The 72,089-nt window shown below is 30.1% G+C and overlaps 1 protein-coding gene across 1 annotated transcript; it reads left to right on the top strand.

The window, feature by feature from the left end:
* The first annotated feature begins 54,421 nt into the window (after window positions 1–54,421).
* LOC113330955 lies at window positions 54,422–55,588 on the top strand. Its single transcript, XM_026577749.1, has one exon. The coding sequence runs from the start codon at window positions 54,422–54,424 to the stop codon at window positions 55,586–55,588; it is 1,167 nt and encodes a 388-aa protein (XP_026433534.1).
* Window positions 55,589–72,089: the final 16,501 nt, after the last annotated feature.

Genomic DNA, 72,089 nt, shown 5'->3' with positions numbered 1-72,089 from the left:
TTAACAGAAAAGGTTTGAAAAATGTACTGTAATTACAATCAATATGTTCTAAGGCAATACGTCTAGTAAAAATTGCATTTCTATGTGCGTTGATTCAAGAAAATATGAAGCAAGTCAAATTTCACAATAGAAGAAGGATGACAGACCATGCAGAACTAATCCAAATCCTAACAAATTTCATCTATCTTGAATCAAATAGAAAGAAAAATCCAACACACAAAGAAAGAGTTCATAAAAATGTTGAATTTAATATACGTTAACTCAAAAAAGTCTACACACTTCGTTATAAGTCGGAAATTGATTTCTGAGACTAAATTGTAAACTATATAGACTCATCTTTAACAGAAAAAGTTTGAAAAATGTATTGTAATTACAACTAATATATTCTAAGGCAATACGTCTAGCAAAAATTGCATTTCTATGTGCGTTGATTCAAGAAAATATGAAGCAAGTCAAATTTCACAATAGAAGAAGGATGAAAGACCATGCAGAACTAATCCAAACCCTAACAAATTTCATCTATCTTGAATCAAATAGAAAAACAAATCCAACACAAAAATAAAGAGTTCATTAAAATGTTGAATTTAATTTACGTTAACTCAAAAAAGTATACACACTTCGTTATAAGTCGGAAATTGATTTCTGAGACTAAATTGTAAACTAGATAAACTCATCTTTAACAGAAAAAGTTTGAAAAATTTATTGTAATTACAATCAATATGTTCTAAGGCAATAGGTCAAGTAAAAATTGCATTTCTATGTACGTTGATTCAAGAAAATATGAAGGAAGTCAAATTTCACAATAGAAGAAGGATGAAAGACCATGCAGAACTAATCCAAATCCTAACAAATTTCATCTATCTTGAATCAAATAGAAAGACAAATCCAACACAAAAAGAAAGAGTTCATAAAAATGTTGAATTTAATATACGTTAACTCAAAAAAGTCTACACACTTCGTTATAAGTCAGAAATTGATTTCTGAGACTAAATTGTAAACTAGATAGACTCATCTTTAACAGAAAAAGTTTGAAAAATGTATTGTAATTACAATTAATATGTTCTAAGGCAATACGTCTAGTAAAAATTGCATTTCTATGTACGTTGATTCAAAAAATATGAAGCAAGTCAAATTTCACAATAGAAGAAGGATGAAAGACCATGCAGAACTAATCCAAAGCCTAACAAATTTCATCTATGTTGAATCAAATAGAAAGACAAAGCCAACACAAAAACAAAGAGTTCATAAAAATGTTGAATTTTATATACTTTAACTCAAAAAAGTCTACACACTTCGTTATAAGTCGGAAATTGATTTCTGAGACTAAATTGTAAACTAGATAAACTCATCTTTAACAGAAAAAGTTTGAAAAATTTATTGTAATTACAATCAATATGTTCTAAGGCAATACGTCAAGTAAAAATTGCATTTCTATGTACGTTGATTCAAGAAAATATGAAGGAAGTCAAATTTCACAATAGAAGAAGGATGAAAGACCATGCAAAACTAATCCAAATCCTAACAAATTTCATCTATCTTGAATCAAATAGAAAGACAAAGCCAACACAAAAAGAAAGAGTTCATAAAAATGTTGAATTTTATATACATTAACTCAAAAAAGTCTACTAATTTCGTTATAAGTCGGAAATTGATTTCTGAGACTAAATTGTAAACTAGATAAACTCATCTTTAACAGAAAAAGTTTGAAAAATGTATTGTAATTACAATCAATATGTTCTAAGGCAATACGTCTAGTAAAAATTGCAATCCTATTTACGTTGATTCAAGAAAATATGAAGCAAGTCAAATTTCACAATAGAAGAAGGATGAAAGACCATGCAGAACTAATCCGAATCCTAACAAATTTCATCTATCTTGAATCAAATAGAAAGACAAATCCAACACAAAAAGAAAGAGTTCATAAAAATGTTGAATTTAATATACGTTAACTCAAAAAAGTCTACACACTTTGTTATAAGTTGGAAATTGATTTCTGAGACTAAATTGTAAACTAGATAGACTCATCTTTAACAGAAAAAGTTTGAAAAATGTATTGTAATTACAATTAATATGTTCTAAGGCAATACGTCTAGTAAAAATTGCATTTCTATGTGCGTTGATTCAAGAAAATATGAAGCAAGTCAAATTTCACAATAAAAGAAGGATGAAAGACCATGCAGAACTAATCCAAACCCTAACAAATTTCATCTATCTTGAATCAAATAGAAAGACAAATCCAACACACAAAGAAAGAGTTCCTAAAAATGTTGAATTTAATATACGTTAACTCAAAAAAGTCTACACACTTCGTTATAAGTCGGAAATTGATTTCTGAGACTAAATTGTAAACTAGATAGACTCATCTTTAACAGAAAAAGTTTGAAAAATGTATTGTAATTATAATTAATATGTTCTAAGGCAATACGTCTAGTAAAAATTGCATTTCTATGTGCGTTGATTCAAGAAAATATGAAGCAAATCAAATTTCACAATAGAAGAAGGATGAAAGACCATGCAGAACTAATCCAAACCCTAAAAAATTTCATCTATCTTGAATCAAATAGAAAGACAAATCCAACACAAAAAGAAAGAGTTCATAAAAATGTTGAATTTTATATACGTTAACTCAAAAAAGTCTACACATTTCGTTATAAGTCGGAAAATTGATTTCTGAGACTAAATTGTAAACTAGATAGACTCATCTTTAACAGAAAAAGTTTGAAAAATGTATTGTAATTACAATCAATATGTTCCAAGGCAATACGTCTAGTAAAAATTGCATTTCTATGTGCGTTGATTCAAGAAAATATGAAGCAAGTCAAATTTCACAATAGAAGAAGGATGAAAGACCATGCAGAACTAATCCAAACCCTAACAAATTTCATCTATCTTGAATCAAATAGAAAGACAAATCCAACACAAAAAGAAAGAGTTCCTAAAAATGTAGAATTTAATATACGTTAACTCAAAAAAGTCTACACACTTCGTTATAAGTCGGAAATTGATTTCTGAGACTAAATTGTAAACTAGATAGACTCATCTTTAACAGAAAAAGTTTGAAAAATGTATTGTAATTACAATCAATATGTTCTAAGGCAATAAGTCTAGTAAAAATTGCATTTCTATGTGCGTTGATTCAAGAAAATATGAAGCAAGTCAAATTTCACAATAGAAGAAGGATGACAGACCATGCAGAACTAATCCAAATCCTAACAAATTTCATCTATCTTGAATCAAATAGAAAGAAAAATCCAACACACAAAGAAAGAGTTCATAAAAATGTTGAATTTAATATACGTTAACTCAAAAAAGTCTACACACTTCGTTATAAGTCGGAAATTGATTTCTGAGACTAAATTGTAAACTATATAGACTCATCTTTAACAGAAAAAGTTTGAAAAATGTATTGTAATTACAACTAATATATTCTAAGGCAATACGTCTAGCAAAAATTGCATTTCTATGTGCGTTGATTCAAGAAAATATGAAGCAAGTCAAATTTCACAATAGAAGAAGGATGAAAGACCATGCAGAACTAATCCAAACCCTAACAAATTTCATCTATCTTGAATCAAATAGAAAAACAAATCCAACACAAAAATAAAGAGTTCATTAAAATGTTGAATTTAATATACGTTAACTCAAAAAAGTATACACACTTTGTTATAAGTCGGAAATTGATTTCTGAGACTAAATTGTAAACTAGATAAACTCATCTTTAACAGAAAAAGTTTGTAAAATTTATTGTAATTACAATCAATATGTTCTAAGGCAATAGGTCAAGTAAAAATTGCATTTCTATGTACGTTGATTCAAGAAAATATGAAGGAAGTCAAATTTCACAATAGAAGAAGGATGAAAGACCATGCAGAACTAATCCAAATCCTAACAAATTTCATCTATCTTGAATCAAATAGAAAGACAAATCCAACACAAAAAGAAAGAGTTCATAAAAATGTTGAATTTAATATACATTAACTCAAAAAAGTCTACACACTTCGTTATAAGTCGGAAATTGATTTCTGAGACTAAATTGTAAACTAGATAAGCTCATCTTTAACAGAAAAAGTTTGAAAAATGTATTGTAATTATAATCAATATGTTCTAAGGCAATATGTCTAGTAAAAATTGCATTTCTATGTACGTTGATTCAAGAAAATATGAAGGAAGTCAAATTTCACAATAGAAGAAGGATGAAAGACCATGCAGAACTAATCCAAATCCTAACAAATTTCATCTATCTTGAATCAAATAGAAAGACAAATCCAACACAAAAAGAAAGAGTTCATAAAAATGTTGAATTTAATATAGGTTAACTCGAAAAAGTCTACACACTTCGTTATAAGTCGGAAATTGATTTCTGAGACTAAATTGTAAACTAGATAAGCTCATCTTTAACAGAAAAAGTTTGAAAAATGTATTGTAATTATAATCAATATGTTCTAAGGCAATACGTCTAGTAAAAATTGCATTTCTATGTACGTTGATTCAAGAAAATATGAAGGAAGTCAAATTTCACAATAGAAGAAGGATGAAAGACCACGTAGAACTAATCCAAATCCTAACAAATTTCTTCTATCTTGAATCAAATAAAAAGACAAATCCAACACAAAAAGAAAGAGTTCATAAAAATGTTGAATTTAATATACGTTAACTCAAAAAAGTCTACACACTTCGTTATAAGTCGGAAATTGATTTCTGAGACTAAATTGTAAACTAGATAAACTCATCTTTAACAGAAAAAGTTATAAAAATGTATTGTAATTACAATCAATATGTTCTAAGGCAATACGTCTAGTAAAAATTGCAATTCTATTTACGTTGATTCAAGAAAATATGAAGGAAGTCAAATTTCACAATAGAAGAAAGATGAAACACCATGCAGAACTAATCCAAATCCTAACAAATTTCATCTATCTTGAATAAAATAGAAAGACAAAGCCAACACAAAAAGAAAGAGTTCATAAAAATGTTGAATTTTATATACGATAACTCAAAAAAGTCTACACATTTCGTTATAAGTCGGAAATTGATTTCTGAGACTAAATTGTAAACTAGATAGACTCATCTTTAACAGAAAAAGTTTGAAAAATATTAATATGTTCTAAGGCAATACGTCTAGTAAAAATTGCATTTCTATGTACTTTGATTCAAGAAAATATGAAGGAAGTCAAATTTCACAATAGAAGAAGGATGAAAGACAATGCAGAACTAATCCAAATCCTAACAAATTTCATCTATCTTGAATCAAATAGAAAGACAAATCCAACACAAAAAGAAAGAGTTCATAAAAATGTTGAATTTAATATACGTTAACTCAAAAAAGTCTACACACTTCGTTATAAGTCGGAAATTGATTTCTGAGACTAAATTGTAAACTAGATAGACTCATCTTTAACAGGAAAAGTTTAAAAAATGTATTGTAATTACAATTAATATGTTCTAAGGCAATACGTCTAGTAAAAATTGCATTTCTATGTACGTTGATTCAAGAATATATGAAGCAAGTCAAATTTCACAATAGAAGAAGGATGAAAGACCATGCAGAACTAATCCAAATCCTAACAAATTTCATCTATCTTGAATCAAATAGAAAGACAAATCCAACACAAAAAGAAAGAGTTCATAAAAATGTTGAATTTAATATACGTTAACTCAAAAAAGTCTACACACTTCGTTATAAGTCGGAAATTGATTTCTGAGACTAAATTGTAAACTAGATAAACTCATCTTTAACAGAAAAAGTTTGAAAAAATGTATTGTAATTACAATCAATATGTTCTAAGGCAATACGTCTAGTAAAAATTGCATTTCTATGTACGTTGATTCAAGAAAATATGAAGGAAGTCAAATTTCACAATAGAAAGACCATGCAGAACTAATCCAAATCCTAACAAATTACATCTATCTTGAATCAAATAGAAAGACAAAGCCAACACAAAAAGAAAGAGTTCATAAAAATGTTGAATTTTATATACGATAACTCAAAAAAGTTTACACATTTCGTTATAAATCGGAAATTGATTTCTGAGATTAAATTGTAAACTAGATAGACTCATCTTTAACATAAAAAGTTTGAAAAATGTATTGTAATTACAATCAATATGTTCAAAGGCAATACATCTGGTAAAAATTGCAATTCTATTTATGTTGATTCAAGAAAATATGAAGGAAGTCAAATTTCACAATAGAAGAAGGATGAAAGTCCATGCAGAACTAATCCAAATCCTAAAAAATTTCATCTATCTAGATCAAATAGAAAGACAAAGCCAACACAAAAAGAAAGAGTTCATAAAAATGTTGAATTTTATATACGTTAACTCAAAAAAGTCTACACATTTCGTTATAAGTCGGAAATTGATTTCTGAGACTAAATTGTAAACTAAATAGACTCATCTTTAACAGAAAAAGTTTGAAAAATATTAATATGTTCTAAGGCAATACGTCTAGTAAAAATTGCAATTCTATTTACATTTATTCAAGAAAATATGAAGGAAGTCAAATTTCACAATAGAAGAAGGATGAAAGACCATGCAGAACTAATCCAAATCCTAACAAATTTCATCTATCTTGAATCAAATAGAAAGACAAAGCCAACACAAAAAGAAAGACAAATCTAAAAATTTTATATTCGTTAACTCAAAAAAGTCTACACATTTCGTTATAAGTTGGAAATTGATTTCTGAGACTAAATTGTAAACTAGATAGACTCATCTTTAACAGAAAGAGTTTGAAAAATGTATTGTAATTACAATTAATACGTTCTAAGGCAATACATCTAGTAAAAATTGCATTTCTATGTACGTTGATTCAAGAAAATATGAAGGAAGTCGAATTTCACAATAGAAGAAGGATGAAAGACCATGCAGAACTAATCCAAATCCTAACAAATTTCATCTATCTTGAATCAAATAGAAAGACAAATCCAACACAAAAAGAAAGAGTTCATAAAAATGTTGAATTTAATATACGTTAACTCAAAAAAGTCTACACACTTCGTTATAAGTCGAAAATTGATTTCTGAGACTAAATTGTAAACTAGATAGACTCATCTTTAACAGAAAAAGTTTGAAAAATATTAATATGTTCTAAGGCAATACGTCTAGTAAAAATTGCAATTCTATTTACATTGATTCAAGAAAATATGAAGGAAGTCAAATTTCACAATAGAAGAAGGATGAAAGACCATGCAGAACTAATCCAAATCCTAACAAATTTCATCTATCTTGAATCAAATAGAAAGACAAATCCAACACAAAAAGAAAGAGTTCATAAAAATGTTGAATTTAATATACGTTAACTCAAAAAAGTGTACACACTTCGTTATAAGTCGGAAATTGATTTCTGAGACTAAATTGTAAACTAGATAAACTCATCTTTAACAGAAAAAGTTTGAAAAATGTATTGTAATTACAATCAATATGTTCTAAGGCAATACGTCTAGTAAAAATTGCAATTCTATTTACGTTTATTCAAGAAAATATGAAGGAAGTCAAATTTCACAATAGAAGAAAGATGAAAGACCATGCAGAACTAATCCAAATCCTAACAAATTTCATCTATCTTGAATCAAATAGAAAGACAAAGCCAACACAAAAAGAAAGAGTTCATAAAAATGTTGAATTTTATATACGTTAACTCAAAAAAGTCTACACATTTCGTTATAAGTCGAAAATTGATTTATGAGACTAAATTGTAAACTAGATAAACTCATCTTTAACAGAAAAAGTTTGAGAAATGTATTGTAATTACAATTAATATGTTCTAAGGCAATACGTCTAGTAATTTCTATGTTCGTTGATTCAAGAAAATATGAAGGAAGTCAAATTTCACAATAGAAGAAGGATGAAAGACCATGCAGAACTAATCCAAATCCAAACAAATTTCATCTATCTTGAATCAAATAGAAAGACAAAGCCAACACAAAAAGAAAGAGTAAATAAAAATTTTGAATTTAATATATGTTAACTCAAAAAAGTTTACACATTTCGTTATAAGTCAGAAATTTATTTCTGAGATTAAATTGTAAACTAGATAAAGACATATTTAACAAAAAAAGTTTGAAAATGTATTGTAATTACAATTAATATGTTCTAAGGCAATACGTCTAGTAAAAATTGCATTTCTATGTACATTGATTCAAGAAAATATGAAGGAAGTCAAATTTCACAATAGAAGAAGGATGAAAGACCATGCAGAACTAATCCAAATCCTAACAAATTTCATCTATCTTGAATCAAATAGAAAGACAAAGCCAACACAAAAAGAAAGAGTTCATAAAAATGTTGAATTTTATATACATTAACTCAAAAAAGTCTACACATTTCGTTATAAGTCGGAAATTGATTTCTGAGACTAAATTGTAAACTAGATAAACTCATCTTTAACAAAAAAAGTTTGAAAAATGTATTGTTATTACAATTAATATGTTCTAAGGCAATACGTCTAGTAAAAATTGCATTTCTATGTACGTTGATTCAAGAAAATATGAAGGAAGTCAAATTTCACAATAGAAGAAGGATGAAAGACCATGCAGAACTAATCCAAATACTAACAAATTTCATCTATCTTGAATCAAGTAGAAAGACAAAGCCAACACAAAAAGAAAGAGTTCATAAAAATGTTGAATTTTATATACGTTAACTCAAAAAAGTCTACACGTTTCGTTATAAGTCAGAAATTGATTTCTGAGACTAAATTGTAAACTAGGTAAACTCATCTTTAACAGAAAAATTTTGAAATATGTATTGTAATTACAATTAATATGTTCTAAGGCAATACGTTTAGTAAAAATGGCATTTCTATGTACGTTGATTCAAGAAAATATGAAGGAAGTCAAATTTCACAATAGAAGAAGGATGAAAGACCATGCAGAACTAATCCAAATCCTAACAAATTTCATCTATCTTGAATCAAATAGAAAGACAAAGCCAACACAAAAAGAAAGAGTTCATAAAAATGTTGAATTTTATATACATTAACTCAAAAAAGTCTACTAATTTCGTTATAAGTCGGAAATTGATTTCTGAGACTAAATTGTAAACTAGATAAACTCATCTTTAACAGAAAAAGTTTGAAAAATGTATTGTAATTACAATCAATATGTTCTAAGGCAATACGTCTAGTAAAAATTGCAATCCTATTTACGTTGATTCAAGAAAATATGAAGCAAGTCAAATTTCACAATAGAAGAAGGATGAAAGACCATGCAGAACTAATCCGAATCCTAACAAATTTCATCTATCTTGAATCAAATAGAAAGACAAATCCAACACAAAAAGAAAGAGTTCATAAAAATGTTGAATTTAATATACGTTAACTCAAAAAAGTCTACACACTTTGTTATAAGTTGGAAATTGATTTCTGAGACTAAATTGTAAACTAGATAGACTCATCTTTAACAGAAAAAGTTTGAAAAATGTATTGTAATTACAATTAATATGTTCTAAGGCAATACGTCTAGTAAAAATTGCATTTCTATGTGCGTTGATTCAAGAAAATATGAAGCAAGTCAAATTTCACAATAAAAGAAGGATGAAAGACCATGCAGAACTAATCCAAACCCTAACAAATTTCATCTATCTTGAATCAAATAGAAAGACAAATCCAACACACAAAGAAAGAGTTCCTAAAAATGTTGAATTTAATATACGTTAACTCAAAAAAGTCTACACACTTCGTTATAAGTCGGAAATTGATTTCTGAGACTAAATTGTAAACTAGATAGACTCATCTTTAACAGAAAAAGTTTGAAAAATGTATTGTAATTATAATTAATATGTTCTAAGGCAATACGTCTAGTAAAAATTGCATTTCTATGTGCGTTGATTCAAGAAAATATGAAGCAAATCAAATTTCACAATAGAAGAAGGATGAAAGACCATGCAGAACTAATCCAAACCCTAACAAATTTCATCTATCTTGAATCAAATAGAAAGACAAATCCAACACAAAAAGAAAGAGTTCATAAAAATGTTGAATTTTATATACGTTAACTGAAAAAAGTCTACACATTTCGTTATAAGTCGGAAATTGATTTCTGAGACTAAATTGTAAACTAGATAGACTCATCTTTAACAGAAAAAGTTTGAAAAATGTATTGTAATTACAATCAATATGTTCCAAGGCAATACGTCTAGTAAAAATTGCATTTCTATGTGCGTTGATTCAAGAAAATATGAAGCAAGTCAAATTTCACAATAGAAGAAGGATGAAAGACCATGCAGAACTAATCCAAACCCTAACAAATTTCATCTATCTTGAATCAAATAGAAAGACAAATCCAACACAAAAAGAAAGAGTTCCTAAAAATGTAGAATTTAATATACGTTAACTCAAAAAAGTCTACACACTTCGTTATAAGTCGGAAATTGATTTCTGAGACTAAATTGTAAACTAGATAGACTCATCTTTAACAGAAAAGGTTTGAAAAATGTACTGTAATTACAATCAATATGTTCTAAGGCAATACGTCTAGTAAAAATTGCATTTCTATGTGCGTTGATTCAAGAAAATATGAAGCAAGTCAAATTTCACAATAGAAGAAGGATGACAGACCATGCAGAACTAATCCAAATCCTAACAAATTTCATCTATCTTGAATCAAATAGAAAGAAAAATCCAACACACAAAGAAAGAGTTCATAAAAATGTTGAATTTAATATACGTTAACTCAAAAAAGTCTACACACTTCGTTATAAGTCGGAAATTGATTTCTGAGACTAAATTGTAAACTATATAGACTCATCTTTAACAGAAAAAGTTTGAAAAATGTATTGTAATTACAACTAATATATTCTAAGGCAATACGTCTAGCAAAAATTGCATTTCTATGTGCGTTGATTCAAGAAAATATGAAGCAAGTCAAATTTCACAATAGAAGAAGGATGACAGACCATGCAGAACTAATCCAAATCCTAACAAATTTCATCTATCTTGAATCAAATAGAAAGAAAAATCCAACACACAAAGAAAGAGTTCATAAAAATGTTGAATTTAATATACGTTAACTCAAAAAAGTCTACACACTTCGTTATAAGTCGGAAATTGATTTCTGAGACTAAATTGTAAACTATATAGACTCATCTTTAACAGAAAAAGTTTGAAAAATGTATTGTAATTACAACTAATATATTCTAAGGCAATACGTCTAGCAAAAATTGCATTTATATGTGCGTTGATTCAAGAAAATATGAAGCAAGTCAAATTTCACAATAGAAGAAGGATGAAAGACCATGCAGAACTAATCCAAACCCTAACAAATTTCATCTATCTTGAATCAAATAGAAAAACAAATCCAACACAAAAATAAAGAGTTCATTAAAATGTTGAATTTAATATACGTTAACTCAAAAAAGTATACACACTTCGTTATAAGTCGGAAATTGATTTCTGAGACTAAATTGTAAACTAGATAAACTCATCTTTAACAGAAAAAGTTTGAAAAATTTATTGTAATTACAATCAATATGTTCTAAGGCAATACGTCAAGTAAAAATTGCATTTCTATGTACGTTGATTCAAGAAAATATGAAGGAAGTCAAATTTCACAATAGAAGAAGGATGAAAGACCATGCAGAACTAATCCAAATCCTAACAAATTTCATCTATCTTGAATCAAATATAAAGACAAATCCAACACAAAAAGAAAGAGTTCATAAAAATGTTGAATTTAATATACGTTATCTCAAAAAAGTCTACACACTTCGTTATAAGTCAGAAATTGATTTCTGAGACTAAATTGTAAACTAGATAGACTCATCTTTAACAGAAAAAGTTTGAAAAATGTATTGTAATTACAATTAATATGTTCTAAGGCAATACGTCTAGTAAAAATTGCATTTCTATGTACGTTGATTCAAAAAATATGAAGCAAGTCGAATTTCACAATAGAAGAAGGATGAAAGACCATGCAGAACTAATCCAAAGCCTAACAAATTTCATCTATGTTGAATCAAATAGAAAGACAAAGCCAACACAAAAACAAAGAGTTCATAAAAATGTTGAATTTTATATACTTTAACTCAAAAAAGTCTACACACTTCGTTATAAGTCGGAAATTGATTTCTGAGACTAAATTGTAAACTAGATTAACTCATCTTTAACAGAAAAAGTTTGAAAAATTTATTGTAATTACAATCAATATGTTCTAAGGCAATACGTCAAGTAAAAATTGCATTTCTATGTACGTTGATTCAAGAAAATATGAAGGAAGTCAAATTTCACAATAGAAGAAGGATGAAAGACCATGCAGAACTAATCCAAATCCTAACAAATTTCATCTATCTTGAATCAAATAGAAAGACAAAGCCAACACAAAAAGAAAGAGTTCATAAAAATGTTGAATTTTATATACATTAACTCAAAAAAGTCTACTAATTTCGTTATAAGTCGGAAATTGATTTCTGAGACTAAATTGTAAACTAGATAAACTCATCTTTAACAGAAAAAGTTTGAAAAATGTATTGTAATTACAATCAATATGTTCTAAGGCAATACGTCTAGTAAAAATTGCAATCCTATTTACGTTGATTCAAGAAAATATGAAGCAAGTCAAATTTCACAATAGAAGAAGGATGAAAGACCATGCAGAACTAATCCGAATCCTAACAAATTTCATCTATCTTGAATCAAATAGAAAGACAAATCCAACACAAAAAGAAAGAGTTCATAAAAATGTTGAATTTAATATACGTTAACTCAAAAAAGTCTACACACTTCGTTATAAGTCAGAAATTGATTTCTGAGACTAAATTGTAAACTAGATAGACTCATCTTTAACAGAAAAAGTTTGAAAAATGTATTGTAATTACAATTAATATGTTCTAAGGCAATACGTCTAGTAAAAATTGCATTTCTATGTGCGTTGATTCAAGAAAATATGAAGCAAGTCAAATTTCACAATAAAAGAAGGATGAAAGACCATGCAGAACTAATCCAAACCCTAACAAATTTCATCTATCTTGAATCAAATAGAAAGACAAATCCAACACAGAAAGAAAGAGTTCATAAAAATGTTGAATTTAATATACGTTAACTCAAAAAAGTCTACACACTTCGTTATAAGTCGGAAATTGATTTCTGAGACTAAATTGTAAACTAGATAGACTCATCTTTAACAGAAAAAGTTTGAAAAATGTATTGTAATTACAACTAATATATTCTAAGGCAATACGTCTAGCAAAAATTGCATTTCTATGTGCGTTGATTCAAGAAAATATGAAGCAAGTCAAATTTCACAATAGAAGAAGGATGAAAGACCATGCAGAACTAATCCAAACCCTAACAAATTTCATCTATCTTGAATCAAATAGAAAAACAAATCCAACACAAAAATAAAGAGTTCATTAAAATGTTGAATTTAATATACGTTAACTCAAAAAAGTATACACACTTCGTTATAAGTCGGAAATTGATTTCTGAGACTAAATTGTAAACTAGATAAACTCATCTTTAACAGAAAAAGTTTGAAAAATTTATTGTAATTACAATCAATATGTTCAAAGGCAATACGTCAAGTAAAAATTGCATTTCTATGTACGTTGATTCAAGAAAATATGAAGGAAGTCAAATTTCACAATAGAAGAAGGATGAAAGACCATGCAGAACTAATCCAAATCCTAACAAATTTCATCTATCTTGAATCAAATAGAAAGACAAATCCAACACAAAAAGAAAGAGTTCATAAAAATGTTGAATTTAATATACGTTAACTCAAAAAAGTCTACACACTTCGTTATAAGTCAGAAATTGATTTCTGAGACTAAATTGTAAACTAGATAGACTCATCTTTAACAGAAAAAGTTTGAAAAATGTATTGTAATTACAATTAATATGTTCTAAGGCAATACGTCTAGTAAAAATTGCATTTCTATGTACGTTGATTCAAAAAATATGAAGCAAGTCAAATTTCACAATAGAAGAAGGATGAAAGACCATGCAGAACTAATCCAAAGCCTAACAAATTTCATCTATGTTGAATCAAATAGAAAGACAAAGCCAACACAAAAACAAAGAGTTCATAAAAATGTTGAATTTTATATACTTTAACTCAAAAAAGTCTACACACTTCGTTATAAGTCGGAAATTGATTTCTGAGACTAAATTGTAAACTAGATAAACTCATCTTTAACAGAAAAAGTTTGAAAAATTTATTGTAATTACAATCAATATGTTCTAAGGCAATACGTCAAGTAAAAATTGCATTTCTATGTACGTTGATTCAAGAAAATATGAAGGAAGTCAAATTTCACAATAGAAGAAGGATGAAAGACCATGCAGAACTAATCCAAATCCTAACAAATTTCATCTATCTTGAATCAAATAGAAAGACAAATCCAACACAAAAAGAAAGAGTTCATAAAAATGTTGAATTTAATATACATTAACTCAAAAAAGTCTACACACTTCGTTATAAGTCGGAAATTGATTTCTGAGACTAAATTGTAAACTAGATAAACTCATCTTTAACAGAAAAAGTTTGAAAAATGTATTGTAATTACAATCAATATGTTCTAAGGCAATACGTCTAGTAAAAATTGCATTTCTATGTGCGTTGATTCAAGAAAATATGAAGCAAGTCAAATTTCACAATAGAAGAAGGATGAAAGACCATGCAGAACTAATCCAAACCCTAACAAATTTCATCTATCTTGAATCAAATAGAAAGACAAATCCAACACAAAAAGAAAGAGTTCATAAAAATGTTGAATTTTATATACGTTAACTCAAAAAAGTCTACACATTTCGTTATAAGTCGGAAATTGATTTCTGAGACTAAATTGTAAACTAGATAGACTCATCTTTAACAGAAAAAGTTTGAAAAATGTATTGTAATTACAATCAATATGTTCCAAGGCAATACGTCTAGTAAAAATTGCATTTCTATGTGCGTTGATTCAAGAAAATATGAAGCAAGTCAAATTTCACAATAGAAGAAGGATGAAAGACCATGCAGAACTAATCCAAACCCTAACAAATTTCATCTATCTTGAATCAAATAGAAAGACAAATCCAACACAAAAAGAAAGAGTTCCTAAAAATGTAGAATTTAATATACGTTAACTCAAAAAAGTCTACACACTTCGTTATAAGTCGGAAATTGATTTCTGAGACTAAATTGTAAACTAGATAGACTCATCTTTAACAGAAAAGGTTTGAAAAATGTACTGTAATTACAATCAATATGTTCTAAGGCAATACGTCTAGTAAAAATTGCATTTCTATGTGCGTTGATTCAAGAAAATATGAAGCAAGTCAAATTTCACAATAGAAGAAGGATGACAGACCATGCAGAACTAATCCAAATCCTAACAAATTTCATCTATCTTGAATCAAATAGAAAGAAAAATCCAACACACAAAGAAAGAGTTCATAAAAATGTTGAATTTAATATACGTTAACTCAAAAAAGTCTACACACTTCGTTATAAGTCGGAAATTGATTTCTGAGACTAAATTGTAAACTATATAGACTCATCTTTAACAGAAAAAGTTTGAAAAATGTATTGTAATTACAACTAATATATTCTAAGGCAATACGTCTAGCAAAAATTGCATTTCTATGTGCGTTGATTCAAGAAAATATGAAGCAAGTCAAATTTCACAATAGAAGAAGGATGACAGACCATGCAGAACTAATCCAAATCCTAACAAATTTCATCTATCTTGAATCAAATAGAAAGAAAAATCCAACACACAAAGAAAGAGTTCATAAAAATGTTGAATTTAATATACGTTAACTCAAAAAAGTCTACACACTTCGTTATAAGTCGGAAATTGATTTCTGAGACTAAATTGTAAACTAGATAGACTCATCTTTAACAGAAAAAGTTTGAAAAATGTATTGTAATTACAACTAATATATTCTAAGGCAATACGTCTAGCAAAAATTGCATTTCTATGTGCGTTGATTCAAGAAAATATGAAGCAAGTCAAATTTCACAATAGAAGAAGGATGAAAGACCATGCAGAACTAATCCAAACCCTAACAAATTTTATCTATCTTGAATCAAATAGAAAAACTAATCCAACACAAAAATAAAGAGTTCATTAAAATGTTGAATTTAATATACGTTAACTCAAAAAAGTATACACACTTCGTTATAAGTCGGAAATTGATTTCTGAGACTAAATTGTAAACTAGATAAACTCATCTTTAACAGAAAAAGTTTGAAAAATTTATTGTAATTACAATCAATATGTTCAAAGGCAATACGTCAAGTAAAAATTGCATTTCTATGTACGTTGATTCAAGAAAATATGAAGGAAGTCAAATTTCACAATAGAAGAAGGATGAAAGACCATGCAGAACTAATCCAAATCATAACAAATTTCATCTATCTTGAATCAAATAGAAAGACAAATCCAACACAAAAAGAAAGAGTTCATAAAAATGTTGAATTTAATATACGTTAACTCAAAAAAGTCTACACACTTCGTTATAAGTCGGAAATTGATTTCTGAGACTAAATTGTAAACTAGATAAACTCATCTTTAACAGAAAAAGTTTGAAAATATATTGTAATTACAATTAATATGTTCTAAGGCAATACATCTAGTAAAAATGGCATTTCTATGTACGTTGATTCAAGAAAATATGAAGCAAGTCAAATTTCACAATAGAAGAAGGATGAAAGACCATGAAAAACTAATCTGAATCCTAACAAATTTCATCTATCTTGAATCAAATAGAAAGACAAATCCAACACAAAAAGAAAGAGTTCATAAAAATGTTGAATTTAATATACGTTAACTCAAAAAAGTATACACACTTCGTTATAAGTCGGAAATTGATTTCTGAGACTAAATTGTAAAATAGATAGACTCATCTTTAACAGAAAAAGTTTGAAAAATGTATTGTGATTACAACTAATATATTCGAAGGCAATACGTCTAGCAAAAATTGCATTTCTATGTGCGTTGATTCAAGAAAATATGAAGCAAGTCAAATTTCAAAATAGAAGAAGGATGAAAGACCATGCAGAACTAATCAAAACCCTAACAAATTTCATCTATCTTGAATCAAATAGAAAAACAAATCCAACACAAAAATCAAGAGTTCATTAAAATGTTGAATTTAATATACGTTAACTCAAAAAAGTATACACACTTCGTTATAAGTCGGAAATTGATTTCTGAGACTAAATTGTAAACTAGATAAACTCATCTTTAACAGAAAAAGTTTGAAAAATTTATTGTAATTACAATCAATATGTTCTAAGGCAATACGTCAAGTAAAAATTGCATTTCTATGTACGTTGATTCAAGAAAATATGAAGGAAGTCAAATTTCACAATAGAAGAAGGATGAAAGACCATGCAGAACTAATCCAAATCCTAACAAATTTCATCTATCTTGAATCAAATAGAAAGACAAATCCAACACAAAAAGAAAGAGTTCATAAAAATGTTGAATTTTATATACGTTAACTCAAAAAAGTTGACACATTTCGTTATAAGTCGAAAATTGATTTCTGAGACTAAATTGTAAACTAGATAAACTCATCTTTAACAGAAAAAGTTTGAAAAATGTATTGTAATTACAATTAATATGTTCTAAGGCAATACGTCTAGTAAAAATTGTATTTCTATGTACGTTGATTCAAGAAAATATGAAGGAAGTCAAATTTCACAATAGAAAAGGATGAAAGACCATGCAAAACTAATCCAAATCCTAACAAATTTCATTTACCTTGAATCAAATAGAAAGACAAAGCCAACACAAAAAGAAAGAGTTCATAAAAATGTTGAATTTAATATACGTTAACTCAAAAAAGTCTACACACTTCGTTATAAGTCGGAATTTCTGAGACTAAATTGTAAACTAGATAAACTCATCTTTAACTGTAAAAGTTTGAAAAATGTATTGTAATCACAAATAATATGTTCTAAACCATTACGTCTACTAAAAATTGCATTTCTATGTATGTTGATTCAAGAAAATATGAAGGAAGTCAAATTTCACAATAGAAGAAGGATGAAAGACCATGTAGAACTAATCCAAATCCTAACAAATTTCATCTATCTTGAATCAAATAGAAAGACAAAGCCAACACAAAAAGAAAGAGTTCATAAAAATGTTGAATTTTATATATGTTAACTCAAAAAAGTCTACACGTTTCCTTATATGTTGGAAATTGATTTCTGAGACTAAATTGTAAACTAGATAAACTCATCTTTAACAGAAAAAGTTTGAAAAATGTATTGTAATTACAATTAATATGTTCTAAGGCAATACGTCTAATAAAAATTGCATTTCTATGTACGTTGATTCAAGAAAATATGAAGGAAGTCAAATTTCACAATAGCAAAGGATGAAAGACCATGCAAAACTAATCCAAATCCTAACAAATTTCATCTATCTTGAATCAAATAGAAAGACAAAGCCAACACAAAAAGAAAGAGTTCATAAAAATGTTGAATTTAATATACGTTAACTCAAAAAAGTCTACACACTTCGTTATAAGTCGGAAATTGATTTCTGAGACTAAATTGTAAACTAGATAAACTCATCTTTAACTGAAAAAGTTTGAAAAATGTATTGTAATCATAAATAATATGTTCTAAGGCATTACGTCTACTAAAAATTGCATTTCTATGTACGTTGATTCAACAAAATATGAAGGAAGTCAAATTTCACAATAGAAGAAGGATGAAAGACCATGTAGAACTAATCCAAATCCTAACAAATTTCATCTATCTTGAATCAAATAGAAAGACAAATCCAACACAAAAAGAAAGAGTTCATAAAAATGTTGAATTTTATATACGTTAACTCAAAAAAGTCTACACATTTCGTTATAAGTCGGAAATTGATTTCTGAGACTAAATTGTAAACTAGATAAACTCATCTTTAACAGAAAAAGTTTGAAAAATGTATTGTAATTACAATTAATATGTTCTCAGGCAATACGTCTAGTAAAAATTGCATTTCTATGTACGTTGATTCAAGAAAATATGAATGAAGTCAAATTTCACAATAGAAGAAGGATGAAAGACCATGCAGAAATAATCCAAATCCTAACTAATTTCATCTATTTTGAATCAAATAGAAAGACAAAGCCAACACAAAAAGAAAGAGTTCATAAAAATATTGAATTTTATATACGTTAACTCAAAAAAGTCTACACATTTTCGGTTGAACATCCTAATGTTGATTATTTTCGGTTCAAATAGTTTCAAGTTTTTGGGGTTGCTGTAACCTCTTTTCTTGTAAACTATTTCTTGTAAATTTGGTTATTTATTAATACAAATTTTTTACTTATCAAAAAAAAAAAATCAAAAAAGTCTACACACTGCGTTATAAGTCGGAAATTGATTTCTGAGACTAAATTGTAAACTAGATAAACTCATCTTTAACAGAAAAAGTTTGAAAAATGTATTGTAATTACAATCAATATGTTCTAAGGAAATACGTCTAGTAAAAATTGCATTTCTATGTACGTTGATTCAAGAAAATATGAAGGAAGTCAAATTTCACAATAGAAGAAGGATGAAAGACCATGCAGAACTAATCTAAATCCTAAAAAATTTCATCTATCTTGAATCAAATAGAAAGACAAAGCCAACACAAAAAGAAAGAGTTCATAAAAATGTTGAATTTTATATACGTTAACTCAAAAAAGTCTACACATTTCGTTATAAGTCATAAATTGATTTCTGAGACTAAATTGCAAACTAGATAAACTCATCTTTAATAGAAAAAGTTTGAAAATGTATTGTAAATACAATTAATATGTTTTAAGGCAATACATCTAGTAAAAATTGCATTTCTATGTACGTTGATTCAAGAAAATATGAATGAAGTCAAATTTCACAATATAAGAAGGATGAAAGACCATGCAGAAATAATCCAAATCCTAACTAATTTCATCTATTTTGAATCAAATAGAAAGACAAAGCCAACACAAAAAGAAAGAGTTCAGAAAATTATTGAATTTTATATCCGTTAACTCAAAAAAGTCTACACATTTTCGGTTGAACATCCTAATGTTGATTATTTTCGGTTCAAATAGTTTCAAGTTTTTGGGGTTGTTGTAACCTCTTTTCTTGTAAACTATTTCTTGTAAATTTGGTTATTTATTAATACAAATTTTTTACTTATCAAAAAAAAAAAAATCAAAAAAGTCTACACACTGCGTTATAAGTCGGAAATTGATTTCTGAGACTAAATTGTAAACTAGATAAACTCATCTTTAACAGAAAAAGTTTGAAAAATGTATTGTAATTACAATCAATATGTTCTAAGGAAATACGTCTAGTAAAAATTGCATTTCTATGTACGTTGATTCAAGAAAATATGAAGGAAGTCAAATTTCACAATAGAAGAAGGATGAAAGACCATGCAGAACTAATCCAAATCCTAACAAATTTCATCTATATTGAATCAAATAGAAAGACAAAGCCAACACAAAAAGAAAGAGTTCATAAAAATGTTGAATTTTATATACGTTAACTCAAAAAAGTCTACACATTTCGTTATAAGTCGGAAATTGATTTCTAAGACTAAATTGTAAACTAGATAAATTCATCTTTAACAGAAAAAGTTTGAAAAATGTATTGTAATTACAATTAATATGTTCTAAGGCAGTACGTCTAGTAAAAATTGCATTTCTATGTACGTTGATTCAAGAAAATATGAAGGAAGTCGAATTTCACAATAGAAGAAGGATGAAAGACCATGCAGAACTAATCCAAATCCTAACAAATTTCATCTATCTTGAATCAAATAAGTCAAAAAAGAAAGAGTTCATAAAAATATTGAATTTTATATACGTTAACTCAAAAAATTCTAGACATTTCGTTATAAGTCGGAAATTGATTTCTGAGACTAAATTATAAACTAGATAAACTCATATTTAACAGAAAAAGTTTGAAAAATGTATCTTAATTACAATTAATATCTTTTGTGAAATTTGACTTCCTTCATATTTTCTTGAATCAAAGTACATAGAAATGCAATTTTTACTAGACGTATTGCCTTAGAACATATTAATTGTAATTAAGATACATTTTTCAAACTTTTTCTGTTAAATATGAGTTTATCTAGTTTATAATTTAGTCACAGAAATCAATTTCCGACTTATAACGAATTGTGTAGACTTTTTTGAGTTAACGTATATAAAATTCAATATTTTTATGAACTCTTTCTTTTTGTGTTGGCTTTGTCTTTCTATTGGATTCAAGATAGATGAAATTTTTTAGGATTTGGATTAGTTATGCATGGTCTTTCATCCTTCTTCTATTGTGAAATTTGACTTCCTTCATATTTTCTTGAATCAACGTACATAGAAATGCAATTTTTACTAGACGTATTGCCTTAGAACATATTAATTGTAATTACAATACATTTTTCAAACTTTTTCTGTTAAAGATGAGTATATCTAGTTTACAATTTAGTCTCAGAAATCAATTTTCGACTTATAACGAAATGTGTAGACTTTTTTTGAGTTAACGTATATAAAATTCTACATTTTTATGAACTCTTTCTTTTTGTGTTGGCTTTGTCTTTCTATTTGATTCAAGATAGATGAAATTTGTTAGGATTTGGATTAGTTCTGCATGGTCTTTCATCCTTCTTCTATTGTGAAATTTGACTTCCTTCATATTTTCTTGAATCAACGTACTTAGAAATGCAATTTTTACTAGACGTATTGCCTTGGAACATATTAATTGTAATTACAATACATTTTTCAAACTTTTTCTGTTAAAGATGAGTTTATCTAGTTTACAATTTAGTCTCAGAAATCAATTTCCGACTTATAACGAAATGTGTAGACTTTTTTGATTTAACGTATATAAAATTCAACATTTTTATGAACTCTTTCTTTTTGTGTTGGATTTGTCTTTCTATTTGATTCAAGATAGATGAAATTTGTTAGGATTTGGATTAGTTCTGCATGGTCTTTCATCCTTCTTCTATTGTGAAATTTGACTTCCTTCATATTTTCTTGAATCAACGTACATAGAAATGCAATTTTTACTTGACGTATTGCCTTAGAACATATTGATTGTAATTACAATAAATTTTTCAAACTTTTTCTGTTAAAGATGAGTTTATCTAGTTTACAATTTAGTCTCAGAAATCAATTTCCGACTTATAACGAAGTGTGTATACTTTTTTGAGTTAACGTATATTAAATTCAACATTTTAATGAACTCTTGATTTTTGTGTTGGATTTGTTTTTCTATTTGATTCAAGATAGATGAAATTTGTTAGGGTTTTGATTAGTTCTGCATGGTCTTTCATCCTTCTTCTATTTTGAAATTTGACTTGCTTCATATTTTCTTGAATCAACGCACATAGAAATGCAATTTTTGCTAGACGTATTGCCTTCGAATATATTAGTTGTAATCACAATACATTTTTCAAACTTTTTCTGTTAAAGATGAGTCTATCTATTTTACAATTTAGTCTCAGAAATCAATTTCCGACTTATAACGAAGTGTGTATACTTTTTTGAGTTAACGTATATTAAATTCAACATTTTTATGAACTCTTTCTTTTTGTGTTGGATTTGTCTTTCTTTTTGATTCAAGATAGATGACATTTGTTAGGATTTGGATTAGTTTTTCATGGTCTTTCATCCTTCTTCTATTGTGAAATTTGACTTGCTTCATATTTTCTTGAATCAACGTACATAGAAATGCAATTTTTACTAGACGTATTGCCTTAGAACATATTGATTGTAATTAAAATACATTTTCAAACTTTTTCTGTTAAAGTTGAGTTTATCTAGTTTACAATTTAGTCTCAGAAATCAATTTCTGACTTATAACGAAGTGTGTAGACTTTTTTGAGTTAACGTATATTAAATTCAACATTTCTATGAACTCTTTCTTTTTGTGTTGGATTTGTCTTTCTATTTGATTCAAGATAGATGAAATTTGTTAGGATTTGGATTAGTTCTGCATGGTCTTTCATCCTTCTTCTATTGTGAAATTTGACTTCCTTCATATTTTCTTGAATCAACGTACATAGAAATGCAATTTTTACTTGACGTATTGCCTTAGAACATATTGATTGTAATTACAATAATTTTTTCAAACTTTTTCTGTTAATGATGAGTTTATCTAGTTTACAATTTAGTCTCAGAAATCAATTTCCGACTGATAACGAAGTGTGTATACTTTTTTGAGTTAACGTATATTAAATTCAACATTTTAATGAACTCTTTATTTTTGTGTTGGATTTGTTTTTCTATTTGATTCAAGATAGATGAAATTTGTTAGGGTTTGGATTAGTTCTGCATGGTCTTTCATCCTTCTTCTATTGTGAAATTTGACTTGCTTCATATTTTCTTGAATCAACGCACATAGAAATGCAATTTTTGCTAGACGTATTGCCTTAGAATATATTAGTTGTAATTACAATACATTTTTCAAACTTTTTCTGTTAAAGATGAGTCTATCTAGTTTACAATTTAGTCTCAGAAATCAATTTCCGACTTATAACGAAGTGTGTAGACTTTTTTGAGTTAACGTATATTAAATTCAACATTTTTATGAACTCTTTCTTTGTGTGTTGGATTTTTCTTTCTATTTGATTCAAGATAGATGAAATTTGTTAGGGTTTGGATTAGTTCTGCATGGTCTTTCATCCTTCTTTTATTGTGAAATTTGACTTGCTTCATATTTTCTTGAATCAACGCACATAGAAATGCAATTTTTACTAGACGTATTGCCTTAGAACATATTAATTGTAATTACAATACATTTTTCAAACTTTTTCTCTTAAAGATGAGTCTATCTAGTTTACAATTTAGTCTCAGAAATCAATTTCTGACTTATAACGAAGTGTGTAGACTTTTTTGAGTTAACGTATATTAAATTCAACATTTTTATGAACTCTTTCTTTTTGTGTTGGATTTGTCTTTCTATTTGATTCAAGATAGATGAAATTTGTTAGGATTTGGATTAGTTCTGCATGGTCTTTCATCCTTCTTCTATTGTGAAATTTGACTTCCTTCATATTTTCTTGAATCAACGTACATAGAAATGCAATTTTTACTTGACGTATTGCCTTAGAACATATTGATTGTAATTACAATAAATTTTTCAAACTTTTTCTGTTAAAGATGAGTTTATCTAGTTTACAATTTAGTCTCAGAAATCAATTTCCGACTTATAACGAAGTGTGTAGACTTTTTTGAGTTAAAGTATATAAAATTCAACATTTTTATGAACTCTTTGTTTTTGTGTTGGCTTTGTCTTTCTATTTGATTCAACATAGATGAAATTTGTTAGGCTTTGGATTAGTTCTGCATGGTCTTTCATCCTTCTTCTATTGTGAAATTTGACTTGCTTCATATTTTTTGAATCAACGTACATAGAAATGCAATTTTTACTAGACGTATTGCCTTAGAACATATTAATTGTAATTACAATACATTTTTCAAACTTTTTCTGTTAAAGATGAGTCTATCTAGTTTACAATTTAGTCTCAGAAATCAATTTCTGACTTATAACGAAGTGTGTAGACTTTTTTGAGTTAACGTATATTAAATTCAACATTTTTATGAACTCTTTCTTTTTGTGTTGGATTTGTCTTTCTATTTGATTCAAGATAGATGAAATTTGTTAGGATTTGGATTAGTTCTGCATGGTCTTTCATCCTTCTTCTATTGTGAAATTTGACTTCCTTCATATTTTCTTGAATCAACGTACATAGAAATGCAATTTTTACTTGACGTATTGCCTTTGAACATATTGATTGTAATTACAATAAATTTTTCAAACTTTTTCTGTTAAAGATGAGTTTATCTAGTTTACAATTTAGTCTCAGAAATCAATTTCCGACTTATAACGAAGTGTGTATACTTTTTTGAGTTAACGTATATTAAATTCAACATTTTAATGAACTCTTTATTTTTGTGTTGGATTTGTTTTTCTATTTGATTCAAGATAGATGAAATTTGTTAGGGTTTGGATTAGTTCTGCATGGTCTTTCATCCTTCTTCTATTGTGAAATTTGACTTGCTTCATATTTTCTTGAATCAACGCACATAGAAATGCAATTTTTGCTAGACGTATTGCCTTAGAATATATTAGTTGTAATTACAATACATTTTTCAAACTTTTTCTGTTAAAGATGAGTCTATATAGTTTACAATTTAGTCTCAGAAATCAATTTCCGACTTATAACGAAGTGTGTAGACTTTTTTGAGTTAACGTATATTAAATTCAACATTTTTATGAACTCTTTCTTTGTGTGTTGGATTTTTCTTTCTATTTGATTCAAGATAGATGAAATTTGTTAGGATTTGGATTAGTTCTGCATGGTCTGTCATCCTTCTTCTATTGTGAAATTTGACTTGCTTCATATTTTCTTGAATCAACGCACATAGAAATGCAATTTTTACTAGACGTATTGCCTTAGAACATATTGATTGTAATTACAGTACATTTTTCAAACCTTTTCTGTTAAAGATGAGTCTATCTAGTTTACAATTTAGTCTCAGAAATCAATTTCCGACTTATAACGAAGTGTGTAGACTTTTTTGAGTTAACGTATATTAAATTCTACATTTTTAGGAACTCTTTCTTTTTGTGTTGGATTTGTCTTTCTATTTGATTCAAGATAGATGAAATTTGTTAGGGTTTGGATTAGTTCTGCATGGTCTTTCATCCTTCTTCTATTGTGAAATTTGACTTGCTTCATATTTTCTTGAATCAACGCACATAGAAATGCAATTTTTACTAGACGTATTGCCTTGGAACATATTGATTGTAATTACAATACATTTTTCAAACTTTTTCTGTTAAAGATGAGTCTATCTAGTTTACAATTTAGTCTCAGAAATCAATTTCCGACTTATAACGAAATGTGTAGACTTTTTTGAGTTAACGTATATAAAATTCAACATTTTTATGAACTCTTTCTTTTTGTGTTGGATTTGTCTTTCTATTTGATTCAAGATAGATGAAATTTGTTAGGGTTTGGATTAGTTCTGCATGGTCTTTCATCCTTCTTCTATTGTGAAATTTGACTTGCTTCATATTTTCTTGAATCAACGCACATAGAAATGCAATTTTTACTAGACGTATTGCCTTAGAACATATTGATTGTAATTACAATACATTTTTCAAACTTTTTCTGTTAAAGATGAGTTTATCTAGTTTACAATTTAGTCTCAGAAATCAATTTCCGACTTATAACGAAGTGTGTAGACTTTTTTGAGTTAATGTATATTAAATTCAACATTTTTATGAACTCTTTCTTTTTGTGTTGGATTTGTCTTTCTATTTGATTCAAGATAGATGAAATTTGTTAGGATTTGGATTAGTTCTGCATGGTCTTTCATCCTTCTTCTATTGTGAAATTTGACTTCCTTCATATTTTCTTGAATCAACGTACATAGAAATGCAATTTTTACTTGACGTATTGCCTTAGAACATATTAATTGTAATTACATTACATTTTCAAACTGTTTCTATTAAAGATGAGTTTATCTTGTTTACAATTTAGTCTCAGAAATCAATTTCCGACTAATAACGAAGTGTGTAGACTTTTTTGAGTTAACGTATATAAAATTCAACATTTTTATGAACTCTTTCTTTTTGTGTTGGCTTTGTCTTTCTATTTGATTCAAGATAGATGAAATTTGTTAGGATTTGGATTAGTTCTGCATGGTCTTTCATCCTTCTTCTATTGTGAAATTTGACTTCCTTCATATTTTCTTGAATCAACGTACATAGAAATGCAATTTTTACTAGACGTATTGCCTTAGAACATATTAATTATAATTACAATGCATTTTTCAAACTTTTTCTGTTAAAGATGAGTCTATCTAGTTTACAATTTAGTCTCAGAAATAAATTTCCCGACTTATAACGAAATGTGTAGACTTTTTTGAGTTAACGTATATAAAATTCAATATTTTTATGAACTCTTTCTTTTTGTGTTGGCTTTGTCTTTCTATTTGATTCAAAATAGATGAAATTAGTTAGGATTTGGATTATTTCTGCATGGTCTTTCATCCTTCTTCTATTGTGAAATTTGACTTCATTCATATTTTCTTGAATCAACGTACATAGAAATGCAATTTTTACTAGACGTATTGCCTTAAAACATATTAATTGTATTTACAATACATTTTCAAACTTTTTCTATTAAAGATGAGTTTATCTAGTTTGCAATTTAGTCTCAGAAATCAATTTCTGACTTATAACGAAATGTGTAGACTTTTTTGAGTTAACGTATATAAAATTCAACATTTTTATGAACTCTTTCTTTTTGTGTTGGCTTTGTCTTTCTATTTGATTCAAGATAGATGAAATTTTTTAGGATTTAGATTAGTTCTGCATGGTCTTTCATCCTTCTTCTATTGTGAAATTTGACTTCCTTCATATTTTCTTGAATCAACGTACATAGAAATGCAATTTTTACTAGACGTATTTCCTTAGAAATACGTATTTCCTTACTAGACGTATTTCCTTAGAACATATTGATTGTAATTACAATAAATTTTTCAAACTTTTTCTGTTAAAGATGAGTTTATCTAGTTTACAATTTAGTCTCAGAAATCAATTTCCGACTTATAACGCAGTGTGTAGACTTTTTTGATTTTTTTTTTTTTGATAAGTAAAAAATTTGTATTAATAAATAACCAAATTTACAAGAAATAGTTTACAAGAAAAGAGGTTACAGCAACCCCAAAAACTTGAAACTATTTGAACCGAAAATAATCAACATTAGGATGTTCAACCGAAAATGTGTAGACTTTTTTGAGTTAACGTATATAAAATTCAATATTTTTATGAACTCTTTCTTTTTGTGTTGGCTTTGTCTTTCTATTTGATTCAAAATAGATGAAATTAGTTAGGATTTGGATTATTTCTGCATGGTCTTTCATCCTTCTTCTATTGTGAAATTTGACTTCATTCATGTTTTCTTGAATCAACGTACATAGAAATGCAATTTTTACTAGACGTATTGCCTTAAAACATATTAATTGTATTTACAATACATTTTCAAACTTTTTCTATTAAAGATGAGTTTATCTAGTTTGCAATTTAGTCTCAGAAATCAATTTCTGACTTATAACGAAATGTGTAGACTTTTTTGAGTTAACGTATATAAAATTCAACATTTTTATGAACTCTTTCTTTTTGTGTTGGCTTTGTCTTTCTATTTGATTCAAGATAGATGAAATTTTTTAGGATTTAGATTAGTTCTGCATGGTCTTTCATCCTTCTTCTATTGTGAAATTTGACTTCCTTCATATTTTCTTGAATCAACGTACATAGAAATGCAATTTTTACTAGACGTATTTCCTTAGAACATATTGATTGTAATTACAATACATTTTTCAAACTTTTTCTGTTAAAGATGAGTTTATCTAGTTTACAATTTAGTCTCAGAAATCAATTTCCGACTTATAACGCAGTGTGTAGACTTTTTTGATTTTTTTTTTTTTGATAAGTAAAAAATTTGTATTAATAAATAACCAAATTTACAAGAAATAGTTTACAAGAAAAGAGGTTACAACAACCCCAAAAACTTGAAACTATTTGAACCGAAAATAATCAACATTAGGATGTTCAACCGAAAATGTGTAGACTTTTTTGAGTTAACGGATATAAAATTCAATAATTTTCTGAACTCTTTCTTTTTGTGTTGGCTTTGTCTTTCTATTTGATTCAAAATAGATGAAATTAGTTAGGATTTGGATTATTTCTGCATGGTCTTTCATCCTTCTTATATTGTGAAATTTGACTTCATTCATATTTTCTTGAATCAACGTACATAGAAATGCAATTTTTACTAGATGTATTGCCTTAAAACATATTAATTGTATTTACAATACATTTTCAAACTTTTTCTATTAAAGATGAGTTTATCTAGTTTGCAATTTAGTCTCAGAAATCAATTTATGACTTATAACGAAATGTGTAGACTTTTTTGAGTTAACGTATATAAAATTCAACATTTTTATGAACTCTTTCTTTTTGTGTTGGCTTTGTCTTTCTATTTGATTCAAGATAGATGAAATTTTTTAGGATTTAGATTAGTTCTGCATGGTCTTTCATCCTTCTTCTATTGTGAAATTTGACTTCCTTCATATTTTCTTGAATCAACGTACATAGAAATGCAATTTTTACTAGACGTATTTCCTTAGAACATATTGATTGTAATTACAATACATTTTTCAAACTTTTTCTGTTAAAGATGAGTTTATCTAGTTTACAATTTAGTCTCAGAAATCAATTTCCGACTTATAACGCAGTGTGTAGACTTTTTTGATTTTTTTTTTTTGATAAGTAAAAAATTTGTATTAATAAATAACCAAATTTACAAGAAATAGTTTACAAGAAAAGAGGTTACAGCAACCCCAAAAACTTGAAACTATTTGAACCGAAAATAATCAACATTAGGATGTTCAACCGAAAATGTGTAGACTTTTTTGAGTTAACGTATATAAAATTCAATATTTTTATGAACTCTTTCTTTTTGTGTTGGCTTTGTCTTTCTATTTGATTCAAAATAGATGAAATTAGTTAGGATTTGGATTATTTCTGCATGGTCTTTCATCCTTCTTCTATTGTGAAATTTGACTTCATTCATATTTTCTTGAATCAACGTACATAGAAATGCAATTTTTACTAGACGTATTGCCTTAAAACATATTAATTGTATTTACAATACATTTTCAAACTTTTTCTATTAAAGATGAGTTTATCTAGTTTGCAATTTAGTCTCAGAAATCAATTTCCGACTTATAATGAAGTGTGTAGACTTTTTTGAGTTAACGTATATAAAATTCAACATTTTTATAAACTCTTTCTTTTTGTGTTGGCTTTGTCTTTCTATTTGATTCAAGATGGATGAAATTTGTTAGGATTTGGATTAGTTCTGCATGGTCTTTCATCCTTCTTCTATTGTGAAATTTGACTTCCTTAATATTTTCTTGAATCAACGTACATAGAAATGCAATTTTTACTAGGCGTATTGCCTTTGAACATATTAATTGTAATTACAATATATTTTTCAAACTTTTTCTGTTAAAGATGAGTCTATCTAGTTTACAATTTAGTCTCAGAAATCAATTTCCGACTTATAACGAAGTGTGTAGACTTTTTTCAGTTAACGTATATAAAATTCAACATTTTTATGAACTCTTTCTTTTTGTGTTGGCTTTGTCTTTCTATTTGATTCAAGATAGATGAAATTTGTTAGGATTTTTATTAGTTCTGCATGGTCTTTCATCTTCTTCTATTGTGAAATTTGACTTCCTTCATATTTTCTTGAATCAACGTACATAGAAATGTAATTTTTACTAGACGTATTGCCTTAGAACATGTTAATTATAATTACAATACATTTTTCAAACTTTTTCTGTTAAAGATGAGTCTATCTAGTTTACAATTTAGTCTCAGAAATAAATTTCCTGACTTATAACGAAATGTGTAGACTTTTTTGAGTTAACGTATATAAAATTCAATATTTTTATGAACTCTTTCTTTTTGTGTTGGCTTTGTCTTTCTATTTGATTCAAGATAGATGAAATTTGTTAGGATTTGGATTATTTCTGCATGGTCTTTCATCCTTCTTCTATTTTGAAATTTGACTTCATTCATATTTTCTTGAATCAACGTACATAGAAATGCAATTTTTACTAGACGTATTGCCGGAGAACATATTAATTGTAATTACAATACATTTTCAAACTTTTTCTGTTAAAGATGAGTTTATCTAGTTTACAATTTAGTCTTAGAAATAAATTTCTCACTTATAACGAAATTTGTAGACTTTTTTGAGTTAATGGATGTAAAATTCAAAAATTTTATGAACTCTTTCTTTTTGTGTTGGCTTTGTCTTTCTATTTGATTCAAGATAGATTAAATTTGTTAGGATTTTGATTAGTTCTGCATGGTCTTTCATCCTTCTTCTATTGTGAAATCTGACTTCCTTCACATTTTCTTGAATCAACGTACATAGAAATGCAATTTTTACTAGACGTATTGCCTTAGAACATATTAATTGTAATTACAATACATTTTTCAAACTTTTTCTGTTAAAGATAAGTTTAACTAGTTTACAATTTAGTCTCAGAAATAAATTTCCCACTTATAACGATGTGTGTAGTTTTTTTTTGCTAAGTCAAATATATTGATATAAAAAGATATTTACAAGATAGGTGAAGGAGAAAAGGGATCAGAGAAACCCCTAAAAAACTCCTAAAACCTATTTAAAACGATAATAAATTACATTTGGAAACTCAATAGAACTTAAAAAAAACTGGTCGACCTTCAAAGTGAAAACCAACCCCGTCCTCTAATAAACAACCACGCTTTGCCATTGTATCAGCTGCAAAATTTGCCTCCCTAAAAGAATGCTCAAAACGAATTGAACCATATAAACCTTTAACTTCCATCCATCTTTGCCTCGCAAACCAAGGAACGTTATCTTCTTCTAAAGCCCTCAACACACTTGTAGAATCTGATCTAATAACAATGCACGTATAACCCCACTGAACTGCCCACTCCATACCCACAATAATACCATACAATTCAGCCAAATAATTAGAAGTAACTCCCAAACCAATACACATTGCACCTACCACTTCACAATTTGCATTCCTTGCAACAGCACCAGCTCCCGCCACCCCAGGATTACCTCTTGATGCGCCATCCGTGCACAAAAGCAATTCATTATCATTAGGAGGAAACCAAAAACACTCCTTGGGATCAATAAACTTCACCTTTCTATGCCGAACCCTAAAGAAATCTAGAATTCTCAAGTCATCCATAGAATTATGCATATAACTCTTCATACGAACTGAATAATCTTGCATCAGACTAAAAACACGTTTTTGAAATAAAGACCAACAAGGTTTCTTCTTTTCATACACTTTTTTATTCCTAGTGAACCATAATTCTGATCGCACAACCAAATTCACTACCAACCACAAATCCTTAACAATACCACTATGATTTTTTGCCTTATGGTAAGAAGTAATGATATCATAATTAGGTTTAATTTTGAAAATACCTTCAATCCACTTCCAAGCTTGACGCGCAAAATTACAGCTCCAAAGAATATGATGGAGAGACTCCTCCTCAATCTGACACACACTACATTTAGATGCAAGTTGAATTTTAAATCTACTACTTACCTTATCAAGAGTAGCACATGCACCACGAATAAACTTCCAGTTTTGAGCCGCCAAAGAAGGATGCACCACCCTCTTCCATAACAACCCCGCCTCCTTCAAAATAGGATATTTCTTCCTAATCAATTCCCTAGCTGACTTGACAGAAAATTTACCTTGTAAATCAGGCATCCAAAAACGCCTATCCACTCCCATATGAATTTTTGGTAAATCCTGTTGCAACACACCAGCACCTAAAAGGAGTTGTGAATGAACTCCATGAATCTGCCAATCACCTTGCACAATAATATCACTCACACGAGCTGATCTGTCTAAATCCATGCGATTTAAAACACTAGCTAAGGTTGTATTTCCATACCATATATCAAAGAATAAAGAAGTATCCCTACCGTCACCAATAAAACATTTCGTGTTGTTCACCATCTCCTTATGAACCCAACGAAGACCTGGAAGAATAGAAGATTTCACCCCTGCCATCTTAATACGACCATCCCTACAAGTGAATTTGGCTTCCAAAAACCTCGCCCACCTCTTACGAGAAGATTTTATAGCCCACCACAATTTCATCAGCAAAGCTTTATTCATAGTCCTTAGGCTAGTGATCCCAAGACCACCTTCCTTTAAAGGACTACAAATCTTATCAAAACCAACTACAAAAGCTCTAGAAAGATTAGAATCACCCGACCACAGAAAATTACGAATCACACGCTCACACTGAAGTGTGAATTTTACCGGCCATTTGTACACAGCCATGTTATGAATAGAATAACTCGAAAGAACATTCTTAACAAGCACAACCCTATCCTGAAAAGATAACATCTTACCTTTCAGAACCGAAAGTTGATCCCTCAACTTATCAACAACGTTGCTGATGTGACTATACTTAACCATCCCCGGCATCACCTTAACTCCCAAATATCTATCAGGAAAGTTAGAAATTGCCATACCTAAGTTAGAAATTGCATGGTCTTTCATCCTTCTTCTATTGTGAAATTTAACTTCCTTCATATATTCTTGAATCAATGTACATAGAAATGCAATTTTTACTAGACGTATTGCCTTAGAACATATTAATTGTAATTACAATACATTTTTCATACTTTGTTTTGTTAAATATGAGTTTATCTAGTTTACAATTTAGTCTCAGAAATCAATTTCCGTTTTATAACGAAATGTGAAGACTTTTTTGAGTTAACGTATATAAAATTCAACATTTTTATGAACTCTTTCTTTTTGTGTTGGCTTTGTCTTTCTATTTGATTCAAGATAGATGAAATTTGTTAGGATTTGGTTTAGTTCTGCATGGTCTTTCATCCTTCTTCTATTGTGAAATTTGACTTCCTTCATATTTTCTTCAATCAACGTACATAGAAATGCAATTTTTACTAGACGTATTGCCTTGGAACATATTAATTGTAATTACAATACATTTTTCAAACTTTTTCTGTTAAAGATGAGTTTATCTAGTTTACAATTTAGTTTCAAAAATCAATTTCCGACTTATAACGAAATGTGTAGACTTTTTTGAGTTCACGTATATTAAATTCAACATTTTTATGATCTCTTTCTTTTTGTGCTGGCTTTGTGTTTCTATTTGATTCAAGATAGATGAAATTTATTAGGATTTGGATTAGTTCTGCATGGTCTTTCATCCTTCTTCTATTGTGAAATTTGACTTCCTTCATATTTTCTTGAATCAACGTACGTAGAAATGCAATTTTTACTAGACGTATTGCCTTAGAACATATTAATTGTAACTACAATACATTTTACAAACTTTTTCTGTTAAAGATGAGTTTATCTAGTTTACAATTTAGTCTTAGAAATCAATTTACGACTTATAACGAAACGTGTCAACTTTTTTGAGTTAACGTATATAAAATTCAACATTTTTATGAACTCTTTCTTTTTGTGTTGGCTTTGTCTTTCTATTTGATTCAAGATAGATGAAATTTGTTAGGATTTGGATTAGTTCTGCATGGTCTTTCATCCTTCTTCTATTGTGAAATTTGACTTCCTTCATATTTTCTTGAATCAACGTACATAGAAATGCAATTTTTACTAGACGTATTGCCTTAAAACATATTAATTGTAACTACAATACATTTTACAAACTTTTTATGTTAAAGATAAGTTTATCTAGTTTACAATTTAGTCTTAGAAATCAATTTACGACTTATAACGAAACGTGTCAACTTTTTTGAGTTAACGTATATAAAATTCAACATTTTTATGAACTCTTTCTTTTTGTGTTGGCTTTGTCTTTCTATTTGATTCAAGATAGATGAAATTTGTTAGGATTTGGATTAGTTCTGCATGGTCTTTCATCCTTCTTCTATTGTGAAATTTGACTTCCTTCATATTTTCTTGAATCAACGTACATAGAAATGCAATTTTTACTAGACGTATTGCCTTAGAACATATTAATTGTAACTACAATACATTTTACAAACTTTTTGGGTTAAAGATGAGTTTATCTAGTTTACAATTTAGTCTTAGAAATCAATTTACGACTTATAACGAAATGTGTCAACTTTTTTGAGTTAACGTATATAAAATTCAACATTTTTATGAACTCTTTCTTTTTGTGTTGGCTTTGTCTTTCTATTTGATTCAAGATAGATGAATTTTTTTAGGATTTGGATTAGTGTTGCATGGTCTTTCATTCTTCTTCTATTGTGAAATTTGACTTCCTTCATATTTTGTTGAATCAACGTACATAGAAATGCAATTTTTACTAGACGTAATGCCTTATAACATATTAATTGTAATTACAATACATTTTTCAAACTTTTTCTGTTAAATATGAGTTTATCTAGTTTACAATTTAGTCTCAGAAATCAATTTTCGACTTATAACGAAATGTGTAGACTTTTTTGAGTTAACGTATATAAAATTCAACATTTTTATGAACTCTTTCTTTTTGTGTTGGCTTTGTCTTTCTATTTGATTCAAGATAGATGAAATTTGTTAGGATTTGGATTAGTTCTGCATGGTCTTTCATCCTTCTTCTATTGTGAAATTTGACTTCCTTCATATTTTCTTGAAACAATGTACATAGAAATGCAATTTTTACTAGACGTATTGCCTTATAACATATTAATTGTAATTATAATACATTTTTCAAACTTTTTATGTTAAAGATGGGTTTATCTAGTTTACAATTTAGTCTCAGAAATCAATTTTCGACTTATAACGAAATGTGTAGACTTTTTTGAGTTAACGTATATAAAATTCAACATTTTTATGAACTCTTTCTTTTTGTGTTGGCTTTGTCTTTCTATTTGATTCAAGATAGATGAAATTTTTTAGGATTTGGATTAGTTCTGCATGGTCTTTCATCCTTCTTCTATTGTGAAATTTGACTTCGTTCATATTTTCTTGAATCAACGTGCATAGAAATGCAATTTTTACTAGACGTATTGCCTAAGAACATATCCATTGTAATTACAATACATTTTTCAATCTTTTTCTGTTAAAGATGAGTTTATCTAGTTTACAATTTAGTCTCAGAAATCAATTTTCGACTTATAACGAAATGTGTAGACTTTTTTGAGTTAATGTATATAAAATTCAACATTTTTATGAACTCTTTCTTTTTGTGTTGGCTTTGTCTTTCTATTTGATTCAAGATAGATGAAATTTGTTAGGATTTGGATTAGTTCTGCATGGTCTTTCATCCTTCTTCTATTGTGAAATTTGACTTCCTTCATATTTTCTTGAATCAATGTACATAGAAATGCAATTTTTACTAGACGTATTGCCTTAGAACATATTAATTGTAATTACAATACATTTTCAAACTTTTTTGGTTAAAGATGAATTTATCTAGTTTACAATTTAGTCTCAGAAATCAATTTTTGACTTATAACGAAATGTGTAGACTTTTTTGAGTTAACGCATATAAAATTCAACATTTTTATGAACTCTTTCTTTTTGTGTTGGCTTTGTCTTTCTATTTGATTCAAGATAGATGAAATTTGTTAGGATTTGGATTAGTTCTGCATGGTCTTTCATCCTTCTTCTATTGTGAAATTTGACTTCCTTCATATTTTCTTGAATCAACGTACATAGAAATGCAATTTTTACTAGACGTATTGCCTTAGAACATATTAATTGTAATTACAATACATTTTACAAACTTTTTCTATTAAAGATGAGTTTATCTAGTTTACAATTTAGTCTCAGAAATCAATTTCCGACTTATAACGAAGTGTGTAGACTTTTTCGAGTTAACGTATATAAAATTCAACATTTTTATGAACTCTTTCTTTTTGTGTTAACTTTGTCTTTCTATTTGATTCAAGATAGATGAAATTTGTTAGGATTTGTATTAGTTCTGCATGGTCTTTCATCCTTCTTCTATTGTGAAATTTGACTTCCTTCATATTTTCTTGAATCAACGTACATAGAAATGCAATTTTTACTAGACGTATTGCCTTAGAACATATTAATTGTAATTACAATACATTTTCAAACTTTTTCTATTAAAGATGAGTTTATCTGGTTTGCAATTTAGTCTCAGAAATCAATTTCCGACTTATAACGAAGTGTGTAGACTTTTTTGAGTTAACGTATATAAAATTCAACATTTTTATAAACTCTTTCTTTTTGTGTTGGCTTTGTCTTTCTATTTGATTCAAGATGGATGAAATTTGTTAGGATTTGGATTAGTTCTGCATGGTCTTTCATCCTTCTTCTATTGTGAAATTTGACTTCCTTAATATTTTCTTGAATCAACGTACATAGAAATGCAATTTTTACTAGGCGTATTGCCTTTGAACATATTAATTGTAATTACAATATATTTTTCAAACTTTTTCTGTTAAAGATGAGTCTATCTAGTTTACAATTTAGTCTCAGAAATCAATTTCCGACTTATAACGAAGTGTGTAGACTTTTTTCAGTTAACGTATATAAAATTCAACATTTTTATGAACTCTTTCTTTTTGTGTTGGCTTTGTCTTTCTATTTGATTCAAGATAGATGAAATTTGTTAGGATTTTTATTAGTTCTGCATGGTCTTTCATCTTCTTCTATTGTGAAATTTGACTTCCTTCATATTTTCTTGAATCAACGTACATAGAAATGTAATTTTTACTAGACGTATTGCCTTAGAACATGTTAATTATAATTACAATACATTTTTCAAACTTTTTCTGTTAAAGATGAGTCTATCTAGTTTACAATTTAGTCTCAGAAATAAATTTCCTGACTTATAACGAAATGTGTAGACTTTTTTGAGTTAACGTATATAAAATTCAATATTTTTATGAACTCTTTCTTTTTGTGTTGGCTTTGTCTTTCTATTTGATTCAAGATAGATGAAATTTGTTAGGATTTGGATTATTTCTGCATGGTCTTTCATCCTTCTTCTATTTTGAAATTTGACTTCATTCATATTTTCTTGAATCAACGTACATAGAAATGCAATTTTTACTAGACGTATTGCCGGAGAACATATTAATTGTAATTACAATACATTTTCAAACTTTTTCTGTTAAAGATGAGTTTATCTAGTTTACAATTTAGTCTTAGAAATAAATTTCTCACTTATAACGAAATTTGTAGACTTTTTTGAGTTAATGGATGTAAAATTCAAAAATTTTATGAACTCTTTCTTTTTGTGTTGGCTTTGTCTTTCTATTTGATTCAAGATAGATTAAATTTGTTAGGATTTTGATTAGTTCTGCATGGTCTTTCATCCTTCTTCTATTGTGAAATCTGACTTCCTTCATATTTTCTTGAATCAACGTACATAGAAATGCAATTTTTACTAGACGTATTGCCTTAGAACATATTAATTGTAATTACAATACATTTTTCAAACTTTTTCTGTTAAAGATAAGTTTAACTAGTTTACAATTTAGTCTCAGAAATAAATTTCCCACTTATAACGATGTGTGTAGACTTTTTTGAGTTAACGTATATTAAATTCAACATTTTTATGAACTGTTTCTTTTTGTGTTGGCTTTGTCTTTCTATTTGATTCAAGATAGATGAAATTTGTTAGGATTTGGATTAGTTCTGCATGGTCTTTCATCCTTCTTCTATTGTGAAATTTGACTTCCTTCATATTTTCTTGAATCAACGTACATAGAAATGCAATTTTTAGTTGACGTATTGCCTTAGAACATATTAATTGTAATTACAATACATTTTTCGAACTTTTTCTGTTAAAGATGAGTTTATCTAGTTTACAATTTAGTCTAAGAAATCAATTTCTGACTTATAACGAAATGTGTAAACTGTTTTGAGTTAACGCATATAAAAATTAAACATTTTTATGAACTCTTTAACTTTGTGTTGGCTTTGTCTTTCTATGTGATTCAAGATAAATGAAATTTGTTAGGATTTGGATTAGTTCTGCTTGGTCTTTCATCCTTCTTCTATTGTGAAATTTGACTTCCTTCATATTTTCTTGAATCAACGTACATAGAAATGCAATTTTTACTAGACATATTTCCTTTGAACATATTAATTGTGAATACAATACATTTTTCAAACTTTTTCTGTTAACGATGAGTTTTTTTAGTTTACAATTTAGTCTCAGAAATCAATTTCTGACTTATAACGAAATGTGTAGATTTTTTTGAGTTAACGTATATAAAATTCAACATTTTTATGAACTCTTTCTTTTTGTGTTGGCTTTGTCTTTCTATTTTATTCAAGATAAATGAAATTTGTTAGGATTTGGATTAGTTCTGCATGATCTTTCATCCTTCTTCTATTGTGAAATTTGACTTCCTTCATATTTTCTTGAATCAGCGTACATAGAAATGCAATTTTTACTAGACGTATTTCCTTAGAACATATTGATTGTAATTACAATACATTTTTCAAACTTTTTCTGTTGAAGATGAGTTTTTCTAGTTTACAATTTAGTCTGAGAAATCAATTTCCGACTTATAACGAAGTGTGTAGACTTTTTTGATTTTTTTTTTTTTGATAAGTAAAAATTTGTTTTAATAGATAACCAAATTTACAAGAAATAGTTTACAAGAAAAGAGGTTACAGCAATCCCAAAAACTTGAAACTATTTGAACCGAAAATAATCAACATTAGGATGTTCAACCGAAAATGTGTAGACTTTTTTGAGTTCACGTATATAAAATTCAACATTTTTATGAACTCTTTCTTTTTGTGTTGGCTTTGTCTTTCTATTTGATTCAAGATAGATGAAATTTGTTAGGATTTTTATTAGTTCTGCATGGTCTTTCATCTTCTTCTATTGTGAAATTTGACTTCCTTCATATTTTCTTGAATCAACGTACATAGAAATGTAATTTTTACTAGACGTATTGCCTTAGAACATGTTAATTATAATTACAATACATTTTTCAAACTTTTTCTGTTAAAGATGAGTCTATCTAGTTTACAATTTAGTCTCAGAAATAAATTTCCTGACTTATAACGAAATGTGTAGACTTTTTTGAGTTAACGTATATAAAATTCAATATTTTTATGAACTCTTTCTTTTTGTGTTGGCTTTGTCTTTCTATTTGATTCAAGATAGATGAAATTTGTTAGGATTTGGATTATTTCTGCATGGTCTTTCATCCTTCTTCTATTGTGAAATTTGACTTCATTCATATTTTCTTGAATCAACGTACATAGAAATGCAATTTTTACTAGACGTATTGCCGGAGAACATATTAATTGTAATTACAATACATTTTCAAACTTTTTCTGTTAAAGATGAGTTTATCTAGTTTACAATTTAGTCTTAGAAATAAATTTCTCACTTATAACGAAATTTGTAGACTTTTTTGAGTTAATGGATGTAAAATTCAAAAATTTTATGAACTCTTTCTTTTTGTGTTGGCTTTGTCTTTCTATTTGATTCAAGATAGATTAAATTTGTTAGGATTTTGATTAGTTCTGCATGGTCTTTCATCCTTCTTCTATTGTGAAATCTGACTTCCTTCACATTTTCTTGAATCAACGTACATAGAAATGCAATTTTTACTAGACGTATTGCCTTAGAACATATTAATTGTAATTACAATACATTTTTCAAACTTTTTCTGTTAAAGATAAGTTTAACTAGTTTACAATTTAGTCTCAGAAATAAATTTCCCACTTATAACGATGTGTGTAGTTTTTTTTTGCTAAGTCAAATATATTGATATAAAAAGATATTTACAAGATAGGTGAAGGAGAAAAGGGATCAGAGAAACCCCTAAAAAACTCCTAAAACCTATTTAAAACGATAATAAATTACATTTGGAAACTCAATAGAACTTAAAAAAAACTGGTCGACCTTCAAAGTGAAAACCAACCCCGTCCTCTAATAAACAACCACGCTTTGCCATTGTATCAGCTGCAAAATTTGCCTCCCTAAAAGAATGCTCAAAACGAATTGAACCATATAAACCTTTAACTTCCATCCATCTTTGCCTCGCAAACCAAGGAACGTTATCTTCTTCTAAAGCCCTCAACACACTTGTAGAATCTGATCTAATAACAATGCACGTATAACCCCACTGAACTGCCCACTCCATACCCACAATAATACCATACAATTCAGCCAAATAATTAGAAGTAACTCCCAAACCAATACACATTGCACCTACCACTTCACAATTTGCATTCCTTGCAACAGCACCAGCTCCCGCCACCCCAGGATTACCTCTTGATGCGCCATCCGTGCACAAAAGCAATTCATTATCATTAGGAGGAAACCAAAAACACTCCTTGGGATCAATAAACTTCACCTTTCTATGCCGAACCCTAAAGAAATCTAGAATTCTCAAGTCATCCATAGAATTATGCATATAACTCTTCATACGAACTGAATAATCTTGCATCAGACTAAAAACACGTTTTTGAAATAAAGACCAACAAGGTTTCTTCTTTTCATACACTTTTTATTCCTAGTGAACCATAATTCTGATCGCACAACCAAATTCACTACCAACCACAAATCCTTAACAATACCACTATGATTTTTTGCCTTATGGTAAGAAGTAATGATATCATAATTAGGTTTAATTTTGAAAATACCTTCAATCCACTTCCAAGCTTGACGCGCAAAATTACAGCTCCAAAGAATATGATGGAGAGACTCCTCCTCAATCTGACACACACTACATTTAGATGCAAGTTGAATTTTAAATCTACTACGTACCTTATCAAGAGTAGCACACGCACCACGAATAAACTTCCAGTTTTGAGCCGCCAAAGAAGGATGCACCACCCTCTTCCATAACAACCCCGCCTCCTTCAAAATAGGATATTTCTTCCTAATCAATTCCCTAGCTGACTTGACAGAAAATTTACCTTGTAAATCAGGCATCCAAAAACGCCTATCCACTCCCATATGAATTTTTGGTAAATCCTGTTGCAACACACCAGCACCTAAAAGGAGTTGTGAATGAACTCCATGAATCTGCCAATCACCTTGCACAATAATATCACTCACACGAGCAGATCTGTCTAAATCCATGCGATTTAAAACACTAGCTAAGGTTGTATTTCCATACCATATATCAAAGAATAAAGAAGTATCCCTACCGTCACCAATAAAACATTTCGTGTTGTTCACCATCTCCTTATGAATCCAACGAAGACCTGGAAGAATAGAAGATTTCACCCCTGCCATCTTAATACGACCATCCCTACAAGTGAATTTGGCTTCCAAAAACCTCGCCCACCTCTTACGAGAAGATTTTATAGCCCACCACAATTTCATCAGCAAAGCTTTATTCATAGTCCTTAGGCTAGTGATCCCAAGACCACCTTCCTTTAAAGGACTACAAATCTTATCAAAACCAACTACAAAAGCTCTAGAAAGATTAGAATCACCCGACCACAGAAAATTACGAATCACACGCTCACACTGAAGTGTGAATTTTACCGGCCATTTGTACACAGCCATATTATGAATAGAATAACTCGAAAGAACATTCTTAACAAGCACAACCCTATCCTGAAAAGATAACATCTTACCTTTCAGAACCGAAAGTTGATCCCTCAACTTATCAACAACGTTGCTGATGTGACTATACTTAACCTTCCCCGGCATCACCTTAACTCCCAAATATCTATCAGGAAAGTTAGAAATTGCCATACCTAAGAAAGATGCAATGGTCTGGCGCCTACTCAAAGTCCCACCACCAAAGTAGATCTTGCTCTTCTCCCTACAAACCCTCTGACCAGAAGCTTGTTGGTAATTCTCCAAAAGTTTCACCAGATTCTTCACACTCTTCATATTTCCCTTGCAAAAAATCATAATATCATCAGCAAAAAATAAATGAGTAGGAGCAATACCCTTACGTTTTACCATATAAGCCATATCCTTATTCTGAAAGAGTTTAGAGATGTTGCGGCTAAGCACATCCTCAATCAAAACAAAAATCAGAGGAGATAGAGGATCCCCCTGCCGTAATCCCCTATTAATCTTGAAATAACCCTCCGGACTACCATTAAGAAGAATAGAAATACGCGCCGAATCCAGAATTTTCCAAATCCAAGAGCACCAAACTTCAGAAAACCCATACCTTCTAAAAACCTCAAGAACAAAAGACCAGCTCACCGTATCAAAAGCCTGAGAGATATCAAGTTTCAAACCCAAATTACCATCCTTCCTTTTGATGTGCAATTCATTCACCATCTCAGAAGCTAAACTAATATTCTCATGTATATTCCTACCCTTCATGAAAGCTACTTGCTCTTCAGACACCAATTTTCCCAACACCGTACCAAGCCTAGTAGCCAAGATTTTAGTAAAAATCTTAAAAAAGAAATTACTTAAACCAATCGGCCTAAAGTTCTTCAACCTAGCAGCTCCCCTAACCTTTGCAAGCAAAAGAATAAGACTAGAATTAACCCCATTAGGAATGGTTTTAGAGGACCAGCAATAAGTAACCGCTAAAACCAGATCCTTTTGAATAATCTCCCAACAATGTCTATAAAAACACCCCGAGAAACCATCTGGACCTGGCGCACTATCAGCTCCCAAATCAAAAACCGCCTGTTTAATCTCATCACAAGTAGGAATAGAATCCAACATATGCGACTCTTCCACAGAAATAGAAACATGATCATAATCAAAAAGAGAGTCACTTACCTGACCATCCTCACCATTGAATTTAGCCTGATAGTAAGAAACCACATGATCACTAAGATGAACCGGATCAGTAATAGTACTCCCATCTTCAGCAACAAGCTCCGAGATTGTATTAGCACTTCTACGAATTTTAATAGAGTTGTGAAAGAAAGAAGTGTTACTAGAACCCTCCAACAACCACTTATTTCTAGATTTTTGCTTTAACATTATATGCTGCTGCCTTTGAATATCTTGAACCTCAACAAGAGCATCCTTCATATTATTAAGTTTTGAAACATCAAAGGGATCTTCATCTGAATTTCTACTAGCTACCTCAAACTTAAGCGTTGCTTGCTTTAGCCTCGCATTGACATTACCAAAAACCATTTGATTCCATAACTTAATTGCCTCCTTCAACCGCTTCAATTTGAAAGGAAAAATAAAACCATGATTACCATAAACCGGCGCCATCCAAGATAACTCCACCATCTTCAAAAAATCCGGATGAGAAAACCACATCTTCTGTATACGAAAAGGAGCACGTCTAGGCCTAGGATCACAAAAAGGAAAACCAATAAGAGTTGAATGGTCAGAAACTTCCCTCGGAAGAGCTTTACACCGCCAATTCGAAAACTTAGACAGGCAAGGTTCATTAATAATAGCACGATCTAACTTACTAATAATTCTACCAACACCAATCTGACCATTGGTCCAAGTAAACTTAGACCCCAAAGAATCAGCTTCAAACAAGTTATTATCCTCCATCCAATCAGAAAACTCATTAATACAAGAGAGACGAGTTGCCCTACCCCCTTTCTTTTCATCTTGACGAAGAACACAATTGAAATCACCCATAACCAACCAAGGAGTAGTTACATCAACCGCTTCAAGTTGACTCCAAAGCCTCCTACGGAAAACTTGAATATAACTAGCATGAACAAAAGAGATAAGAACCCCCTCAGTTTTAACCGTAATGGCTTGTTTAGACATATTAATCACCACCGGCTCCTCAATACAATCATCCCAAAGAATCCACAAATTACCCAAAGAACTAGAAGTAGAATTATGAATTACCTTTTTATTATAGCCAGCCAAATTTAACCTTCTCATTACCTTCTCAGTGCAACGAATCTTAGGCTCAGCAATACAAAGTACTACCGGTTTGTATTCATGCACCAATTTACGCAACTTACTACCCGCTTCCACCTTCGCCACCCCATTAATATTCCAATATAGAACTCTCATCAGGAAACACTCTTTTTTTTATTATGATTAGCTTGTGGAATCTTGCTAGGAATCCTACTTTGTAAAACCGGAGAGACACCCTTCCTAACTCGGTTTCCCAAAGTATTCACTTCAGAATCCGAATCTGATTTGGAATCATTAAAACGTTGTTGAGAAGAACTAGAACGTGTAATCAAAACCCGGCTTGGTTGTCTACTTTTCTTTGGCATATCCACTGGTATTTCCGCCCATTTAACACCCTTAACACCTGATGAAGCTTTTTCAGGCGTCAACTCTTCATCCGAACTACCTCCAGAAGTGTTTTCTGCCTCATCCGAACCCCCTCCAGAAAAGTGTTCAACTTCATCATTATCCACACCCAATTCATCATTCAAAACATTGAACTTATTAGGAGAAACCACAATAGAATTTTCAGCAACAGCTCTGTAGCTTGAGATATCCTCAATATTATCCACCACCATGTCTTGCAAAGACTTAGTACCAGCCTCAACAGGCGTAAAAGAAGAACTCGCATCATTCCCGTCACTAGAGTGATTAGTTCTTGCCAATTCACCACTCTTAGTAGACTTAGATGAGGTTGCCATTTCAACCATTGACAACCCAATAACCGAACTCTTTTGCAATGCTAACGCCTTCTTAGCTTTCTCAAAAGCTTCAGACGCTGCATGAAGATTGGCTTCAGTATTCGCGAAATCCTTCTCTAGCTGAATAGTTCGCTCCAAACCACCAGCACTCTCCACTAAACCAGCTTCAACCACCCCATTCACCACAGCTCCACCGTGCCCTACAGCAAGAGCACTATCCACATTACCACCAGCACCGTTAACAACATCATGAACCACAATAGCACCATCGTTTACACCACCTACAGCAGCGCCAACACCTACAGCAACGTTGTTTACACCACCTACAGCAGCGTCAACACCTACAGCAACGTTGTTTACACCACCTACAGCAGCGTCAACACCTACAGCAGCTCCATCACCCTTACGGTTTCTCCTATTACGCACATTCTGCCACTCACCTGTCGCATCATCCTTAGAAGTTTTCTCATCATTCTTTGGTTGTCTTCTACATTCAACATCATTGTGACCAATTATGCAGCACTTCATACAGAATTTTGGTGATTTTGGGATATCCAAGTATTGCCAAAACGTCCTCCCCCCAGCTGTAATCTTAATTCTACTTGGAATGTGTTTTGCAAAATCCACATCTACCAAAACTGAAGCAAAGTTTCCATACTCCAGATTTAGGGTTCTTTGATCAACCACAATAGGAGTCCCTAAAACTTTTCCCATAGATAACAAGTTCTTCTCAGTCCAAAGTTCTGCATGTAGACCAGGAAAGTGAACCCATACGTTTGCATGGGAAGTTTTTTGACGATCAGGATCAAAACCTGGGTACCAATCCATTAACTTGAGTTCATGTTGTTGAACAAACCACTTTGTACGTCTGATTCTCTCCTTAGTTTCCTCATCTTGTAGCATAATAACAAAGAAACCTTTTCCCATAGTCATAAACCTAACAGAATTAGGATTAATCTGCCATTGAGATATTAAAAGAGTTTTTACCTCAAAAAACTTCAGCCCTGTGAAGTTTAGCCGTGCAATGAAACTGTGTTGAAAGGGTTTACAACCCTCTTCATAGTAATCCACGGGTATAACAAGGGATGGTTCTCCATCAATCAGAGTAGGATTAGGTAAACTAGTAATATCAATTCCTGTTGGTTTTAGGGTTTGTTTTCCCCTAACCTTGTCCGCAAAGGATTGGTGTTGCTGAAACTGTGATGAACTAGGATTATTTTCTACCATATTGAATTCGTGATGAACTATGAAACTTACGTGAAAAAACTAAACCCTAGTGTTTTCGCCAGAGTTTCTCTTTCCTCTCATGTTTTTTTTTCCCTTTTCTAACGATGTGTGTAGACTTTTTTGAGTTAACGTATATTAAATTCAACATTTTTATGAACTGTTTCTTTTTGTGTTGGCTTTGTCTTTCTATTTGATTCAAGATAGATGAAATTTGTTAGGATTTGGATTAGTTCTGCATGGTCTTTCATCCTTCTTCTATTGTGAAATTTGACTTCCTTCATATTTTCTTGAATCAACGTACATAGAAATGCAATTTTTAATTGACGTATTTCCTTAGAACATATTAATTGTAATTACAATACATTTTTCGAACTTTTTCTGTTAAAGATGAGTTTATCTAGTTTACAATTTAGTCTAAGAAATCAATTTCTGACTTATAACGAAATGTGTAAACTGTTTTGAGTTAACGCATATAAAAATTAAACATTTTTATGAATTCTTTCACTTTGTGTTGGCTTTGTCTTTCTATCTGATTCAAGATAGATGAAATTTGTTAGGATTTGGATTAGTTCTGCTTGGTCTTTCATCCTTCTTCTATTGTGAAATTTGACTTCCTTCATATTTTCTTGAATCAACGTACATAGAAATGCAATTTTTACTAGACATATTTCCTTTGAACATATTAATTGTGAATACAATACATTTTTCAAACTTTTTCTGTTAACGATGAGTTTTTCTAGTTTACAATTTAGTCTCAGAAATCAATTTCTGACTTTGAACGAAATGTGTAGACTTTTTTGAGTTAACGTATATAAAATTCAACATTTTTATGAACTCTTCCTTTTTGTGTTGGCTTTGTCTTTCTATTTGATTCAAGATAGATGAAATTTGTTAGGATTTAGATTAGTTCTGCATGGTCTTTCATCCTTCTTCTATTCTGAAATTTGACTTCCTTCTTATTTTCTTGAATCAACGTACATAGACATGCAATTTTTACTAGACGTATTTCCTTAGAACATATTGATTGTAATTACAATACATTTTTCAAACTTTTTCTGTTAAAGATGAGTTTATCTAGTTTACAATTTAGTCTCAGAAATCAATTTCCGACTTATAACGAAGTGTGTAGACTTTTTTGATTTTTTTTTTTTGATAAGTAAAAAATTTGTATTAATAGATAACCAAATTTACAAGAAATAGTTTACAAGAAAAGAGGTTACAGCAACCCCAAAAACTTGAAACTATTTGAACCGAAAATACTCAACATTAGGATGTTCAACCGAAAATGTGTAGACTTTTTTGAGTTAACGTATATTAAATTCAACATTTTTATGAACTCTTTCTTTTTGTGTTGGCTTTGTCTTTCTATTTGATTCAAGATAGATGAAATTTGTTAGGATTTGGATTAGTTCTGCATGGTCTTTCATCCTTCTTCTATTGTGAAATTTGACTTCCTTTATATTTTGTTGAATCAACGTACATAGGAATGCAATTTTTACTAGACGTATTGCCTTAAAACATATTAATTGTAATTACAATACATTTTTCAAACTTTTTCTGTTAAAGATAAGTTTATCTAGTTTACAATTTAGTCCCAGAAATCAATTTCCGACTTATAACGAAATGTGTAGACTTTTTTGAGTTAACGTATATAAAATTCAACATTTTTATGAACTCTTTCTTTTTGTGTTGGCTTTGTCTTTCTATTTGATTCAAGATAGATGAAATTTGTTAGGATTTGGATTAGTTCTGCATGGTCTTTCATCCTTCTTCTATTGTGAAATATGGCTTCCTTCATATTTTCTTGAATCAACGTACATAGAAATACAATTTTTACTAGACGTATTGCCTTAGAACATATTAATTGTAATTAAAATACATTTCTCAAACTTTTTCTGTTAAAGATGAGTTTATCTAGTTTACAATTTAGTCTCAGAAATCAATTTTCGACTTATAACGAAATGTGTAGACTTTTTTGAGTTAACGTATATAAAATTCAACATTTTTATGAACTCTTTCTTTTTGTGTTGGCTTTGTCTTTCTATTTGATTCAAGATAGATGAAATTTGTTAGGATTTGGATTAGTTCTGCATGGTCTTTCATCCTTCTTCTATTGTGAAATTTGACTTCCTTCATATTTTCTTGAATCAACGTACATAGAAATACAATTTTTACTAGACGTATTGCCTTAGAACATATTAATTGTAATTACAGTACATTTTTCAAACATTTTCTGTTAAAGATGAGTTTATCTAGTTTACAATTTAGTCTCAGAAATCAATTTTCGACTTATAACGAAATGTGTAGACTTTTTTGAGTTAACGTATATAAAATTCAACATTTTTATGAACTCTTTCTTTTTGTGTTGGCTTTGTCTTTCTATTTGATTCAAGATAGATGAAATTTGTTAGGATTTGGATTAGTTCTGCATGGTCTTTCATCCTTCTTCTATTGTGAAATATGACTTCCTTCATATTTTCTTGAATCAACGTACATAGAAATTACTAGACGTATTGCCTTAGAACATATTAATTGTAATTACAATACATTTCTCAAACTTTTTCTGTTAAAGATGAGTTTATCTAGTTTACAATTTAGTCTCAGAAATCAATTTCCGACTTATAACGAAATGTGTCAACTTTTTTGAGTTAACGTCTATAAAATTCAACATTTTTATGAACTCTTTATTTTTGTGTTGGCTTTGTCTTTCTATTTGATTCAAGATAGATGAAATTTGTTAGGATTTAGATTAGTTCTGCAAGGTCTTTCATCCTTCTTCTATTGTGAAATTTGACTTCCTTCATATATTGTTGAATCAACGTACATAGAAATGCAATTTTTACTTGACGTATTGCCTTATAACATATTAATTGTAATTACAATACATTTTTCAAACTTTTTCTGTTAAAGATGAGTTTATCTAGTTTACAATTTAGTCTCAGAAATCAATTTTCGACTTATAACGAAATGTGTAAACTTTTTTGAGTTAACGTATATAAAATTCAACATTTTTATGAACTCTTTCTTTTTGTGTTGGCTTTGTCTTTCAATTTGATTCAAGATAGATGAAACTTGTTAGGATTTGGATTAGTTCTGCATGGTCTTTCATCCTTCTTCTATTGTGAAATTGACTTCCTTCATATTTTCTTGAATCAACGTACATAGAAATACAATTTTTACTAGACGTATTGCCTTAGAACATATTAATTGTAATTACAATACATTTCTACAATTTTTGTGTTGACATTACCAAAAACCATTTGATTCCATAACTTAATTGCCTCCTTCAACCGCTTCAATTTGAAAGGAAAGATAAAACCATGATTACCATACACCGGCGCCATCCAAGATAACTCCACCATCTTCAAAAAATCCGGATGAGAAAACCACATCTTCTGTATACGAAAAGGAGCACGTCTAGGCCTAGGATCACAAAAAGGAAAACCAATAAGAGTCGAATGGTCAGAAACTTCCCTCGGAAGAGCTTTACACCGCCAATTCGAAAACTTAGACAGCCAAGGTTCATTAATAATAGCACGATCTAACTTACTAATAATTCTACCAACACCAATCTGACCATTGGTCCAAGTAAACTTAGACCCCAAAGAATCAGCTTCAAACAAGTTATTATCCTCCATCCAATCAGAAAACTCATTAATACAAGAGAGACGAGTTGCCCTACCCCCTTTCTTTTCATCTTGACGAAGAACACAATTGAAATCACCCATAACCAACCAAGGAGTAGTTACATCAACCGCTTCAAGTTGACTCCAAAGCCTCCTACGAAAAACTTGAATATAACTAGCATGAACAAAAGAGATAAGAATCCCCTCAGTTTTAACCGTAATGGCTTGTTTAGACATATTAATCACCACCGGCTCCTCAATACAATCATCCCAAAGAATCCACAAATTACCCAAAGAACTAGAAGTAGAATTATGAATTACCTTTTTATTATAGCCAGCCAAATTTAACCTTCTCATTACCTTCTCAGTGCAACGAATCTTAGGCTCAGCAATACAAAGTACTACCGGTTTGTATTCATGCACCAATTTACGCAACTTACTACCCGCTTCCACCTTCGCCACCCCATTAATATTCCAATATAGAACTCTCATCAGGAAACACTCTTTTTTTTATTATGATTAGCTTGTGGAATCTTGCTAGGAATCCTACTTTGTAAAACCGGAGAGACACCCTTCCTAACTCGGTTTCCCAAAGTATTCACTTCAGAATCCGAATCTGATTTGGAATCATTAAAACGTTGTTGAGAAGAACTAGAACGTGTAATCAAAACCCGGCTTGGTTGTCTACTTTTCTTTGGCATATCCACTGGTATTTCCGCCCATTTAACACCCTTAACACCTGATGAATCTTTTTCAGGCGTCAACTCTTCATCCGAACTACCTCCAGAAGTGTTTTCTGCCTCATCCGAACCTCCTCCAGAAAAGTGTTCAACTTCATCATTATCCACACCCAATTCATCATTCAAAACATTGAACTTATTAGGAGAAACCACAATAGAATTTTCAGCAACAGCTCTGTAGCTTGAGATATCCTCAATATTATCCACCACCATGTCTTGCAAAGACTTAGTACCAGCCTCAACAGGCGTAAAAGAAGAACTCGCATCATTCCCGTCACTAGAGTGATTAGTTCTTGCCAATTCACCACTCTTAGTAGACTTAGATGAGGTTGCAATTTCAACCATTGACAACCCAATAACCGAACTCTTTTGCAATGCTAACGCCTTCTTAGCTTTCTCAAAAGCTTCAGACGCTGCATGAAGATTGGCTTCAGTATTCGCGAAATCCTTCTCTAGCTGAATAGTTCGCTCCAAACCACCAGCACTCTCCACTAAACCAGCTTCAACCACCCCATTCACCACAGCTCCACCGTGCCCTACAGCAAGAGCACTATCCACATTACCACCAGCACCGTTAACAACATCATGAACCACAATAGCACCATCGTTTACACCACCTACAGCAGCGCCAACACCTACAGCAACATTGTTTACACCACCTACAGCAGCGTCAACACCTACAGCAACGATGTTTGGACCACCAGCAACAGCCACAGTTGCGTCAGCTCCATCACCCTTACGGTTTCTCCTATTACGCACATTCTGCCACTCACCTGTCGCATCAGCCTTAGAAGTTTTCTCATCATTCTTTGGTTGTCTTCTACATTCAACATCATTGTGCCCAATTATGCAGCACTTCATACAGAATTTTGGTGATTTTGGGATATCCAAGTATTGCCAAAACGTCCTCCCCCCAGCTGTAATCTTAATTCTACTTGGAATGTGTTTTGCAAAATCCACATCTACCAAAACTGAAGCAAAGTTTCCATACTCCAGATTTAGGGTTCTTTGATCAACCACAATAGGAGTCCCTAAAACTTTTCCCATAGATAACAAGTTCTTCTCAGTCCAAAGTTCTGCATGTAGACCAGGAAAGTGAACCCATACGTTTGCATGGGAAGTTTTTTGACGATCAGGATCAAAACCTGGGTACCAATCCATTAACTTGAGTTCATGTTGTTGAACAAACCACTTTGTACGTCTGATTCTCTCCTTAGTTTCCTCATCTTGTAGCATAATAACAAAGAAACCTTTTCCCATAGTCATAAACCTAACAGAATTAGGATTAATCTGCCATTGAGATATTAAAAGAGTTTTTACCTCAAAAAACTTCAGCCCTGTGAAGTTTAGCCGTGCAATGAAACTGTGTTGAAAGGGTTTACAACCCTCTTCATAGTAATCCACGGGTATAACAAGGGATGGTTCTCCATCAATCAGAGTAGGATTAGGTAAACTAGTAATATCAATTCCTGTTGGTTTTAGGGTTTGTTTTCCCCTAACCTTGTCCGCAAAGGATTGGTGTTGCTGAAACTGTGATGAACTAGGATTATTTTCTACCATATTGAATTCGTGATGAACTATGAAACTTACGTGAAAAAACTAAACCCTAGTGTTTTCGCCAGAGTTTCTCTTTCCTCTCATGTTTTTTTTTCCCTTTTCTAACGATGTGTGTAGACTTTTTTGAGTTAACGTATATTAAATTCAACATTTTTATGAACTGTTTCTTTTTGTGTTGGCTTTGTCTTTCTATTTGATTCAAGATAGATGAAATTTGTTAGGATTTGGATTAGTTCTGCATGGTCTTTCATCCTTCTTCTATTGTGAAATTTGACTTCCTTCATATTTTCTTGAATCAACGTACATAGAAATGCAATTTTTAGTTGACGTATTGCCTTAGAACATATTAATTGTAATTACAATACATTTTTCGAACTTTTTCTGTTAAAGATGAGTTTATCTAGTTTACAATTTAGTCTAAGAAATCAATTTCTGACTTATAACGAAATGTGTAAACTGTTTTGAGTTAACGCATATAAAAATTAAACATTTTTATGAACTCTTTAACTTTGTGTTGGCTTTGTCTTTCTATGTGATTCAAGATAAATGAAATTTGTTAGGATTTGGATTAGTTCTGCTTGGTCTTTCATCCTTCTTCTATTGTGAAATTTGACTTCCTTCATATTTTCTTGAATCAACGTACATAGAAATGCAATTTTTACTAGACATATTTCCTTTGAACATATTAATTGTGAATACAATACATTTTTCAAACTTTTTCTGTTAACGATGAGTTTTTTTAGTTTACAATTTAGTCTCAGAAATCAATTTCTGACTTATAACGAAATGTGTAGATTTTTTTGAGTTAACGTATATAAAATTCAACATTTTTATGAACTCTTTCTTTTTGTGTTGGCTTTGTCTTTCTATTTTATTCAAGATAAATGAAATTTGTTAGGATTTGGATTAGTTCTGCATGATCTTTCATCCTTCTTCTATTGTGAAATTTGACTTCCTTCATATTTTCTTGAATCAGCGTACATAGAAATGCAATTTTTACTAGACGTATTTCCTTAGAACATATTGATTGTAATTACAATACATTTTTCAAACTTTTTCTGTTGAAGATGAGTTTTTCTAGTTTACAATTTAGTCTGAGAAATCAATTTCCGACTTATAACGAAGTGTGTAGACTTTTTTGATTTTTTTTTTTTGATAAGTAAAAATTTGTTTTAATAGATAACCAAATTTACAAGAAATAGTTTACAAGAAAAGAGGTTACAGCAATCCCAAAAACTTGAAACTATTTGAACCGAAAATAATCAACATTAGGATGTTCAACCGAAAATGTGTAGACTTTTTTGAGTTCACGTATATAAAATTCAACATTTTTATGAACTCTTTCTTTTTGTGTTGGCTTTGTCTTTCTATTTGATTCAAGATAGATGAAATTTGTTAGGATTTGGATTAGTTCTGCATGGTCTTTCATCCTTCTTCTATTGTGAAATTTGACTTGCTTCATATTTTCTTGAATCAACGCACATAGAAATGCAATTTTTACAAGACGTATTGCCTTAAAACATATTAATTGTAATTACAATACATTTTTCAAAAAATTTCTGTTAAAGATGAGCCTATCTAGTTTACAATTTAGTCTCAGAAATCAATTTCCGACTTATAACGAAGTGTGTAGACTTTTTTCAGTTAACGTATATAAAATTCAACGGAAAACGAAAAACATGAGGAAAGAGAAAGTTTGGCGATTTCTCTAGGGTTTTGTTTTTTTTCAAGTTTTCTTAACGTTTTTTCAATCTGATCATCATGGTTGAGGAAACACAAGTAACTTCTTCTAGGGTTATTTCCCAGCAACAATCTTTTGCGGATAAAGTAAAAGGAAAACAGACTTTGCAGCCTACGTGTGTGGATATTAATAGCTTGCCAAACCCTACTCTGATTGATGGAGAGCCTTCTCTTATTATTCCAGCTGATTTTTATCAAGAAGGATGTAAACCCTTTGAGCATAGTTTTATTGCACGTCTGAACTTCACGGGATTGAAGTTTGTGGAAGTGAAATCCAGCTTGGTTAATCAATGGCAGATAAACCCTAGCTCAGCAAGGTTTATGACTATGAGTAAAGGATTTTTCGTGGTTATGTTACATGATGCTGAAACAAAAGAGAGGATTCGACGCACTAAATGGTATGTAAATCAACATGAGCTCAAACTGATGGATTGGTACCCAGGTTTTGATCCTGAACGTCAAAAAACTTCCCATGCAAACGTATGGGTTCACTTTCCAGGTCTCCATGCAGAACTATGGACAGAGAAGAACTTGTTATCTATGGGGAAGGTATTAGGCACTCCCATTGTAGTTGATCAGAGAACTCTTAATCTAGAATATGGTAACTTTGCCTCAGTTTTGGTGGATGTGGATTTTGCAAAGCACATTCCTAGTAGAATCAAGATTACAGCTGGGGGACGTACTTTCTGGCAATACTTGGAGATTCCACGGGCTCCAAAATTCTGTATGAAGTGCTGCATTATTGGGCACAATGATGATGAGTGCAGGAGGCAAACAAAGGGTGATGATAACTCTTCAAAGGCTGATACTACAGCAAAGGGAGATTCTTCCAAAGGCTGGCAAACTGCTAGGAATAGGAGGCAGCGTAAAGGAAAAAATGCTGAGAACTTTCCTGGTGGTGATAATGCTTCAAAAGATGCGGAGCATGATGCTTCAAAAAATGCGGAACAAGATGGTGTTCTTGCTGTGTTACCAGGTGAAGTAGAGGAGAATGCTATTGGTGTGGAGGAAACCAATCAGCTTGAGAATGAGCTAGCTTCTTCTGAAGCTGTTTTTCATGCAGCGTCTGTAGCTTTAGAGAAAGCAAAACAGGCGTTAGCTGAGAAAGGAGTATTAGCTAGTAGGTTACCAGTGGGTGAAATTGGAACCTCAGCTAAGTCAGTAGGGAGTGGTGAATTGGCTAGAACTAATCACTCTATCACTGATAAGACTAATGCTAGCTCTTCTTCTGCTCCTTTTGAAACTTCAGGAAGGAAGGGATGTGATGTTGTGGTGGACAATATTGAGAATTTGTCTCGCTACAAAGCTATTAATGAGAATGATTGTGTGCTTTCTCCTAATAAATTCAATGTTTTGTCTGCTGAGTTGGGGTTGGATTCTGTGCAGCAATCCAATGAGCAAAGGGAGGAGAGTTCAGATGAAGAAATCACTCCAGAGAAGGCTTCGTCAGGTGTTAGGGGGTCTAAATGGTCTGACATACCCGTGGAGCAGCCAAAGAAATCAAGGAAACCTGTTAGGATTCGGATTTCTAATGATCAGAAAAGTACTTCTCAACAAAGTACAAATAAGGAGTCCAAGTCTGATTCGGAAACTGAGATCAATGATTTGGGAATTCGAGTTAGAAAGGGATTCTCCCCAGTTATACTTAAACGGTATTCTGATAGGATTCCTGATGCTAGTAATAATTCAAAGAATATAGTTTCCTAATGCGTGTGCTCTATTGGAATATCAATGGGGTGGCAAAGGTGGAGGCTGGGCAGAAGTTACGTGAACTTGTTCATGATCTGAAGCCGGAGATTCTTTGTGTTGCTGAGCCAAAGATTAAGTTCTATGACAAGGTAATTTGTAAGTTAAATTTAACTGGTTTTATGAGGAAGGTTGTTCATAATTCTTCTATGCATAATATTGGGAATCTTTGGATCCTGTGGAGTGCTAATATTGAAGAGCCAGAGGTGGTTAATATGACTAGGCAAGCAATTACTGTTAGAACTGAGGGGGTTTTAATCTCTTTTGTTCAAGCTAGTTATATTCAAGTTTTTCGAAGAAGATTATGGTCTCAACATTCAGCTGTGGATACTACAACTCCTTGGCTGATAATGGGAGATTTCAACTGTGTTCTTCGTCAAGATGAAAAGAAGGGAGGCCGTGAGGTTCGTGTCTCTTGCATTAATGAGTTTTCTGATTGGATGGAGGATAATGATCTTTTTGAAGCAGATTCTTTGGGGTCTAAGTTTACTTGGACTAATGGTCAATCTGGTGTTGGTAGAATTCTTAGTAAATTGGATCGTGATATTATCAATGAGCCTTGGTTAGCTAAGTTTTCGAATTGGCGGTGTAAAGCTCTTCCTAGGGAAGTTTCTGATCATTCGACGCTTATTGGGTTTCCTTTCCTTGCTCCGAGGCCTAGGCGTGCTCCTTTTCGTATCCAAAAAATGTGGTTTTCTCATCCTGATTTCTTGAGAATGGTGGAAGATTCTTGGAAGTCTCCGGTTTATGGTAATTTGGATTTTATTTTTCCTTATAAATTGAGAAGGTTGAAGGAGGCAATCAAATTGTGGAATCAAACGGTCTTTGGAAATGTGAATGCTAGGCTGAAACAAGCTCAACTTAAGTTTGAAGTGGCTTGTAGGAATTCTGATGAGGATCCTTTTAATACTTCTAAATTAAACATTATGAAGGATTCTCTGGTGGCGGTTCAAGATGTTCGTATGCAACATCTTACTATGTTGAAACAAAAGGCTCGTAATAGGTGGATTTTGGAGGGTTCTAGTAACACTTCTTTTTTTCACAGCAATATAAACATTCGGAGCGCAAATACAATCTCGGAGTTGGTTACTGAAGATGGTGTGACTATCTCAGAGTTTATTCAGCTTCGTGACCATGTGGTTTCTTATTATGAGTCGAAGTTCAATGGTGTGGAGCTTCCTATTGAGGATAATCTCTTTGATTATGAGCATGAGTCCATTTCTATGACTGATAAGCAGATGTTAGATGCCATTCCTTCTTTGGATGAAATTAAATTAGCAGTTTTTGATTTAGGTGCGGATAGTGCTCCGGGTCCAGATGGTTTCTCAGGGTGTTTTTATAGACACTGTTGGGATATAATTCAGCAGGATCTTCATTCGGCTATTGTTTATGCTTGGACTTCTAAGTCAATTCCGAAGGGTTCGAATTCTAGCCTAATTATTTTGATTGCTAAGGTTAGAGGTGCGGATAGCTTGAGGAAATATAGACCTATCGGTCAAAGCAATTTCTTCTTCAAGATTTTCACTAAAATTCTGGCTACTAGACTTGGTCGGGTGTTGGATAAGTTAGTGTCAGAGGAGCAGGTGGCTTTTATGAAAGGTAGGAATATTCATGAGAATATTAGTTTGGCTTCTGAGATGGTGAATGAGCTGCACATCAAAAGGAAGGATGGTAATTTGGGCCTGAAGCTTGATATTTCTCAAGCTTTTGATACTGTTAATTGGTCTTTCATTATGGAGGTGTTCAGAAGATATGGTTTTTCTGAGGATTGGTGTTTGTGGATTCAGAAAATTCTGGAGTCAGCGCGCATATCTATTCTTCTCAATGGTAGCCCGGAAGGTTTTTTCAAAATTAATAGAGGGTTGCGTCAGGGGGATCCTCTTTCGCCTCTTATTTTTGTTTTGATTGAGGATGTTCTTAGTAGAAACATCACAAAACTTTTTCAAAACAAGGATATGTCTCACCTGGTTAGGCGTAATGGTATTGCTCCAACTCATTTATTCTTTGCTGATGATATTATGATTTTTTGCAAGGGAAATATGAAGTGCTTGAGAAGTTTGGTGAAGTTGCTTGATTCTTATCAGCAAGCTTCAGGTCAGCGTGTTTGTAGAGAGAAGAGCAAAATTTACTTTGGTGGTGGCTCTTTGAGTAGACGTCATACCATTGCTGCTTTTCTAGGGATGGAAGTTACGCATTTTCCTAATCGTTATTTGGGGGTGAAAGTTATGCCTGGTGCGGTGAGATATCATCATATTAGCAATGTGGTGGATAAGCTTAAAGAGCAACTTTCGGTTCTGAAAGGTAAGATGCTTTCTTTTCAAGACAGAGTTGTTCTAGTTAAAAATGTTCTTTCGAGTTATTCCATTCATAATATGTCTGTGTATAAGTGGCCAGTGAAATTCATTCAGCAAAGTGAGTGTGTGATCCGTAATTTCCTTTGGTCGGGTGATTCAAATCTTTCTAGAGCTTTTGTGGTTGGTTTTGATAAACTGTGCAGTCCTGTGGAGGAGGGTGGTCTTGGAATCACTAGTTTAAAAACTATGAAAAAGGCTTTGCTTATGAAGCTTTGGTGGTCTATTAAATCTTCTTCTAAGAAGTGGGCTCGTTTTTTGGAGTCTAAATTCACTTGCAGGGATGGGCGTCTCAAGATGGCTGGTGTAAAATCTTCTATTCTTCCTGGAATTCGTTGGGTTCATAAGGAAGTTGTGAATAATACAAAATGCATCATTGGAGATGGGAGTAATACGTCTCTTTTCTATGATGTGTGGTATGGAAGTGAGACTTTGGCAAGTGTTCTTAATCGTTCAGACTTGGACAGATCAGGTCGGGTTTGTGATATTATTTCTCATGGTAATTGGCTGTTGCAAGGAGCTCACTTGCAAGATCTTGTTAGTGCTGGTGTGGTTATGGAGAATTTGCCAACGCTTTGTAGTGGGAGGGACAAGAGGATTTGGATGCCTGATATGAAGGGTGTGTTTTCAGTTAAGTCAGCTAGAGATTTGATTAGAAAGAAGTTCCCTACTATGAAAGAAGCTTCGCTATTATGGAGGAAAGTTGTGCATCCTTCTTTGGCGGCTCAGAATTGGAAGTTTGTTCGGGGAGCGTGTGCAACTCTTGATAAAGTTCGCAGCAGGTTTAAGATTCAATTGGCTTCTAGGTGCAGCGTTTGTCATATTGAAGAGGAGACACTTCAGCACGTCCTCTGGAGCTGTAGTTTTGCGCAAAAAGCTTGGAAATGGATAGCAGGTATTTTCAATATAAAACCTCATTATGATTTGATCACGTCTTACAATGGAGCTAGGCTTCAAAGTGGCATTGTTAGGGATTTGTGGCTGGTAGCAAATTTGGTTGTGCGATCTGAACTTTGGTTCACTAGAAATAAGAAGGTATATGAGAAGAAAGTTCCTTGCTGGTCCTTTTTCCAAAAAAGAGTGTTCAATTTGATGCATGAATACTCAGTTAGAATGAAGAGTTTTATGTACAATACGGTAGCAGAATTGAGAATTTTGGATTTCTTTCGTGTTAAGCATAGGAAAGTGAAGATTTCAGATCCAAAGGAGTGTTATTGGACGCCTCCTAATAACAATGAATTGATGTTGTGTACTGATGGTGCCTCAAGAAGAAACCCGGGAGTGGCAGGGGCTGGTGTTGTGGCTAGAAATACGAGTTTGGAAGTGGTTGGGGCAATGTGTATTGGCTTAGGAATTGCGACTAACTATATGGCTGAGTTATATGGTATTATTGTTGGTCTTGAATGCGCAATTCAATGGGGTTATGATCGTTTGTTGATTAGATCAGACTCTTCTTCGGTGCTGAAGGCTTTGGAGGAGGATAATGTTCCATGGTTTGCTACACAAAGATGGCTGAATGCTAAGGGTTTATATGGTGCTATTCGGTTTGAACACACTTTTCGTGAAGCGAATTTTGCTGCGGATGGAATGGCTAAGCGTGGTTGTTTGTTAGAAGAAGGAGTAGGTATTCACTTTGAGGGAAGACCAGATTTCTTAAGTTCAATTGAGTTTCCAAATGTAATTTATTATCGTTTTAAATAGTTTGTGTGAGTTTTTGGGGTTTCTATGACCTCTTTTCTCCTAAACTATCTTGTAAATATCGTTTCTTGCAATATAATTTTTGACTTATCAAAAAAAAAAAAAAAGTATATAAAATTCAACATTTTTATGAACTCTTTCTTTTTGTGTTGGCTTTGTCTTTTTATTTGATTCAAGATAGATGAAATTTGTAAGGATTTGGATTAGTTCTGCATGGTCTTTCATCCTTCATCTATTGTGAAATTTTACTTGCTTCATATTTTCTTGAATCAACGTACATAGAAATGCAGTTTTTACTAGACGTATTGCCTTAGAACATATTAATTGTAATTACAATAAATTTTTCAAACTTTTTCTGTTAAAGATGAGTCTATCTAGTTTACAATTTAGTCTCAGAAATAAATTTCCGACTTATAACGAAGTGTGTAGACTTTTTTCAGTTAACGTATATAAAATTCAATATTTTTATGAACTCTTTCTTTTTGTGTTGGCTTTGTCTTTCTATTTGATTCAAGATAGATGAAATTTGTTAGGATTTTGATTAAATCTGCATGGTCTTTCATCCTTCTTCTATTGTGAAATTTGACTTCCTTCATATTTTCTTGAATCAACGTACATAGAAATGCAATTTTTACTAGACGTATTGCCTTAGAACATGTTAATTATAATTACAATACATTTTTCAAACTTTTTCTGTTAAAGATGAGTCTATCTAGTTTACAATTTAGTCTCAGAAATAAATTTCCTGACTTATAACGAAATGTGTAGACTTTTTTGAGTTAACGTATATAAAATTCAATATTTTTATGAACTCTTTCTTTTTGTGTTGGCTTTGTCTTTCTATTTGATTCAAAATAGATGAAATTTGTTAGGATTTGGATTATTTCTGCATGGTCTTTCATCATTCTTCTATTGTGAAATTTGACTTCATTCATATTTTCTTGAATCAACGTACATAGAAATGCAATTTTTACTAGACGTATTGCCGGAGAACATATTAATTGTAATTACAATACATTTTTCAAACTTTTTCTGTTAAAGATGAGTTTATCTAGTTTACAATTTAGTCTTAGAAATAAATTTCTCACTTATAACGAAATTTGTAGACTTTTTTGAGTTAATGGATGTAAAATTCAAAATTTTTATGAACTCTTTCTTTTTGTGTTGGCTTTGTCTTTCTATTTGATTCAAGATAGATTAAATTTGTTAGGATTTTGATTAGTTCTGCATGGTCTTTCATCCTTCTTCTATTGTGAAATCTGACTTCCTTCATATTTTCTTGAATCAACGTACATAGAAATGCAATTTTTACTAAACGTATTGCCTTAGAACATATTAATTGTAATTACAATACATTTTTCAAACTTTTTCTGTTAAAGATAAGTTTAACTAGTTTACAATTTAGTCTCAGAAATCAATTTCCCACTTATAACGATGTGTGTAGACTTTTTTGAGTTAACGTATATTAAATTCAACATTTTTATGAACTGTTTCTTTTTGTGTTGACTTTGTCTTTCTATTTGATTCAAGATAGATGAAATTTGTTAGGAATTGGATTAGTTCTTCATGGTCTTTCATCCTTCTTCTATTGTGAAATTTGACTTCCTTCATATTTTCTTGAATCAACGTACATAGAAATGCAATTTTTAGTTGACGTATTGCCTTAGAACATATTAATTGTAATTACAATACATTTTTCGAACTTTTTCTGTTAAAGATGAGTTTATCTAGTTTACAATTTAGTCTAAGAAATCAATTTCTGACTTATAACGAAATGTGTAAACTGTTTTGAGTTAACGCATATAAAAATTAAACATTTTTATGAACTCTTTAACTTTGTGTTGGCTTTGTCTTTCTATCTGATTCAAGATAGATGAAATTTGTTAGGATTTGGATTAGTTCTGCCTTGTCTTTCATCCTTCTTCTATTGTGAAATATTACTTCCTTCATATTTTCTTGAATCAACGTACATAGAAATGCAATTTTTACTAGACATATTTCCTTTGAACATATTAATTGTGAATTCAATACATTTTTCAAACTTTTCCTGTTAACGATGAGTTTTTCTAGTTTACAATTTAGTCTCAGAAATCAATTTCTGACTTATAACGAAATGTGTAGACTTTTTTGAGTTAACGTATATAAAATTCAACATTTTTATGAACTCTTTCTTTTTGTGTTGGCTTTGTCTTTCTATTTGATTCAAGATAGATGAAATTTGTTAGGATTTGGATTAGTTCTGCATGGTCTTTCATCCTTCTTCTATTGTGAAATTTGACTTCCTTCATATTTTCTTGAATCAACGTACATAGAAATGCAATTTTTACTAGACGTATTTCCTTAGAACATATTGATTGTAATTACAATACATTTTTCAAACTTTTTCTGTTGAAGATGAGTTTTTCTAGTTTACAATTTAGTCTCAGAAATCAATTTCCGACTTATAACGAAGTGTGTAGACGTTTTTGATTATTTTTTTTTGATAAGTAAAAATTTGTATTAATAGATAACCAAATTTACAAGAAATAGTTTACAAGAAAAGAGGTTACAGCAACCCCCAAAACTTGAAACTATTTGAACCGAAAATAATCAACATTAGGATGTTCAACCGAAAATGTGTAGACTTTTTTGAGTTCACGTATATAAAATTCAACATTTTTATGAACTCTTTCTTTTTGTGTTGGCTTTGTCTTTCTATTTGATTCAAGATAGATGAAATTTGTTAGGATTTGGATTAGTTCTGCATGGTCTTTCATCCTTCTTCTATTGTAAAATTTGACTTGCTTCATATTTTCTTGAATCAACGCACATAGAAATGCAATTTTTACAAGACGTATTGCCTTAAAACATATTAATTGTAATTACAATACATTTTTCAAAAAATTTCTGTTAAAGATGAGCCTATCTAGTTTACAATTTAGTCTCAGAAATCAATTTCCGACTAATAACGAAATGTGTAGACTTTTTTAAGTTAACGTATATAAAATTCAACATTTTTATGAACTCTTTCTTTTTGTGTTGGCTTTGTCTTTTTATTTGATTCAAGATAGATGAAATATGTTAGGATTTTGATTGGTTATGCATGGTCTTTCATCCTTCTTCTATTGTGAAATTTGACTTGCTTCATATTTTCTTGAATCAACGCACATAGGATTGCAATTTTTACTAGACGTATTGCCTTAGAACATATTAATTGTAATTACAATACATTTTTCAAAATTATTTTGTTAAAGATGAGTCTATCCAGTTTACAATTTAGTCTCAGAAATCAATTTCCGACTTATAACGAAATGTGTAGACTTTTTTGAGTTAACGTATATAAAATTCAACATTTTTATGAACTCTTTCTTTTTGTGTTGGCTTTTTATTTCTATTTGATTCAAGATAGATGAAATTTGTAAGGATATGGATTAGTTCTGCATGGTCTTTCATCCTTCTATTGTGAAATTTGACTTGCTTCATATTTTCTTGAATCAACGCACATAGAAATGCAATTTTTACTATACGTATTGCCTTAGAAATAATTAATTGTAATTACAATACATTATTCAAACTTTTTCTGTTAAAGATGAGATTATCTAGTTTACAATTTAGTCTCAGAAATCAATTTCCGAATTATAACGAAATGTGTAGACTTTTTTGAGTTAACGTATATAAAATTCAACATTTTTATGAACTCTTTATTTTTGTGTTGGCTTTGTCTTTCTATTTGATTCAAGATAGATGAAATTTGTTAGGATTTGGATTAGTTCTGCATGGTCTTTCATCCTTCTTCTATTGTCAAATTTGACTTGCTTCATATTTTCTTGAATCAACGTACATAGAAATGTAATTTTTACTAGACGTATTGCCTTAGAACATATTAATTGTAATTACACTACATTTTTCAAACTTTTTCTGTTAAAGATGAGTTTATCTAGTTTACAATTTAGTTTCAGAAATCAATTTCCGACTTATAACGAAATGTGTAGACTTTTTTGAGTTCACGTATATTAAATTCAACATTTTTATTTTCTCTTTCTTTTTGTGCTGGCTTTGTGTTTCTATTTGATTCAAGATAGATGAAATTTGTTAGGATTTGGATTAGTTCTGCATGGTCTTTCATCCTTCTTCTATTGTGAAATTTTCTTGAATCAACGTACATAGAAATGCAATTTTTACTAGACGTATTGCCTTAGAACATATTAATTGTAATTACAATACATTTTTCAAACTTTTTCTGTTAAAGATGAGTTTATCTAGTTTACAATTTAGTCTCAGAAATCAATTTCTGACTTATAACGAAGTGTGTAGACTTTTTTGAGTTAACGTATATTAAATTCAACATTTTTATGAACTCTTTCTTTTTGTGTTGGATTTGTCTTTCTATTTGATTCAAGATAGATGAAATTTGTTAGGATTTGGATTAGTTATGCATGGTCTTTCATCCTTCTTCTATTGTGAAATTTGACTTCCTTCATATATTCTTGAATCAATGTACATAGAAATGCAATTTTTACTAGACGTATTGCCTTAGAACATATTAATTGTAATTACAATACATTTTTCATACTTTGTTTTGTTAAATATGAGTTTATCTAGTTTACAATTTAGTCTCAGAAATCAATTTCCGTCTTATAACGAAATGTGAAGACTTTTTTGAGTTAACGTATATAAAATTCAACATTTTTATGAACTCTTTCTTTTTGTGTTGGCTTTGTCTTTCTATTTGATTCAAGATAGATGAAATTTGTTAGGATTTGGTTTAGTTCTGCATGGTCTTTCATCCTTCTTCTATTGTGAAATTTGACTTCCTTCATATTTTCTTCAATCAACGTACATAGAAATGCAATTTTTACTAGACGTATTGCCTTGGAACATATTAATTGTAATTACAATACATTTTCAAACTTTTTCTGTTAAAGATGAGTTTATCTAGTTTACAATTTAGTCTCAGAAATCAATTTCCGACTTATATCGAAGTGTGTAGACTTTTTTTGAGTTAACGTATATTAAATTCAACATTTTTATGAACTCTTTCTTTTTATGTTGGCTTTGTCTTTCTATTTGATTCAAGATAGATGAAATTTTTTAGGATTTGGATTAGTTCTGCATGGTATTCATCTTTCTTATATTGTGAAATTTGACTTGCTTCATATTTTCTTGAATCAACGTACATAGAAATGCAATTTTTACTAGACATATTTCCTTAGAACATATTAATTGTAATTACAATACATTTTTCAAACTTTTTCTGTTAAAGTTCAGTTTATCTAGTTCACAATTTAGTCTCAGAAATCAATTTCCGACTTATAACGAATGTGTAGACTTTTTTGAGTTAACGTATATAAAATTCAATATTTTTATGAACTCTTTCTTTTTATGTTGGCTTTGTCTTTCTATTTGATTCAAGATAGATGAAATTTGTTAGGATTTGGATTAGTTCTGCATGGTCTTTCATCCTTCTTCTATTGTGAAATTTGACTTCCTTCATATTTTCTTGAATCAACGTACATAGAAATGCAATTTTTACTAGACGTATTTCCTTAGAACATATTGATTGTAATTACAATAGATTTTTCAAACTTTTTCTGTTAAAGATGAGTTTATCTAGTTTACAATTTAGTCTCAGAAATCAATTTCCGACTTATAACGAAATGTGTAGACTTTTTTGAGTTAACGTATATAAAATTCAACATTTTTATGAACTCTTTCTTTTTGTGTTGGCTTTGTCTTTCTATTTGATTCAAGATAGATGAAATTTGTTAGGATTTGGATTAGTTCTGCATGGTCTTTCATCCTCCTTTTATTGTGAAATTTGACTTCCTTCATATTTTCTTGAATCAACGTACATAGAAATGCAATTTTTACTAGACGTATTGCCTTAGAACATATTGATTGTAATTACAATACATTTTTGAAACTTTTTCTGTTAAAAATGAGTTTTTCTAGTTTACAACTTAGTCTCATAAATCAATTTCCGACTTACAACGAAGTGTGTAGACTTTTTTGAGTTAACGTATATAAAATTCAACATTTTTATGAACTCTTTCTTTTTGTGTTGGATTTGTCTTTCTATTTGATTCAAGATAGATGAAGTTTGTTAGGATTTTTATTGGTTATGCATGGTCTTTCATCCTTCTTCTATTGTGAAATTTGACTTGCTTCATATTTTCTTGAATCAACGCACATAGGATTGCAATTTTTACTAGACGTATTGCCTTAGAACATATTAATTGTAATTACAATACATTTTTCAAAATTATTTTGTTAAAGATGAGTCAATCTAGTTTACAATTTAGTCTCATAAATCAATTTCCGACCTATACCGAAATGTGTAGACTTTTTTGAGTTAACGTATATAAAATTCAACATTTTTATGAACTCTTTCTTTATGTGTTGGCTTTTTATTTCTATTTGATTCAAGATAGATGAAATTTTTTAGGATTTGGATTAGTTCTGCATGGTCTTTCATCCTTCTATTGTGAAATTTGACTTGCTTCATATTTTCTTGAATCAACGCACATAGAAATGCAATTTTTACTATACGTATTGCCTTAGAAATAATTAATTGTAATTACAATACATTCTTCAAACTTTTTCTGTTAAAGATGAGTTTATCTAGTTTACAATTTAGTCTCAGAAATCAATTTCCGAATTATAACGAAATGTGTAGACTTTTTTGAGTTAACGTATATAAAATTCAACATTTTTATGAACTCTTTCTTTTTGTGTTGGCTTTTTATTTCTATTTGATTCAAGATAGATGAAATTTGTAAGGATATGGATTAGTTCTGCATGGTCTTTCATCCTTCTATTGTGAAATTTGACTTGCTTCATATTTTCTTGAATCAACGCACATAGAAATGCAATTTTTACTATACGTATTGCCTTAGAAATAATTAATTGTAATTACAATACATTCTTCAAACTTTTTCTGTTAAAGATGAGTTTATCTAGTTTACAATTTAGTCTCAGAAATCAATTTCCGAATTATAACGAAATGTGTAGACTTTTTTGAGTTAACGTATATAAAATTCAACATTTTTATGAACTCTTTATTTTTGTGTTGGCTTTGTCTTTCTATTTGATTCAAGATAGATGAAATTTGTTAGGATTTGGATTAGTTCTGCATGGTCTTTCATCCTTCTTCTATTGTGAAATTTGACTTGCATCATATTTTCTTGAATCAACGCACATAGAAATGCAATTTTTACAAGAAGTATTGCCTTAAAACATATTAATTGTATTACAATACATTTTTCAAAAAATTTCTGTTAAAGATGAGCCTATCTAGTTTACAATTTAGTCTCAGAAATCAATTTCCGACTAATAACGAAATGTGTAGACTTTTTTGAGTTAACGTATATAAAATTCAACATTTTTATGAACTCTTTCTTTTTGTGTTGGCTTTGTCTTTTTATTTGATTCAAGATAGATGAAATTTGTAAGGATTTGGATTAGTTCTGCATAGTCTTTCATCCTTCTTCTATTGTGAAATTTTACTTGCTTCATATTTTCTTGAATCAACGTACATAGAAATGCAGTTTTTACTAGACGTATTGCCTTAGAACATATTAATTGTAATTACAATAAATTTTTCAAACTTTTTCTGTTAAAGATGAGTCTATCTAGTTCACAATTTAGTCTCAGAAGTAAATTTCCCGACTTATAACGAAATGTGTAGACTTTTTTGAGTTAACTTATATAAAATTCAATATTTTTATGAACTCTTTCTTTTTGTGTTGGCTTTGTCTTTCTATTTGATTCAAAATAGATGAAATTTGTTAGGATTTGGATTATTTCTGCATGGTCTTTCATCCTTCTTCTATTGTGAAATTTTACTTCATTCATATTTTCTTGAATCAATGTACATAGAAATGCAATTTTTACTAGACGTATTGCCTAAGAACATATTAATTGTAATTACAATACATTTTTCAAACTTTTTCTGTTAAAGATGAGTTTATCTAGTTTAAAATTTAGTCTCAGAAATCAATTTCCGACTTATAACGAAATGTGTAGACTTTTTTGATTTAACGGATGTAAAATTCAAAAAATTTATGAACTCTTTCTTTTTGTGTTGGATTTGTCTTTCTATTTGATTCAAGATAGATGAAATTTGTTAGGATTTTGATAAGTTCTGCATGGTCTTTCATCCTTCTTCTATTGTGAAATCTGACTTCCTTCATATTTTCTTGAATCAACGTACATAGAAATGCAATTTTTACTAGACGTATTGCCTTAGAACATATTAATTGTAATTACAATACATATTCAAACTTTTTCTGTTAAAGATGAGTCTATCTAGTTTACAATTTAGTCTCAGAAATAAATTTCCCGACTTATAACGAAATGTGTAGACTTTTTTGAGTTAACGTATATAAAATTCAATATTTTTATGAACTCTTTCTTTTTGTGTTGGCTTTGTCTTTCTATTTGATTCAAAATAGATGAAATTAGTTAGGATTTGGATTATTTCTGCATGGTCTTTCATCCTTCTTCTATTGTGAAATTTGACTTCATTCATATTTTCTTGAATCAACGTACATAGAAATGCAATTTTTACTAGACGTATTGCCTGAGAACATATTAATTATAATTACAATACATTTTCAAACTTTTTCTGTTAAAGATGAGTTTATCTAGTTTACAATTTAGTCCCAGAAATCAATTTCCGACTTATAACGAAATGTGTAGACTTTTTTGAGTTAACGGATGTAAAATTAAAAAATTTTATGAACTCTTTCTTTTTGTGTTGGCTTTGTCTTTCTATTTGATTAAAAATAGATTGAAATTGTTAAGATTTGGATTAGTTCTGCATGGTCTTTCATCCTTCTTATATTGTGAAATTTGACTTCCTTCATACTTTCTTGAATCAACTTACATAGAAATGCAATTTTTACTAGACGTATTGCCTTAGAACATATTAATTGTAATTACAATACATTTTCAAACTTTTTCTATTAAAGATGAGTTTATCTAGTTTGCAATTTAGTCTCAGAAATCAATTTCCGACTTATAACGAAGTGTGTAGACTTTTTTGAGTTCACGTATATAAAATTCAACATTTTTATAAACTCTTTCTTTTTTTGTTGGCTTTGTCTTTCTATTTGATTCAAGATGGATGAAATTTGTTAGGATTTGGATTAGTTCTGCATGGTCTTTCATCCTTCTTCTATTGTGAAATTTGACTTCCTTCATATTTTCTTGAATCAACGTACATAGAAATGCAATTTTTACTAGACGTATTTCTTTAGAACATATTGATTGTAATTACAATAGATTTTTCAAACTTTTTCTGTTAAAGATGAGTTTATCTAGTTTACAATTTAGTCTCAGAAATCAATTTCCGACTTATAACGAAATGTGTAGACTTTTTTGAGTTAACGTATATAAAATTCAACATTTTTATGAACTCTTTCTTTTTGTGTTGGATTTTTATTTCTATTTGATTCAATATAGATGAAATTTGTAAGGATATGGATTAGTTCTGCATGGTCTTTCATCCTTCTATTGTGAAATTTGACTTGCTTCATATTTTCTTGAATCAACGCACATAGAAATGCTATTTTTACTAAACGTATTGCCTTAGAAATAATTAATTGTAATTACAATACATTATTCAAACTTTTTCTGTTAAAGATGAGTTTATCTAGTTTACAATTTAGTCTCAGAAATCAATTTCCGAATTATAACGAAATGTGTAGACTTTTTTGAGTTAACGTATATAAAATTCAACATTTTTATGAACTCTTTATTTTTGTGTTGGCTTTGTCTTTCTATTTGATTCAAGATAGATGAAATTTGTTAGGATTTGGATTAGTTCTGCATGGTCTTTCATCCTTCTTCTATTGTGAAATTTGACTTGCTTCATATTTTCTTGAATCAACGCACATAGAAATGCAATTTTTACAACACGTATTGCCTTAAAACATATTAATTATATTACAATACATTTTTCAAAAAATTTCTGTTAAAGATGAGCCTATCTAGTTTACAATTTAGTCTCAGAAATCAATTTCCGAGTAATAACGAAATGTGTAGACTTTTTTGAGTTAACGTATATAAAATTCAACATTTTTATGAACTCTTTCTTTTTGTGTTGGCTTTGTCTTTTTATTTGATTCAAGATAGATGAAATTTGTAAGGATTTGGATTAGTTCTGCATAGTCTTTCATCCTTCTTCTATTGTGAAATTTTACTTGCTTCATATTTTCTTGAATCAACGTACATAGAAATGCAGTTTTTACTAGACGTATTGCCTTAGAACATATTAATTGTAATTACAATAAATTTTTCTAACTTTTTCTGTTAAAGATGAGTCTATCTAGTTTACAATTTAGTCTCAGAAATAAATTTCCCGACTTATAACGAAATGTGTAGACTTTTTTGAGTTAACTTATATAAAATTCAATATTTTTATGAACTCTTTCTTTTTGTGTTGGCTTTGTCTTTATATTTGATTCAAAATAGATGAAATTTTTTAGGATTTGGATTATTTCTGCATGGTCTTTCATCCTTCTTCTATTGTGAAATTTGACTTCATTCATATTTTCTTGAATCAACGTACATAGAAATGCAATTTTTACTAGACGTATTGCCTAAGAACATATTAATTGTAATTACAATACATTTTTCAAACTTTTTCTGTTAAAGATGAGTCTATCTAGTTTACAATTTAGTCTCAGAAATAAATTTCCCGACTTATAACGAAATGTGTAGACTTTTTTCAGTTAACGTATATAAAATTCAATATTTTTATGAACTCTTTCTTTTTGTGTTGGCTTTGTCTTTCTATTTGATTCAAAATAGATGAAATTAGTTAGGATTTGGATTATTTCTGCATGGTCTTTCATCCTTCTTCTATTGTGAAATTTGACTTCATTCATATTTTCTTGAATCAACGTACATAGAAATGCAATTTTTACTAGACGTATTGCCTGAGAACATATTAATTGTAATAACAATACATTTTCAAACTTTTTCTGTTAAAGATGAGTTTATCTAGTTTACAATTTAGTCTCAGAAATCAATTTCCGACTTATAACGAAATGTGTAGACTTTTTTGAGTTAACGGATGTAAAATTCAAAAATTTTATGAACTCTTTCTTTTTGAGTTGGCTTTGTCTTTCTATTTGATTAAAAATAGATGGAAATTGTTAGGATTTGGATTAGTTCTGCATGGTCTTTCATCCTTCTTATATTGTGAAATTTGACTTCCTTCATACTTTCTTGAATCAACGTACATAGAAATGCAATTTTTACTAGACGTATTGCCTTAGAACATATTAATTGTAATTACAATACATTTTCAAACTTTTTCTATTAAAGATGAGGTTATCCAGTCTGCAATTTAGTCTCAGAAATCAATTTCCGACTTATAACGAAGTGTGTAGACTTTTTTGAGTTCACGTATATAAAATTCAACATTTTTATAAACTCTTTCTTTTTTTGTTGGCTTTGTCTTTCTATTTGATTCAAGATGGATGAAATTTGTTAGGATTTGGATTAGTTCTGCATGGTCTTTCATCCTTCTTCTATTGTGAAATTTGACTTCCTTCATATTTTCTTGAATCAACGTACATAGAAATGCAATTTTTACTAGGCGTATTGCCTTAGAACATAGTAATTGTAATTACAATATATTTTTCAAACTTTTTCTGTTAAAGATGAGTCTATCTAGTTTACAATTTAGTCTCAGAAATCAATTTCCGACTTATAAAGAAGTGTGTAGACTTTTTTTGAGTTAACGTATATAAAATTCAACATTTTTATGAACTCTTTATTTTTGTGTTGGCTTTGTATTTCTATTTGATTCAAGATAGATGAAATATGTTAGGATTTTGATTAGTTCTGCATGGTCTTTCATCCTTCTTCTATTGTGAAATTTGACTTCCTTCATATTTTCTTGAATCAAGGTACATAGAAATGCAATTTTTACTAGACGTATTGCCTTAGAACATGTTAATTATAATTACAATACATTTTTCAAACTTTTTCTGTTAAAGATGAGTCTATCTAGTTTACAATTTAGTCTCGGAAATCAATTTCCGACTTATAACGAAATGTGTAGACTTTTTTGAGTTAACGTATATAAAATTCAACATTTTTATGAACACTTTCTTTTTGTTTTAGCTTTATCTTTCTATTTGATTCAAGATAGATGAAATTTGTTAGGATTTGGATTAGTTCTGCATGGTCTTTCATCCTTCTTCTATTGTGAAATTTTACTTCCTTCATATTTTCTTGAATCAACGTACATAGAAATGCAATTTTTACTAGACGTATTGTCTTAGAACATATTAATTGTAATTACAATTCATTTTTTAAACTTTCTATGTTAAAGATGAGTCTATCTAGTTTACAATTTAGTCTCGGAAATCAATTTCCGACTTATAACGAAATGTGTAGACTTTTTTGAGTTAACGTAT

Source organism: Papaver somniferum, unplaced genomic scaffold, assembly GCF_003573695.1.
Source record: "Papaver somniferum cultivar HN1 unplaced genomic scaffold, ASM357369v1 unplaced-scaffold_120, whole genome shotgun sequence".
Lineage (NCBI taxonomy): Eukaryota > Viridiplantae > Streptophyta > Magnoliopsida > Ranunculales > Papaveraceae > Papaver > Papaver somniferum.
Note: the sequence above shows the minus strand (reverse complement) of the source record. Positions and strands in the feature narration are given on the sequence as shown.

Coding starts and splice junctions, on each gene's coding strand:
- LOC113330955 (XM_026577749.1), top strand. CDS start 54,422: ATGGGGAAGGTATTAGGCACTCCCATTGTAGTTGATCAGAGAACTCTT.